This window comes from Antechinus flavipes, chromosome 4 (assembly GCF_016432865.1).
Source record: "Antechinus flavipes isolate AdamAnt ecotype Samford, QLD, Australia chromosome 4, AdamAnt_v2, whole genome shotgun sequence".
Lineage (NCBI taxonomy): Eukaryota > Metazoa > Chordata > Mammalia > Dasyuromorphia > Dasyuridae > Antechinus > Antechinus flavipes.
Window position 1 is genome coordinate 219,042,079 of NC_067401.1, and position 72,089 is coordinate 219,114,167.

Genomic DNA, 72,089 nt, shown 5'->3' on the forward strand with positions numbered 1-72,089 from the left:
CAATGGGGCCATAAAGAGTTGAATATGACTGAAAAACAATTGAGCAAAAATAAATTGCTTTATATCACATTTGTTTCCAAATATATCCCTCTTCTACCTAATACACTATCCCATAAAAACTTTTTAAAATCTAGGGAAAATAAAAGTAGTTCAATGGAATTAGCAATAGTCACGTTGAAACAGGTTCATTTTGAGTGGGAGGTTTTACAAAATTATATCAGAGGTAAGGAAGCATAGCCTGTGGAGGAAAGGTCTGAGTGTAAGAAAAGCACACAAGAAAGAAGTAAGTTAGATAACAGAAAAAGACTAGGAAAAAAGATGGTATGGATCTGTGAAAAAAGTGTCAACAATTCTAAGGCTCAGAATGACCTGAAGCTGACAAGAGAAAATAAAAAAAGGTTTTTAGGTTTTTATTTTTTGTTGTTTTTTTAAAGCTGTATTGGGACCATCCATAATTTCAGAGACTATGATGAAACATGTTCCCCACCTCCAAATAAAGAAGTGAAAGACTTAGATTGTGAATTGAGGCTTTTAATTTAATTTAATGTTTGGACATAGTTAATGAGGAAAATATTTTTTGCTTACTGTAACTATTTATAATAAGCTTTGATTTCCTTAGATTCTCAACATGGGTAGAGAGGAAAAAGGGGGAATAAATTGAGATCTGAAAATACAATGAAAGTGAATTTTTGAAAATGTATATTGGGGGAAAAAAGTAGGATCAAAAAAGTAATAATAGGACTTTTCTTTAGGATAGATGAGATGATCAAAATGAAGCAGAGAGAAGGCAGAGTTGCTCAATCATTGTTTTGTTTTAGTTATCTCTTCAAAGGAGAGAAATCTTCACACTTGAAATATCAGAACAAAAAAATGACTGCCAAAGACTCTTTGTCCAGGATAATAAGGACATGGTAAGAAGGTACTTAGTTGACTCAAATGAACAATCTGTTCAGATGCTAAAGGAACTAGGAGAAGGTGATTTTTGAGTCATAATCAGTGATATTTGAAAGATCATGGAAAATGAAAGATGCCCCACAAGATTAGAAAATGACAAATGTTCTGATTTTCAAAGAGTGAAAGAACAATGGTTATGGATCAGTAAGTTGACTTCAACTTCTAGAATATTATTTTTTCAGTTTTGTTCCACTCTTCTTGACTCCATTTGGGATTTTCTTGGCAAAGATACCAGAGTGATTTGCCATTTCCTTCTCCAGCTCATTTTACAGATGAGAAAACAGACAGATAGGCTTAAGTGACTTGCCCAAGGTCACATAGTAATTGGCTGAGATAAGATTTGAACTTAGAAAGATAAGTCTTTAAGACTCTAGACTCAGCATCTTATCCACTGTGCCACCTAACTGTCTAGGAATGCTCTAGATGGGATCCTTATAGAAAAAGAGAATGATCACAATATTTTTTCCTTCTCTCCTTCCCTCCCTCCTTCCTTCCCTTCCTTCCTTCCTTCCTTCCTTCCTTCCTTCCTTCCTTCCTTCCTTCCTTCCTTCCTTCCTTCCTTCCTTCCTTCCTTCTTTTTCTTTCTTTTTTATTTCTTTTCTTTTCTTTTCTTTCTCTTCTCTTTTTTCTCTTTCTCTCTCCTTTCTTTTTCTCTTTCTTTCACTTCCTTCCTTCTATTCTTTCCTTCCTTCCTTCCTTCCTTCCTTCCTTCCTTCCTTCCTTCCTTCCTTCTTCCTTCCTTCCTTCCTTCCTTCCTTCCTTCCTTCCTTCCTTCCTTCCTTCCTTCCTCCCTTCCTTTTTTTCTTTCTTCCTTTTTTACCTTGGGAAATCATGTAAACTCTAGAACTCAGTTTGCTCATTGTAAAATAAGGAACAAACTCTATGTAGGGTTTAAGACCCTTCCATCTTTAAATCTTAAAATCCTATAATGATATTTTTTTTTCTGCTGAAGAAATTGGGGTTAAGTGACGTACCCAGGGTCACACAGCTAGGAAGTTTTAAGTGTCTTAGGCCAGATTTGAACTCAGATCCTCCTGACTTCAGGGCTGGTGCTCTATGCACTGTACCACCTAGTTGTCTCCATGATAATTCTTTTCCTCAAGAAGCTTACAGTATAATAGAAAAAAATAAGACATATGCAAATAGGTATAATGCAGGATAGAATGTGACAATAGGATGATTACTCTAAAGTTGGTAGGGATCTCAGAGAATACCTACTCCCAATTTTTCATTTTACATGTGAGGGAATTAGGGTCCAGAGGAGCTCAATGATTTGCCTAAGGTCACACTTCAGAGTTGAAAGGGACTTCTGGTTTTTGTCTCCAAAACCAGCAATGAAATTGAAATCAAGGTCTTCTAACTTTTGAATCACAATTTTTACATTTTATAAAGAAAGAAGAGGTTCAAATAAGAAAATTGGAAGACTAGAGATGACTTTAAGTTGGAGGGAATTAGAGATGATTCATAGAAGTGACACCAAACTGGGCCTTGAGAGAAGAGAAGAATTTTAAGAGGTGAAAGAAACCCTTTCTAGATATGATAGACTTCTTGAACAAATGCAGAGCTGTGAGTGGACAAGGAAGGGTGGCTTATGGCAAGAGAGAATGAGATAAGTGAATAGTAAATAGTCCAGTTTGGCTATAAATATAAAACCCAGAAAATGGAAGGAATAGTGTGAAATAAGACTTGTTTAACTCTAGAGATTGTAGAGGGACTTAGATCACAGGCCAAGGAATTTTTATTTTATCTTATGGATAATAAGGAATCTTGGAAAGGTTTTGAGCAGAGTAGCCATATCATTGATTATCATTGGGGCAGCCAGGTGGAATACTGTATAGAGCACAAATCCTGGAGTCAGAAGGACCTGAATTCAAATCCAGCCTCAGCCACTTACTAGCTGGGTGAGTCTGCCAAGTTATTTAACCCTAGTTTCTTCAGTTTCCTTATCTATAAAATAAGCTAGAGAAGGAAATGACAAATTATTCCTGTTTCTCTGCCAAGAAAATTCCAAATGGGATCACAAAGAGATGAACTTGATTGAAACAAGAAAATTTCTTGTTATAAATTTTATAATCAAATAAAACAAATTCCCTCAATGGTTTTACATATATAGAAAATATGTATGTACATATACACATATTTTGATCATATATGTATATACACATTTAATTTTGCATCGTAAATTATCATCTTTATGTAATGAATAATATATTACATTATTAAGCTGATCATAGAGCTAAAAAAGTTGTTTGCTTTTACATATTTTTTCTTTCTTTCTTATAACTTTTAAGAGAATATAATTCCAAATTCCCTTCCAAAATAGTTTTGTACCCATTATACCCACAGTGAATCAAAGTGCCTGTTTTCCCATAGTCCCTCCAACATTTATCATTTTCCATTTTTGTCATTTTTGTCACTCTGGTGGGTGTGAAATGTAATCTCTGAATAGCTTTCATTTGCATTTCTCCAATTAGTAGTGATCTGGATAATTTTTCATTTGGTTATAAATAGCCTGAGTTTCTTCCCTTGAGAACTGTCTGTTCATATCCTTAGACAATGTGTCAATTAGGAAATTGGCTCTTTTTCTTACAAATTTGAATTAGTACCACACATACATACATCTATACACCTATAACTTATCTATCTATAGAAAGTGAGAGCTTGGAAATAGCCCCTTCATCAAAGAAACTTGATGCAAATTTCCCCCAACAATTACTTTTTTTCTTTTTAATCATAGTGTGTTTAGTCTTTTAGCATTTAGGTCTTTTAATGCAAAAACTTTTAAATTGTACAAAATCAAAATTCTTGATTTTATCTTCTGTGATCTTCTCTATTTCTTGTTTATGAACTTTTATCTTGCCAATAAATCAAGTGATTTTTTTCCATGTTTCTCTAATTTGTTTGTAATATTGCATACATCTCAGACACATTCCCATTTGAAGCTTATTTTTGTAGGGGTGGTGAGGTGTAGGTCTAAATCTAATTTTTTTTCTGAAATGCTGTCCAATCTTCACAGCAGTTTTTTTGTCAAAGAGTGAGTCCTTAGTCCAATAGCTGGAGTCTTTGTGTTTATCAAAGGGTAGAATCATTTATTTCTGGATGTTGTATACCTAATCTGTTTCACTAAATGAGCTTTCTATTTTTTAACCAATATTAAGTATTTTTAAAAATAATTATTTTAAGGGTACTTTAAGACCTGGCTTTGCTAGGTTCTTTTGTTTTCATCATTTCTCTTGAGATTCTTGGTCTTTTTCCCCCTCTTTATAATTTTATTATTTTCTCTATTTCTGTAGAATCATCCCTTAGTAGTTGGTGTAGTAAATTAATTAAGAACATTGTTATTTTTATGATATTGGCTAATTCTGACCATCATTAATATTTTTCAAATTACTTAGGCCTGTCTTTTTTCCTGTAAATAGTTGTTTGTACTTATATTATTATGATTCTTGTATACATCTTGGAAGATAAATTTCCAAATATTTTATATACTCTATGATAATTTAAAATGGAATTTCTCTTTCTATTTCTTCCTGCTGCGTCTTATTGATTTTTTAATCGAAATATCCATGATTTGTGTGAATTTATTTTATTTTCAGCAAGTTTGCTCAAGTTACTACATTTCAGTTAACTTTTTGATCAACTCTTTAGTATTCTTTAAGTACAGCATCATATCTATGTCACTATGAAATAGTGATAAAGATTTTTCCTTTTATCTCTGATCTTATTGGAAAGGATTCTAATATAGCTCTATTACAAAAAACTATAGCTTGGTTTTAGACATATATCTTTTATCATTTTAAGAAGTGATCCCTTTATTGTTTTCTAGTGAGTTGTTTTTTTAAATGCAAATGAACTTTGCATATTGTTAAAAATCATTTGGATCTATTAATATAATCATGTGATTTGAAATTTTTGTTATTTACATGATTGAATTATAGATATTCTAATATTAAACCAATCCTATATTCCTGGTATGAATCCAACTTTTCGTAGTATATAATCTTTGTGATAAAGTGCTTTAGCTTCTTTAACATTTTGTTTAAAAATTTTGCATCTATTTTCATTAGAAATATTAGTTTATATTTGTTCTTTTTCTGTTTGGATTCCCCCTGATTTGTATATCATATCCCATATCAATGTTAGAGAAACATTTTGGTGAATATCTTCTTTTGAAATTTTTGCAAGGAAATCATGTAATATTAAAATTATTTGTTCTCTGAATGTTTGATCCACTGCTAAATCCATCCAACCTTGGATTTTTTTTTCTTTGGAAATTTGTTTTTACCTTGTATAATTTATTCCTTTTTAATTGGAGTGTTTAAATTATTTATTTCTTGTTCTATGAGTTTGAATATTTCACATTTTTGCAGTGGATAGAATACTAGATCTAGAATTAGGAAGACCTGAATTTAAATGCAGTATTAGATATTTACTAGCTGGGTAAACCTGGGCAAGTCACTTAACTGTTTGCCTTCGTTTCCTCTTCTGTGAAATGAGCTGGAGAAAGAAATGACTCTTCATTACCTTTGTCAAGAAAATCTCCAAAAGGATTACAAAAACTAAAAATGACAAAACAAATAAGAACCCCTAAATTTATCTCATTATTTTGTTGGCCTATGTTTAAGCAAAATTGTTTCTAATAAACTTTATTCAGTTCTAATAAACTTTTTCATTTATCATGAATTCTCCTATTTAATTTTTGAAGTTAGTAATTTAACTTTCTTCTTTCAAACTTTCAAATTTAACTTTTTCCTTTCAAAAATCGATCTCTACTTTTATTTACTAATTAAATTACTTTTTGCTTGCAATTTTGTTAATTTTTTCTTAAAGTTTTAGCATTTCCACTTTGGTACTTAATTGGAGCTTTTAAATTTATTGGTTTTCTAGTATTTTGACTTGCTTTTCCAGCTCATTCACCTGGTCTTTCCTTTTTTTTTTGCTAATAAAAAACAAAAAGAACTTAAAGATATAAAATTTCCTCTAAGGACTACAATGCAATTTTTGAAATGTTGTGTGTACAATTTGATGAAATTATGTATCATCTCAGTGATTTGTTCTTTGACCAAAACAATTTCTTAAGATTAATGTAATTGATTTCCAATTGATATTTAGTCCTTTTTTTAGTGGGTTTTTTTTTTTTGTTTAAGATGATTTTTATTGCATTACAATAAATAAAAGATATATTATTTTGGGGGGTTTGCATTTTTAAAAAGAAATGGCCAACTTTTATTAAAGTTCCATACATAGCTGAGAAATACAAATATACGTGTGTATACACACACACACATACATATTCCTTTTTTATTTCCATTTAGTAATAACCAGAAGTCTATCACATCTGATTTTTCTAAAATTCTATTCATATTCTTAACTTTTCTCATTTCTTTTTTTGTTAGATTTAGCAACACCTGATAAGGGTAAATTTATGTCCACCATTATCATGATTTTGTTGTCTATTTCTCCTTATAAGTCATTTAATTTTTCTTATAATGAGTTTATTTCAATGTTTAGAATATGTGTCTGACATATTCTGAACATTAAAATAAATTCATTTTCTATGTTATCTTTCAACAAATTATAGTTTCTAGGCATTGACCCACACTTAACACCCTACACCAAGATAAGGTCAAAATGGGTTCATGACCTAGGCATAAAGAATGAGATTATAAATAAATTAGAAGAACATAGGATAGTTTACCTCTGGGACCTGTGGAGGAGGAAGGAATTTATGACCAAAGAAGAACTAGAGATCATTATTGATCACAAAATAGAAAATTTTGATTATTTCAAATTGAAAAGTTTTTGTAAAAACAAAACTAATGCAAACAAGGATGGAAAAGAAGCAATAAACTGGAAAAACATTTTTACAGTCAAAGATTCTGATAAAGGCCTCATTTCCAAAATATACAGAGAATTAACTCTAATTTATAAGAAATTACGCCATTCTCCAATTGATAAATGGTCAAAGGATATGAACAGACAATTCTCAGAGGAAGAGATTGAAACTATTTCTGGCCATATGAAAAGATGTTCCAAGTCATTATGAATCAGAGAAATGCAAATTAAGACAACTCTGAGATAACCACTACATACCTGTCAGACTGGCTAGAATGACAGGGAAAGATAATGCAGAATATTGGAGGGGATGTGGGAAAACTGGGACACTGATACATTGTTAGTGGAATTGTAAACACATCCAGCCATTCTGGAGAGCAATTTGGAACTATGCTCAAAAAATTTATTAAACTGTGCATCCAGATCCTTTGATCCAGCAGTGTTTCTACTGGGCTTTTATCCCAAAGAAATTTTTAAGAAGGGAAAGGGACCTGTATGTGCAAGAATGTTTGTGGCAGCCCTGTTTGTAGTGGAAACTGGAAACTGAATGCATGCCCATCAGTTGGAAAATGGCTGAATAAATCATAATATATGAATGTTATAGAATATTATTGTTCTATAAGAAATGGCCAGCAGGATGATTTCAGAAAGGCCTGGAGAGACTTACATGAACTGATATTGAATGAAATGAACAGGACTAGGAGATCATTATTTACTTCAAAAACAACACTATATGATCAATTCTGATGGACGTGATCCTCTTCAACAATGAGATGAAACAAATCAGCTCCAATAGAACAGTAATGAATTGAAGCAGCTACACCCAGGGAAAGAACTCTGGGAAATGAGTATGAACCACTACATAGAATTCCCAATCCCTCTATTTTTGTCTGCCTGCATTTTTGATTGTACAAGTTAATTGTACACTATTTCAAAGTCCGATTCTTTTTGTGCAGCAAAATAACTATATGGACATGTATATATATGTTATATTTAACATATACTTTAACATATTTAACATGTATTGGTCAACCTGCCATCTAGGGGAGGAGGTGGGGGGAAGGAGGGGAAAAAAATTGGAACAAATGGTTTTATAGCTGTTAATGCTGAAAAATTACTTATGCATATATCTTTTAAATAAAAAGCTATCATTTTTTTAAAAAATTTTTAAATTTAAAAAAAATTTTTAAAAGACTCCCAGCAAAACAAACAAACAAAAATCTAGTCCCCCTCTTTATCTCTTTTATTTAAGTATTTTTTTGCCCTTGCCTTGTATGAAATTATGATTTTAACCCTGACTTTTTGCATTCATTTGAAGCATAACAGATTTTGTTCAAACTCCTTATTTTAGCTTTCTCTGTGTATCTTTGTTTCAAGAGTGTTTATCTTAAACAACATATTGTTGGATTTTGCTGTCTAATTAATTTTTTTTACCTGAAGCAATTGGGGTTAAGTGACTTGTCCAGGGTTACACAGCCAGGAAATGTTAAGTATCTGAGACCAGATTTGAACTCAGGTCCTCCTGACTTCAGGGCTGGTGCTCTATCTACTATACCAACTATCTACCCCAAACTTTTTTTTTTAATGAATGAATTCATCCTATTCACAATCACAGTTATGATAGACAATTATTTCCTTCCATTCTATTCTCGTGGGGTTTTTTTTTTTTCATTTTTTCAATGTTCTCTCTTTGTCTATCTCAAATTATTACCTTTTCTTTTTTTTCTTTCCTCAATTCTCTTCACTTAAATTTTCTTTTGCTTATAGTTACTCATTCCCTGAATCTACCTTTCCTTTTATGTTCCCTTTTCCACTCTTCCCATTCTCACCTATACCTCCTATTTAAATGTATTTCTATACCAAACTGTGCATGTGTATGCTCAATCCTATCTTCACCAGTCTAGATAAAAGAGAAGTTCATTCCTACATTCTTTCATGTTTGCATATAGTTCCACTTTCATAGCCTAATTGTGTGCTAAAAAGTTCCCTCATCATTTCTTCCATTTCCCCTTAATATATCATTCCTTCTCCATACCTTTTTTAATTTCACTTTTCCAAAACATAACAAAATTCATTAGGGTCTTCTGTTTCAACTGAATGACTTGAAGACTCCTTATGACATTAGAAGTTTGGAAATAACTCTTTTTACATCCTCTTCTCTCTTAGTATGTAAACAATTTTTCCTTACAAAGTCCCTTGTTATTGTTGACTTGTAGTTATCATTTTATTTTTCTCGACTTTTATATTCATATTTCAAAGTTCCTTTTCAGTTCCAGTCATTTTTTCTTTACATTGATGTTAATTTTTTCCATTATGAAATTATACTTAGTTTTTCTTGGTAAGTTATCCTTAGTTGTAGATCTTTGTCTTTTGCTTTTTATACATTTCATTCCAAATTCTCTGCTTCTTTAAAATAACCATTAAGTCTGATGCAATTCTGATTGTTCCTCAATCTCTGAATTCTTTCTCTTTAGGTGCTTTTAAAATTTTTTTCTTTTGTCTCCTAGCCCTAATTTTTGGCAATAACTTTCTTAAGCGTTTTCACTTTCTTAAGTGTTTCAGGAAATGATTAGTATATTATTCAGTTTTTACATTATTCTCTTATTCTAATATGTACTGGGCAATTTTATTTTATAATTTTTGAAATATGATATTATAACTAATTCCTTTTTCCATCAAGGATTTCAGGTAATTTTATGATATATTTTTCCTTTTCCTGTTTTCCAGGTTAGTAGTTTTTGAAATGTTCTATATTAGATATTACTCTCTTTTCTCATTCTTTTTGTTTTTAAGAATTTTTGTTGTCTTGTGTTGTGATCAATTTCCATTTGATCCATTCTGATTTTTAGGTAGTTTGTCATTATTGAAAGCACTTTTGCCTCTCTTCTGATATGCTATTGGTTTTCTTTTATTTCTTCCATAGCTCTCATTTCTTTCATAATTTTTAAGTGTATCATATTATTTCTTTGAAGATTTCTAATTGTTCTTGTAAACAATTTGTTATTTCTTTTTCTTCAAACTTTTGGTCATCAGTTCTTTTTAATTTTTCTCTTCTGATTTTGTGCCTTGGTCATCCAAGCACCATAAAAGTCATTTATTTGTTTATTGGTTTGTTTATTTATTGTTGCTAAAGTTTTAGGAATTAAGTTCTAAATCTCACCCATTCTGCAGGATAAAATGAAATTAAGCACTTTCCCTTTTCTCCCATGGTTTATCTTCAGGCATTTTCCTTTACAACAGATATCAAAGTTCTCTCTTCTGAGGAGTCTTTTCCTTCAGATAAGGAGAGAAAAGAAGTCTGTTCTTTAATCCTCAGTTAAATCAGAGCATGCATATTTCTGTCAGGAGAGACCAAGATCAAGTTTGTTCCTCCTTGAGGAGAAGGAAGGAAAAAGTTAAGGTCCTTTTTATCTAGTCACTTTTTAAAAATATTATTTTATTTTTCTAAATACATGCAATGATTGTTTTCAACATTAATCCCTGCAAAACCTTGTTTTGCACATTTTTCTCCTTCTTTCTTCCTCCTCCCTCCCTTCTCCCCTCTCCAAGATAATAAGCAATCTGATATAGGCTTAACATGTGCAATTCTTCTAAATATATTTCCATATTCGTCATGTTGTAGAAAAAAATCAGATTAAAAGATGAAAAAAAAGGAAGAAATAAAACAAGCAACAACAAACCCATATTCACTCTCCATTCTTCTTTCTTTGTATGCAGATGGCACTTTCCAGCATAAGCCTATTAAAACTGCATTGAATATAGAGAACTGACCCTAAACTATAAGAAATCAAATCATTCTCCAATTGATAAATGGTCAAAGGATATGAACAGACAATTCTCAGATGAAGAAATTGAAACTATTTATAGACATATGAAAATATGCTCCAAATCATTATTAATCAGAGAAATGCAAATTAAGACAACTCTGAGATACCACTACACACCTGTCAGATTGGCTAGAATGACAGGGAAAGATAATGGGGAATGTTGGAGGGGATGTGGGAAAACAGGGACACTGATACATTGTTGGTGGAACTGTGAACACATCCAGCCATTCTGGAGAGCAATTTGGAACTATGCTCAAAAAGTTATCAAGCTGTGCATACCCTTTGATCCAGCAGTGTTACTACTGGGCTTATACCCCAAAGAGATACTAAAGAAAGAAAAGGGACCTGTATGTGCCAAAATGTTTGTGGCAGCCCTGTTTGTAGTGGCTAGAAGCTGGAAAATGAAAGGACATCCACCAATTGGAGAATGGTTGAGTAAATTGTGGTATATGAACGTTATGGAATATTATTGTTCTGTAAGGAACGACCAGCAGGATGAATACAGAGAGGACTGGCGAGACTTACATGAACTGATGCTGAGTGAAATGAGCAGAACCAGGAGATCATTATATACCTCAACAATGATACTGTTTGAGGATGTATTCTGATGGAAGTGGATCTCTTTGATAAAGAGAGCCTTAATTGATCAAAGATGGACAGAAGCAGCTACACCCAGAGAAAGAACACTGGAAACGAATATAAAGTGCTTGCATTTATGTTTTTCCTCCCGGGTTATTTATACCTTCTGAATTCAATTCTCCCTGTGCAACAAGAAAACTGTTCAGTTCTGCACACATATATTGTATCTAGGATATACTGTAACCCATTCAACATGTAAAGGACTCTTGCCATCTGGGGGAAGGGGTGGAGGGAAGGAGGGGAAAAATCGGAACAGAAATGAATGCAAGGGATAATGCTGTAAAAAATTACCCTGGCATGCGTTCTATCAATAAAAAAATTATTTAAAAATAAAAATAAAAATAAAACTGCATTGATTCATCTCATTGTTTAAAAAAAAAAGCCAAGTCTAGCATGATTGATCATCACACTATCTTCTTGTTACTGTGTGCAATGTTCTCTTGGTTCTGCTCTTTTCACTTAGTATCAGTTCATGGAATCCTTTCCAAGCTTTTCTGAAATCAGCCTGCTCATCATTTCTTATAGAGCAATAATATTCCATTACATTCATATACTATAATTTATTCAGCCATTCCCCAACTGATGGGTATCTACTTATTTCCAGTTACTTGCCACCACAAAAAGTACTGCTACAAACATTTTTGCACATGTGGGATCTTTTCCCTCTTTTTTTTTATCTCTTTAGGAAATGTACCCAATAGAGACACTGCTGGATCAAAGGGCATACCCTTTCATATAGTTTCATAGCCTCTTTGGACATAGTTCCAAATTGCTCTTCAGAATGATTGGATCACAACTTTACCAACAATGCATTAGTATCCCAGTTTTCCCACCTCCTCTCCAACATTTATTATTTTCTTTTCCTGTCATTTTAGATAATCTAAGAGACCAATCATTTTTTAAAATCAGCTATTAACATGAGAATTTTTTTTCACACTGAGTTTTTTTTCCGTATTGCATAAGATGTTTTAACTTTAGGCCAGAAATTTGTCAATTTCATTTTTAGTTCCCTTAAAAAATTTTTTTTGTAATGAGGAAGTTTCCTGATGAGGAAGATTTTTAGAGCAAAGTCTTTCAATTCCACTTTTGTTCTCCTAATTTGGGTATTTTTCACTGCTAAAAGTATAAAGCCTTTCACTTTCATTCATAAGGGGATCCAGATTTTATTTACTACTTGACTAAGAGGTGAGTCATTTGTGAATCAAGTTGTTTAATGGTGAGACAAAGCTGAGCTGAATTATTTTTTTCTATTCCACCATCTTAGTCATCAATTTTCCCTTTATTTTTATCTCCCATGATTAGTGGCTGGTACATAGCAAGTTCTTGATATATAGTTATTGGCTGACTGACTTCAGGTTTAAATCTACAGAAACCAAGAAATGTGTACAAGACAAAGTCCTAAAGAATGGATAGAGTCATATGGATAGAGAATTACACTACAGATTTCTAAGAAAAGAAAGTACAGAAAAATGAAAAGAGCACTTATTTGGTTAAAAGGATAGCTTATCATGGCTCTGCCACTAATTTACCATGTGACCTTAGGGCAAGTCTCTCCACCTATTTGAGCCTCAGTTTCCTGATCTGCAAAATGGGAGAGATGGACTTGGTTCTAGCTCTCCCTATCTAGAATACATTTGCAAAAATCTGAGAGCATAGTCTTTGGGGTCCCCTCAAAATACCTCCCAAGGATAGTTAAGGGAGTATTTTTCCATGCTGATGTGAAATTCCTCAATCATCTTCTTTCCTTTGATGTGGTCAAGGGTAGAATACTCCTACAGTCTTCCATTCACAGCTTGTTCTGTTTTTCAAGGTTAAGAGGTAACAGATAAGACAGCATGCCTCTAGCTAACTAACGAGGTCTCTTTGTCATCACTGAAGCATTACTTAATAGCTAAGAAACTTAATAAAGACAATTTCTTCTAATAGGTACAGTGTGTCTCTAAGAACTGAATCTATATTCTACTTATTATCTTTAATCTGAAAAAGAGAAGATTTAAAAGGTACATGATAGCTGTCTTCAAGTATCTGAAAGGTTGCTGAGCCAAGAGTGATTGCACTTGTACTGATTAGTCCCACAGGGCAAAAGTAGAAAAAATAGGTGAAACTTGCAGAGATGCACATTGAGACTACAAGTCAGGAAAAATTTCCTAACAATTAAAGAGGTTGAAGAATTCAAAAGGCAATGGATTTCCACTTGTTAGAGATCTCCAAGAAAAGATTGGAGGGTCACTAACAGGTTGTTAGATTTCATGGCTTTGGAAGTCATTTCCATTTCTGTGATTCCATGCAAAGATCATCTCTAAAATCTCTTCTAGCTCTGCTATAATATAAATCTAATTCAGACAAACATAAACATTAAAAGTTATTAAATAATGATAATAGCTAACATTTATATGGTGCTTACTGAGTACCAGGCACTAGGCTAGGTGCTTTACAAATATTATTTCATTTAATCTTCATGCAATCTGAGAAATTAGGTGCTATTGATCCTTATTTTATAGTTGAGGAAACTGAGGCAAACAGGGTTGAGTGATTTGTCTAGGTCCACAGCTAGTACTATGAGGCCAAATTTGAATTTAGGTCTTCCTGACTCTAGACCCAGCACTCTATCCATTGTACCATCTATCTGTCTAATTGTTCAGATATCTTTTTATTTGTGTAAAAAATGTTTTGTAATTGTGTTCATATACTCTCTGGGTTTGTCTTGGCAAGTGGGTTCTCAAATATTTTATAGTGACTGGTTATTTTAAATGAATTTCTCTTTCTATCTCTTCCTGCTGGGTTTTGTTGATAATTATGTGTGTGTGTGTGTGTGTGTGTGTGTGTGCATATATATATATATATATGATTTTGGGGGGTTTATTTTATATCCTGCAACTATGCTAAAGTTGTTAAATGTTTCAACTAGTTTTTTGGTTAATTCTCTAAAATCCTCTAAATACACCTTTGTTATCATCTACAAAAAGTTATTCACTGTAAAATTCATTTCCTCATTGCTTATTTTTATTTTTTAATTTCTTTTTCTTGTCTTATTGTTATGGTTAGAATTCCTAATACAATATTAATGGACATTGATGCTTCACACCTAATCTTACTGGGAAGGCTTCTATCTTATCAAAATGGGAACAATATTAACTCTAGCATCAACTTCAAAGGATTGTTATGAGAATCAAAATTTTGTGTAAAACTCTTTGTTCAGATATCTTTTTATTTGTGTAAAAAATGTTTTGTAATTGTGTTCATATACTCTCTGGGTTTGTCTTGGCAAGTGGGTTCTCAAACTTTTCCAAGTTATCAAAATTGGTTAAGAATAAAAAGTCGGACTAGATCCTATTTACTGTTTTCTGATTCACTTTGCTAATATTCATTCATATTATCAAGCCAGGTGTTTGGAGATGGCTGACTACTTCTTTCAGAGTTCTAGGAGTAACTCTAAGGGCGTGAATTTCTAGTACTGTTACTCAAGAGCACTCATCAGTGTATTTTCTTTTTTTTTTTTAACCAATCAATTTTAACAAAGATGTTTGTCAAAATTGTATAATAAGAAGGAAAGGTATAAAATATTCCCCTCTTCTCCAAAGCCTGAAATATATTCTTTCTCACACACAATATCCCTAGAGAGAGTGCGATCAAATTGTACTAAGGAATATCTCCACAAGTAGAGAATACACATAACAATGAGAACCTTTCAGCTCCTGACTTGAAAGACAAAGTCTTTGACTAGTCACTCCATTGCTATGGCTCCTTGAAGTTTCCACTGGATGTGTCAGTCTACTACTTGCTACTTGACTAGGCTATTCAGCTATCATGATATAATCTAGATCATATAAAGTTGAAAATGTTATCACCTAAGTACAACCGTCCCAAAGTTGTTTTTAGTTACCTCCAAACTCCTATGTTTACCGATACCTCTATGGTGGGCTCTGATACTAAATCCAATTGTCAAAGTTGGGAAGGGTGGACTTTGGATCACCAAAACTCATGGAGACATTGCTTCCACATTTATTTCTCTGAATATTCATTCATCTAAGAGCAGAAAAAACGAACACAAATTCAAAGCCAGCCATGTGTTCTTCGTCTCCATGGCCGAGTAGGAGTCAGGACAATTGTCCCTTTTCCTTCTCTGTTGTTCCCTGATGAGGATTGTCCACTTCCAGACAAAAAGTAGAATAATGAGAGGTATAACTTTTCCTTTCCTCAAGAAACCCAGTATTGCTTTGATCTGTGTTCCTACTTCTAACAGATTGTGATATTTCCTGGTGATCCAGTTTATCCAATAAAATGGTCATGAATTGGGGGGAGGGGGGGAAGGAGGAAGCAAGTGTAATTCTTGGCTTACCCCTGCTTGCCCAACTTGCTCTACTCTGGTACAGGCGTAAGGTTCTATCCCCTGAAGACACGCATAAGTCTTAGACTTAGTCTTAAACTGTTTAACTGGCTTATTGTTGAACACAGTTGTTCAACTAACTGCTCTTTAAAATGTAAACTATAAGATGACAGGATAACAATAAATGGAGGAATGTGGGAAAACTGGGACACTAATGCATTGTTGGTGGAGTTGTGAATTGATTTCCATTCTGGAGAGCAATATGGAACTATAGTACTCTACTGGTTCTGTATCCAAAAAAGGAAAAAAAAAAAAAAGATGGGAAATGATACATATGTGCAAAAATGTTTATATAGCTCTTTTTGTGGCGAGAAGGAATTGGAAACCGAGTGGATCCCTATCATCTGGGGAATGGCTGTATAAGTTATGGTCTATGAATGTAATGGAATATTATTGTTCTATAAGAAATGATGAGCAGACTGATTTCAGAAAAGCCTGAAAAGACTTATATGAACTGATGCTAAGTGAAGTGAGCAGAACCAAGAGAACATTGTACATAGTAACCAAAAAAATTATGTGTTTAATTTGGCTCTTTTCGACAGTGAGGTGATTCAAAGCAATTCCAATAGGATTGTGATGGAAAGTGCCATCTGCATCCAGAGAGAGAACTATGGAGATTGAGTGTGAATTAAAGCATAGTATTTTCACTTTTTGTTGTTGTTGTTGTTTGTTTGCTTGATGGCTTGGTTTTTTCTTTCCAGTGTTTTTTTTTCTTTTATGATCTGATTTTTCTTGTGTAGAATGATGAATATGGAAATATATTTAGAAGAATTACACATGTTTAATCTATATAAGATTGGTTGCTGTATGGGAGAGGAGAGAGGGGAGAGAAAAGGAAAGGGCAGAAAATTTTGGAACATAAGATTTTGCAGAGCTGAAGATTGAAAACTATCTTTGTATGTGTTTGGAAAAATAAAATATTATTAAAAATTTAAAAAGACATAAAATGTAGCCTAAGTAATATGGAAATATGTTTTTGTGTGATTTAAAATGTATAATTGATATCATATTTCTTGCTTTTTCAACAGATAGTGAAAGGTTGGGGAAGGAAAGAATTCAGAAATCAATTTTTTTTAAAAGAATGCTAAAAATAAAAAAAAAATCCTTTTTCAAGATAGCTTCAAAAAAAAAAAAATGGGTGTTCTGGTATGAGGGCCTGTGAACACTTTTCAGAGTTGCTCATTCACTTATGGTTTACCTGGCTGTCAACACTCACCTTTGATTCCAAAAAATTGTTATATGCACAGAAGCCATATTCTGGCTAACCCAGGTTAAGGGTAACTGATGAGCCTCAAATCTATAAGTGAGTTAGGGGCTTGCCTGTCCCAAAGATATAAAAACTGCCCTCGGGACAATGGATGGATTAGAACACTTCGTTCCAAAAAATCTTGAAGACAGCAGAAGTAGGTACTGGGGAACACTTAGTGCTTAATTAAACACTTACGATGCCAAGGTTATCCACTGTACTCTTAATCATTGCCAGCTGTTCTGACTTTTGTCTTGTCACTGGATTTTGATGACTTTGGAATAGAGAATGAAACCTGAGGACTTTATGCAACTTTGCCTGACTTAAATGCAATTCACAAGTAAATCAAGACATCAATCCATGATGTCATTAGTCCTCTTTGAAGATGAAGGACAAACAAGAAATAAGGAACTCCTAATAAAGAAACTTCCCCTAACAATACAGGTTGTGTCTACCTCTGCAACTTACAATATTAGAGAATGGGATGACTTGTCTAGGGTAATGTAGGCAGTATTTGTCAGAGTCACCACTGAATTCACACTGACTGATCTTAAGGTCAGTTCTCATTTCCCCATGACACTGACTCTTGGAGTGGGAAGATGGATTTTCTGATGTTACACAAAAGCTAATGTAGTGAGGAGGAGTTGATTTTCCCTCTAATCTAGTTGAGTTCATCGGAGAAAATAACAGGAATGAGGTGTTAATGTGCTAAAAACAAAATACAGTGCTATATCTCCATCCTTTTGTTTCCTGATGAAATTAGCAAAGCAATTGGCCACTGACTAGATAAAAACTGATCTCAGTATTCTTTTTTTAAATTGAGCCAATTAACCCTGGAAACTAGAGGCAGGAAGTTGCTGGTGGCTACTGTACCTTAATCAGAAGTCAGTGGAGAGGTTGGGGAAGGGGGGTAGAGAATGGGAATAGGAAGGGAAGAGAAAAGGAAGGGAAAGGGAGAAAGAAAGGGAAGGGAAATGTAAGGGAAGGGAAGCAGAAGAAAAGAAGGGAAAGAAGGAAGAAAGGAAGGAGGGAGGGACGAAGGGAGGGAAGGAGGAAAGGAAGAAAGAAGGGAGAGTTTCCCAACTGATCAGTTCCAATTGGATTTTGGCCAGAAATCCTGAGAGTTTTCCCCTACCAGATATATTATAAATTTATTTAGATTTTTTTTTTTTTAACTAGTGAAAAAGGCATTCTTTGCCTCAATTGCTACCTAACTTTAATCACTGATTGGGCATTGTCTCACTCAAACTGGGACCTGTTAAGTACCTTAGCTTAAAAAATGCTAGGGTCTCCCATTGCATCCAGGGCCATCTCTAGTTGTCCTGATCTATATCTTGACACTGGCCCCAGATGGTTCTGGAGGGGAAAGTGAGGCAGGTGACTTTGCCCAGCCCTCCCTCCCTCCTTCACTTAAATCCAATTCACTTGCATGTCATAGTATCATGTCCCTGATGTCCTGGTCCTCTTCAAAAATGAAAGAAACAACTGGCCCAGTAAAACACACTTTTAATACAGACACTTGGACACAGAAGCAGCTTCAAATAATGTGATCTCCAGCATCAGGGGAAGAGAGCTGACTGGATCCAAGAGAGAACTAGACCTAGAAGTTGGCACTTGAGATGAGGAGAGTAGCAAGCCTAGAGGATTCAGCTGAGCAACTTTCTCAGGAAATGACCCACCCAGGGAGGAACATCAGGACAGTACAAGAAGAGAAAAAAGATGGGGGTCCTATTGTGATTTAGGCATAATTTGCCTTGATCACTTAGGTTCTCAACATGCGTACCCCAATACCATTATACTCTGTTTGTGCTTATTCTCTCATTAATGATGTAGATTGTATATATTTTGGGATGGTATTTCCCCAAGTTTATGGAGGGGTATGTCATTTAACTACAATTCTTGCCATGAGATCTTAGTAAATGCCTTTGTTTTGAGTTAATTGTGTCTGCTGGCTCACTATTAAAGGTAATCCCACTGGCTAGGGGTTTGTTAATTATAGTTTTAAGAGTCTGTGTCGAGACTTCCGGTTAAGACGGCGGAGAGGAGGCTCACAGCTGTGTAAGCTCCGCGCTTTCTCTCACTATCCACTTCATTACAAGCCTCTGAATTAATGCTTGACTGAAAAAAAACCCACAAATAGTTACCAAGAGAAGCCATCCTTGAGATTCGCCAAGAAAGGTCTGTCTTTACTGGAGGGCTGGGACGGTTTTAGATCGGGCGCAGGCGGCGGGCAGCGGCAGTGAGAGCACGGGAGCAGACTGGAGAGGGGGTGGGGAGTGATCGCAGCCGTCTCTGCGGGGAGAGCTTCGCTACAGGACTGGATACTTTGCTCCGGTAGCAAGTCAGCAGCCCAGCAGAGAAGCTAAAAACACCGGGGCTGAAGAATACAACCCCAAACAGCTGGAGTCTCTCAGGACCTGGCCGCCTCCCCCCCCACCCCCCACAGTGACTCAGCACGCTTTGGGATCTCAGAGCGCAGGCGCAACACAGTCCTGCTAGTGCCTCACTGCTGCCCCCCGCAGTCTGTAGAGGAAGCTCGGTAACACACCCAGCCCCCCCCCAAAGAAAGACTCCAGTTTTTTCTGTTTTTCTTTGCTAGTTTGTCTTTGATTATTAGACAGAATGAGCAAGAAACTGAAGAGGACTTTAACCCTTGACAGCTTCTACACAGATAGAGAACAGACTCTAAATCCTGAGGAGACTAAAAACAGACAGTCCCCAGGTGAATCCCCAAAGGAGGAGATCATCTGTTCCTCAGCACAGATGAACCTCATAGAAGTAATTAAAAAGGCTCTCACAAGGGAGCTAGAAGAAAAATGGGGAAAGCAGAGTGAGGCTTGGCAAAAGAGCCTGGAGAAGTCAGTTAAAGAGAGAGTGGATAAAGAAGTAAAATCCTTGAAAAATAGGATTAGTGAACTGGAAAACAAAATTGGTGAAATGGAAAAAAATTCTACAGAACAAAAGAACTCAATGGGACAAGTAGAAAAAGATTTTAAAAAAGTGAGTGAAGAAAATACTTCACTGAAAATCAGAATTGAACAAGTGGAATTGAATGACTCAAGGAGACAAGAAGAATCAGTCAAGCAAATCCAAAAAAATCAAACAATGGAAAAGAATGTGAAATACCTTCTGGGGAAGACAACAGACCTGGAAAACAGATCCAGGAGAGACAATCTGAGAATCATTGGACTCCCAGAAAAGTATGATGAAAAAAAGAGCCTGGACACTATTTTCCAGGAAATTATCAAAGAGAACTGCCCAGAAGTCATAGGAACAGAGGAAAAAATAAACATTGAAAGGATTCATCGATCACCCACTGAAAGGGATCCTAAAATCAAAACACCAAGGAATATAGTGGCCAAATGCCAGAACCCTCAGATGAAGGAAAAAATATTGCAAGCAGCTAGAAAAACCCAATTCAAGTATCAAGGAGCCACAATAAGGATCAGCCAGGATCTGGCAGCATCCACATTAAAAGATCGAAGGGCCTGGAATATGATATTCTGAAAGGCTAAGGAACTTGGTATGCAACCAAAAATAACCTACCCAGCGAGAATGAGCATCTTTTTTCCAGGGAAGAAGATGGACATTCAACAAAGTAAGCGAATTTCACCTATTTTTGATGAAAAAGCCAGAACTTAACAAAAAGTTTGATCTACAAATATAGAACCCAAGAGAAATCTAAAAAGATAAAGATTAATCTTGGGAACTATATTTCGACTATATAGATGTATAAAGAATACATGTATACCTTGTTCTAGAAATTGATGTGGAAAGGACATTGTACCAGAAAAAGGGTAAAGTGGGGGTAGTACATCTCATGAAGAGGCATAGGAAACCTATTATATCTGAGAGAAAGAATGGAGGGGGATGAATGGAGGGGTATCTTACTGCCTTCAGAATTGGCTTTAAGTGAAAAATCTTAAGACATATTCAATCTATGGTGAAACTTCTCCCACCTCATTGAAAAGTGAGAAGGGAAAAGTGAAAAGGGAAGGAATAAGCTAAGCGGAAGGGAATACGGAAACTGGGAGGGAAAGGGGTAAGATAGGGGGAGGAACTCTAAGGCGGGGGGAGGGATACTAAAAAGGGAGGGCTGTGAGAAGCAAGTGGTGCTCACAAGCTTAATACTGGAAGGGGGGAAAGGGGAAAGAAGGGAGAAAAGCATAAACCGGGGTTAACAAGATGGCAAGTAATACAGAATTGGTCATTCTAACCATAAATGTGAACGGGGTAAACTCCCCCATAAAGAGGAAGCGGTTAGCAGAATGGATTAAAAGCCAGAATCCTACAATATGTTGTTTACAGGAAACACACCTGAAGCGGGGAGATACATGCAGGTTAAAGGTAAAAGGTTGGAGCAAAATCTACTATGCTTCAGGTGAAGTCAAAAAAAGCAGGGGTAGCCATCCTGATCTCAGATCAAGCTAAAGCAAAAATTGATCTAATTAAAAGAGATAAAGAAGGGCACTATATCTTGCTAAAGGGTAGCATGGATAATGAAGCACTATCTATATTAAACATATATGCACCAAGTGGTGTAGCATCTAAATTCTTAAAAGAGAAATTAAGAGAGCTGCAAGAAGAAATAGACAGTAAAACTATAATAGTGGGAGATCTTAACCTTGCACTCTCAGAATTAGATAAATCAAACCACAAAATAAATAAGAAAGAAGTCAAAGAGGTAAATAGAATACTAGAAAAGTTAGATATGATAGATCTCTGGAGAAAATGTAATGGAGACAGAAAGGAGTACACCTTCTTTTCAGCAGTTCATGGAACCTATACAAAAATTGACCATATATTAGGACATAAAAACCTCAAACTCAAATGCAGTAAGGCAGAAATAGTAAATGCATCCTTTTCAGACCACAATGCAATGAAGATTACATTCAACAAAAAGCCAGGGGAAAGTAGACCAAAAAATAATTGGAAACTAAATAATCTCATACTAAAGAATGATTGGGTGAAACAGCAAATCATAGACATAATTAATAACTTCACCCAAGAAAACGATAATAATGAGACATCATACCGAAATGTATGGGATGCAGCCAAAGCGGTAATAAGGGGAAATTTCATATCTCTAGAGGCCTATTTGTATAAAATAGAGAAAGAGAAGGTCAATGAATTGGGTTTGCAACTAAAAATGCTAGAAAAGGAACAAATTAAAAACCCCCAGTCAAACACTAAACTTGAAATTCTAAAAATAAAAGGAGAGATCAATAAAATTGAAAGTAAAAAAAATTATTGAATTAATTAATAAAACTAAGAGTTGGTTCTATGAAAAAACCAACAAAATAGACAAGCCCTTAGTAAATCTGATTTAAAAAAGGAAAGAGGAAAATCAAATTGTTAGTCTTAAAAATGAAAAGGGATATCTCGCCACTAACGAAGAGGAAATTAGAGCAATAATTAGGAGTTACTTTGCCCAACTTTATGCCAATAAATTTGACAACTTAAAAGAAATAGAAAAATACCTCCAAAAATATAGCTTGCCCAAACTAACAGAGGAAGAAGTAAATATCCTAAACAGTCCCATCTCAGAAAAAGAAATAGAAAAACTATCAATCAACTCCCTAAGAAAAAATCCCCAGGACCAGATGGATTTACATGTGAATTCTACCAAACATTTAAAGAACAATTAACTCCAATGTTACATAAACTATTTGAAAAAATAGGGATTGAAGGAGTCCTACTAAACTCCTTTTATGACACAGACATGGTACTGATACCTAAACCAGGTAGGCTGAAAACAGAGAAAGAAAATTATAGACCAATCTCCCTAATGAATATTGATGCTAAAATCTTAAATAAAATATTAGCAAAAAGATTACAGAAAATCATCACCAGGATAATACACTATGACCAAGTAGGATTTATACCAGGAATGCAGGGCTGGTTCAATATTAGGAAAACTATTAGCATAATTGACTATATCAATAACCAAACAAACAAAAACCATATGATCATCTCAATAGATGCAGAAAAAGCATTTGATAAAATCCAACATTCATTCCTAATAAAAAACACTTGAGAGCATAGGAATAAATGGACTTTTCCTTAAAATAGTCAGGAGCATATATTTAAAACCATCAGTAAGCATCATATGTAATGGGGAAAAACTGGAACCTTTCCCAGTAAGATCTGGAGTGAAGCAAGGTTGCCCACTATCACCATTATTATTTAATATCGTATTAGAAACACTAGCCTCGGCAATAAGAGTCGAGAAAGATATTAAAGGAATTAGAGTAGGCAATGAGGAAACCAAACTATCACTCTTTGCAGATGATATGATGGTATACCTAGAGAACCCCAGAGATTCTACTAAAAAGCTATTGGAAATAATTCATAATTTTAGCAAAGTAGCTGGCTACAAAATAAATCCCCATAAATCCTCAGCATTTTTATACATCAGCAACAAAACCCAACAGCAAGAGATACAAAGAGAAATTCCATTCAGAATAACTGTTGATACCATAAAATATTTGGGAATCTATCTACCAAAGGAAAGTCAGGAATTATATGAGCAAAATTATAAAAAAGTCTCCACACAAATAAAGTCAGACTTAAATAATTGGAAAAACATTAAGTGCTCTTGGATTGGCTGAGCAAACATAATAAAGATGACAATACTCCCTAAACTAATCTATTTATTTAGTGCTATACCAATCAGACTTCCAAGAAAATATTTTAATGATCTAGAAAAAATAACAACAAAATTCATATGGAACAATAAAAAGTCGAAAATCTCAAGGGAATTAATGAAAAAAAAAATCAAATGAAGGTGGCCTAGCTGTACCTGATCTAAAATTATATTATAAAGCAGCAGTCACCAAAACCATTTGGTATTGGCTAAGAAATAGATTAGTGGATCAGTGGAAAAGGCTAGGTTCACAAGACAGAATAGTCAACTATAGCAATTTAGTGTTTGACAAACCCAAAGCCCCTAACTTCTGGGAAAAGAATTCATTATTTGATAAAAACTGCTGGGATAATTGGAAATTAGTATGGCAGAAATTAGGCATGGACCCACACTTAACACCATATACCAAGATAAGATCAAAATGGGTCCATGACCTAGGCATAAAGAACGAGATTATAAATAAATTAGAGGAACATAGAATAGTTTATTTCTCAGACGTGTGGAGGAGAAAGAAATTTGTGACCAAAGATGAACTAGAGACCATTACTGATCATAAAATAGAAAATTTTGATTACATCAAATTAAAAAGCCTTTGTACAAATAAAACTAATGCAAACAAGATTAGAAGGGAAGCAACAAACTGGGAAAACATCTTCACAGTTAAAGGTTCTGATAAAGGCCTCATTTCCAAAATATGTAGAGAACTGATTCAAATTTATAAGAAATCAAGCCATTCTCCAATTGATAAATGGTCAAAGGATATGAACAGACAATTTTCAGAGGATGAAATTGAAACTATTACCACTCATATGAAAGAGTGTTCCAAATCATTATTGATCAGAGAAATGCAAATTAAGACAACTCTGAGATACCACCACACACCTGTCAGATTGGCTAAGATGACAGGAAAAAACAATGATGAATGTTGGAGGGGATGCGGGAAAACTGGGACACTAATGCATTGTTGGTGGAGTTGTGAACGAATCCAACCATTCTGGAGAGCAATCAGGAATTATGCCCAAAAAATTATCAAATTGTGCATACCCTTTGATCCAGCAGTATTTCTATTGGGCTTATATCCCAAAGAAACACTAAAGAAGGGAAAGGGACCTGTATGTGCCAAAATGTTTGTAGCAGCCCTATTTGTAGTGGCTAGAAACTGGAAAATGAATGGATGCCCATCAATTGGAGAATGGCTGGGTAAGTTGTGGTATATGAATGTTATGGAATATTATTGTTCTGTAAGAAATGACCAGCAGGATGAATACAGAGAGGACTGGTGAGACTTACATAAACTGATGCTAAGTGAAATGAGCAGAACCAGGAGATCATTATACACTTCGACAACGATATTGTATGAGGAAATATTTTGATGGAAGTGGATTTCTTTGACAAAGAGACCTAACTTAGTTTCAATTGATAAATGACGGACAAAAGCAGCTACACCCAAAGAAAGAACACTGGGAAACCAATGTGAACTATCTGCATTTTTGTTTTTCTTCCCGGGTTATTTATACCTTCTGAATCCAATTCTCCCTATGCAACAAGAGAACTGTTCGGTTCTGCAAACATATATTGTATCTAGGATATACTGCAACATATCCAACATATAAAGGACTGCTTGCCATCTAGGGGAGGGGGTGGAGGGAGGGAGGGAAAAAAAATCGGAACAGAAACGAGTGTCAATATAAAGTAATTATTAAATAAAAATTAAAAAAAAAAAAAAAGAGTCTGTGTCTTCCAAGTGCTCTTGAACTCCCTCTAGGGAGTATAAAATGGAAGGAGGGAGGATGGAATCAGTTTATCTATAATGATTGGGGATTTCATAACTGTTCCTCCCCCTCCTTCCATTTAAATCATTTAGTAACACAAAGTGAGAGAATGGTGATGCATGAAATTAAAATGATTAGGAAGAGACCGCTCCCTTTTTAACTAACATGTTGACAGCATCAAGAATGATAAAGGTCAGAAAAACTGTTAAAGAAATGTTGAATTTATACTTTGGATTGTGCCAGCCACAACTCACCAGTTCTTCTGTATCTTCAGTTCTCTTTCCTGAGTAGCGCTGACTGTCATTTTAGGGGCTGAGACAGGACTGAAAATGGGGACATTAGCTCCAGAGGACAAAGAAGTCAAGCTAACAAGCGTTCCAATTTAGCTTCTTGCAGACGACTTCATTTTTGGAAGAGAATGGCATTTATTTTTAGAATTCTTTTGATCACATCTACTTTTCACACTACCCAGTGAATGACTAAGTCTTGGTCTTCCCCTCACCATTAGCCAATCTGTCTTCAGCATGTTACACTACTAAGTTCCTATGATGACAGATTTAGACCTGGAAGGGACCCTGGAGGTCATTAAATGCAACCCTCTCATTTTGGAAATGAGGTATTAAGAGATTAAGTCTTGCCAGGGTTACATAACTATACCCAAACTGATTCTAAAGCACTCATGACCCAAATAGAGAACAGATTTTGTTATTCTTTCTCAAAGACCTGGGCACAGCAATTATTTGGTGTTAGAGGGTTTTTTGGAAGGCTCTTATTTTGTCTTTCATGTCAAACCCAACCAGCTCTGCCCTTAGCTCCTTCTTTTAAATGGATACAAACAATGAACGCTTTGTAACACTTAAAAAGTTGGAAAGATATAATTTCTGGGTAATTTAGTTATTTTATTAATAAGTCCAGGATGTTTATTAATAAAAGGATGGTCATTTGGCCATCTCTTTCTTAGACCAAAGACCTTTACTCCTAGTGGGCTCACAGTTTATATGCCCTTTGAAGAGTAGGTGTTCCTGAGGATAGCAATCAACTTTAATTAGTTAATATTAATGAGAGAACAAATATTGCAATGAGAGGGTGGATTATATTACAATGAAGATTTTGAGGGTATATGATTTGGAGCACCCAAATTTTGGTCAAAGAGACTTATCAAAATCAATATCGTCTATTTGACAAAAGGGAGAATCAACACTTATCTAGAGTTGAATAAACACAGGAATTAGCCCATTAGCCCAAGCCTAGAATTACTTTTACTATGTAATTATAACACGAATGAACTCTAAAAATTGTGTAAAATAATCACTGAAACTATGTCCCTTTGATCTGCAAAGAAAGAGAAATTGGGGTCTCCCAGGCTCCAGAGAGTCTGGAAAGAAGGCACATTCTCCAGGCAGAGATAAGCAGTATCATTCAAGGGCAAATTACTCGCCATGGATATTTTGATGGAAGTGGATTTCTTTGACAAAGAGACCTAACTGAGTTTCAATTGATAAATGACAGACAAAAGCAGCTACACCCAAAGAAAGAACACTGGGAAACCAATGTGAACTATCTGCATTTTTGTTTTTCTTCCCGGGTTATTTATACCTTCTGAATCCAATTCTCCCTATGCAACAAGAGAACTGTTCGGTTCTGCAAACATATATTGTATCTAGGATATACTGCAACATATCCAACATATAAAGGACTGCTTGCCATCTAGGGGAGGGGGTGGAGGGAGGGAGGGAAAAAAAATCGGAACAGAAACGAGTGTCAATATAAAGTAATTATTAAATAAAAATTAAAAAAAAAAAAAAAGAGTCTGTGTCTTCCAAGTGCTCTTGAACTCCCTCTAGGGAGTATAAAATGGAAGGAGGGAGGATGGAATCAGTTTATCTATAATGATTGGGGATTTCATAACTGTTCCTCCCCTCCTTCCATTTAAATCATTTAGTAACACAAAGTGAGAGAATGGTGATGCATGAAATTAAAATGATTAGGAAGAGACCGCTCCCTTTTTAACTAACATGTTGACAGCATCAAGAATGATAAAGGTCAGAAAAACTGTTAAAGAAATGTTGAATTTATACTTTGGATTGTGCCAGCCACAACTCACCAGTTCTTCTGTATCTTCAGTTCTCTTTCCTGAGTAGCGCTGACTGTCATTTTAGGGGCTGAGACAGGACTGAAAATGGGGACATTAGCTCCAGAGGACAAAGAAGTCAAGCTAACAAGCGTTCCAATTTAGCTTCTTGCAGACGACTTCATTTTTGGAAGAGAATGGCATTTATTTTTAGAATTCTTTTGATCACATCTACTTTTCACACTACCCAGTGAATGACTAAGTCTTGGTCTTCCCCTCACCATTAGCCAATCTGTCTTCAGCATGTTACACTACTAAGTTCCTATGATGACAGATTTAGACCTGGAAGGGACCCTGGAGGTCATTAAATGCAACCCTCTCATTTTGGAAATGAGGTATTAAGAGATTAAGTCTTGCCAGGGTTACATAACTATACCCAAACTGATTCTAAAGCACTCATGACCCAAATAGAGAACAGATTTTGTTATTCTTTCTCAAAGACCTGGGCACAGCAATTATTTGGTGTTAGAGGGTTTTTTGGAAGGCTCTTATTTTGTCTTTCATGTCAAACCCAACCAGCTCTGCCCTTAGCTCCTTCTTTTAAATGGATACAAACAATGAACGCTTTGTAACACTTAAAAAGTTGGAAAGATATAATTTCTGGGTAATTTAGTTATTTTATTAATAAGTCCAGGATGTTTATTAATAAAAGGATGGTCATTTGGCCATCTCTTTCTTAGACCCAAGACCTTTCCTCCTAGTGGGCTCACAGTTTATATGCCCTTTGAAGAGTAGGTGTTCCTGAGGATAGCAATCAACTTTAATTAGTTAATATTAATGAGAGAACAAATATTGCAATGAGAGGGTGGACTATATTACAATGAAGATTTTGAGGGTATATGATTTGGAGCACCCAAATCTTGGTCAAAGAGACTTATCAAAATCAATATCGTCTATTTGACAAAAGGGAGAATCAACACTTATCTAGAGTTGAATAAACACAGGAATTAGCCCATTAGCCCAAGCCTAGAATTACTTTTACTATGTAATTATAACACGAATGAACTCTAAAAATTGTGTAAAATAATCACTGAAACTATGTCCCTTTGATCTGCAAAGAAAGAGAAATTGGGGTCTCCCAGGCTCCAGAGAGTCTGGAAAGAAGGCACATTCTCCAGGCAGAGATAAGCAGTATCATTCAAGGGCAAATTACTCGCCATGGATCTTTTGGAGAGTGGCATCCTCATTCAGGAAACTCTAAAACCTTCAAAGTGATTTTCATTCAATTGGGAGATCCTGGTCTGATAATCAGTTCAAACTGCCCCTAGATTTGCTCATAAAATAGTTTTTTGCTGACTCATTCTTTCTAAATTTCTTTATTAAGAAATCTGCCTGCAAAGAGAAAGGGAGCTTTTTAGTAAAAAATAAAATTTCTTTTTTTTGCCACAGACTTTGGTGTTCGGGAAATCGTTCACTTTTGAACTGTGTCTCCGAGCAGAGGGGATCTCATTCCTACACATCATCAATTAGATTATGGCCTGGGCAAATCTTTGCCTAAGATTTCTCATACTAATTGATTTCTGGATGAGGAAATAGAAAATGGGAAAAAACCTTAGTTCTGATTCAATTAGTTATTAATATAAAAAAGAAATATCTTTTCTCACAAGTTTAAACTATATAGGAATCAAATAAAGCAGACTCATTCTTCTGCCTTTGGGGGTTCACTTCAAACTTCTTTTGGCTTCTACTAAGCAGACAGATGAATTTGCTACTTATTAAACATGCACAAAAATAGCATCAAAGTAGGATATCATATCTTTGGGGGGTCAATCATATTACAGTAACTCTACTGCAATTGCATTAAAAAACATTATCCTATTTCCTAACATACTTAGAAATATGTGGTTATCTTTTTCCTTGGATGAATACAAATTTAATTGGTATCTATGATAGGATAGAGTGAGATTCCACCAATACAAAGTCAAATCTATCTCTGGCTTAGTAAATAAAGCATAAGGAGTTCACTGAGGTTTATGGAAATAAAAAGATTGACCCTGCATTATGAAGCTAATAAAGTACAAAAAGACTACATTTGTACCCAGGTCTTTCAGATTCCAGAATTCTAACCATTGTATCACACTATTTCTATTTCCTTGATAATAATTAAAAAAAAATTTTTTTTTAGCTTATATTCTGATCAATGTAATGATCTAAGACAATTCCAAAGGATTTAAGATAAAAAATACTGTTTGCCTTCAGAAAAAAAAAATCTGGTGAAGTCTCAATGCAGATTGAAACATATCTTTTTTTTCTTTATTTTTCTTGCTTTTTTTTTTTTTTTTTTTTGCAATGTGGCTAATATGGAAATATGTTTTGCCTGATTTCATATATATGATTGATCTTATTTCTTGTCTTCACAATGAATCAAGGGAGGTGTGAAATGGAGAAAATTAAGAAATCAGAAGTTTAAAAATGTTAAAATTAAATGTTTTTTAAAATACAAATTATTAGCTTAATATTTTAAAACATTTTCAACAAAAAATGGGTGTCAATTAAAATTTTAATCATGAGTCTTTCCTCCTTCTTCCCACCTACTAACTGTTCTACTTTTTTTTCCTGACTTCTCTATAAAACAAGGATAATTAAATTTGGTTTAGTTATCTTACAGGATTTTTGTAAGAAAAGCATTTTTATGAAACTTAAACTATTATATAAGTATGAGTATCATAATTATTGGTACTGTAGAAACATCCATAACTTTGAAATCAGAGATTTTAGAATTAAATGTTATTAATTATATGATCTAAGACAATTCAGTTAACTTCCTTGGGCCTCACTTTCTTGATCTGTAAAATGAGGGGACAGAAAAGGTGGAGTAAGAATCACCTTTTAGCTGTATTTCAATCATTCTATGATCTCTGTCAATGACTCCACCATCTTCTTAATCAATTTAATCTCTCACTTTCTATAGTCAATTAGTCTTGTCAGCCTTAACTCTAAACTCTAAAACTCTTGAATTTATTCTTTCCATTCTGAATTGTCATCACCCTATCTAAAGGCCTTCACTACCTCTTGCCAGGACCACAAAAATAGCATCAAAGTAGGATATCATATCTTTGGGGGGTCAATCATATTACAGTAACTCTACTGCAATTGCATTAAAAAACATTATCCTATTTCCTAACATACTTAGAAATATGTGGTTATCTTTTTCCTTGGATGAATACAAATTTAATTGGTATCTATGATAGGATAGAGTGAGATTCCACCAATACAAAATCAAATCTATCTCTGGCTTAGTAGATAAAGCATAAGGAGTTCACTGAGGTTTATGGAAATAAAAAGATTGACCCTGCATTATGAAGCTAATAAAGTACAAAAAGACTACATTTGTACCCAGGTCTTTCAGATTCCAGAATTCTAACCATTGTATCACACTATTTCTATTTCCTTGATAATAATTTAAAAAAAATTTTTTTTAGCTTATATTCTGATCAATGTAATGATCTAAGACAATTCCAAAGGATTTAAGATGAAAAATACTGTTTGCCTTCAGAAAAAAAAAAATCTGGTGAAGTCTCAATGCAGATTGAAACATATCTTTTTTTTCTTTATTTTTCTTGCTTTTTTTTTTTTTTTTTTGCAATGTGGCTAATATAGAAATATGTTTTGCCTGATTTCATATGTATGATTGATCTTATTTCTTGTCTTCACAATGAATCAAGGGAGGTGTGAAATGGAGAAAATTAAGAAATCAGAAGTTTAAAAACGTTAAAATTAAATGTTTTTTAAAATACAAATTATTAGCTTAATATTTTAAAACATTTTCAACAAAAAATGGGTGTCAATTAAAATTTTAATCATGAGTCTTTCCTCCTTCTTCCCACCTACTAACTGTTCTACTTTTTTTTCCTGACTTCTCTATAAAACAAGGATAATTAAATTTGGTTTAGTTATCTTACAGGATTTTTGTAAGAAAAGCATTTTTATGAAACTTAAACTATTATATAAGTATGAGTATCATAATTATTGGTACTGTAGAAACATCCATAACTTTGAAATCAGAGATTTTAGAATTAAATGTTATTAATTATATGATCTAAGACAATTCAGTTAACTTCCTTGGGCCTCACTTTCTTGATCTGTAAAATGAGGGGACAGAAAAGGTGGAGTAAGAATCACCTTTTAGCTGTATTTCAATCATTCTATGATCTCTGTCAATGACTCCACCATCTTCTTAATCAATTTAATCTCTCACTTTCTATAGTCAATTAGTCTTGTCAGCCTTAACTCTAAACTCTAAAACTCTTGAATTTATTCTTTCCATTCTGAATTGTCATCACCCTATCTAAAGGCCTTCACTACCTCTTGCCAGGACCACTACAATAGACTCCTAAGAAGGTCTCTATCCTGCATATTGTAGCCATGTACTTATGTACATGCTTAATTATGTCATTCCCATTTTCAAGAAATTTTAGTGACTCTGTTTTGTACTGAATAAAGTCCATGTTCCTTAGCTTGACATTCCAAAGCCCCATAATCCAATTCCATTATACCTCTCAGATTTATTTAAAACTATTTTCTCCCTCATATGTATTTTAAAGACTAGTTAAATAATCCTACTTGTGGCACCTAAACAAAGTTTGTTTCTATATCTTTGTCTATATATTCCTTATGTCTGGACAATAATAATAACACTGATGATATCAAAATAATTATAATTAGCTAACTTTTTATAACACTTTAATTTGCAAAGAACTTTATACATGCTGTATCATTTGATTTTTACAATAATGTTGAGAGACATTATTATCCCTACTTTAGAGATAAGAAAACCAACTCAGAAATATTAAGTGATTTGCCTAGAGTCATATAATTAGTGATTATCCAAGGCAGACTTTGAATCCAAGTCTTTTTGACTTAAACCCAACATCCTGTTCCCTGTGCTATCTAGCTGTTGATAAAAACCTTCTTGCACACACTTACAAAACTTCTGATCTCCTACTCATCTGATTCAAATACCATTTTTTCCATGAAATTTTTTTTAATTCCCCTCACTGTGGATGGTATTGACCTGATCTTATAAATTTTTTAATCGTCTATGCCCTCTAATTGGTATTATATGAAATTATAGATTATAAACTATATAAGGGGAAGAGACAAGTTTGATTTATCTTGGTAGCCAACATCTTGCACAGTACATTGCAGATATAATTAATTCAGAGTGATTCCAAAAGAATTGAACACTTTCAAAAATTTGTTCCTCAATAACTAGATAATTATATATGATATATTTGTAAAGGAACAATCTGGGAAAAATGGAGAAATATATGAATAACTCTCTAATATAGTGCATACCAAGTGTTAATATATAACCTAGAGACTAAGCAATATATTTTGAAAGGCTTTTTAAAAAAATTACCCTGAATAGAAAAACCTGGAAACACTTGTACAAACTGATATTAAGTGAAATGAGCAGAACCAAGAAAACATTGTACACAGTATCAGCAACATCATGTAATAATCAACCAAGATTGATTCAGCTCTTGTCAGTAACATAATGATCCAAAACAAGTACAAATGTTTCATGAAAGAAAATGTTATCTATAACCAGATAAAGAATTGATGGAATTGGGATCCACATCAAAGCATATTTTTTTCACTTACTTTATTCTATTTTCATGATTTTTTTTTCTATTTCTTCTTTCTCAACTGTGACTAATATGGAAAAATTTTATGGCAGTACCATCTTTAGAAGTGCGGAGAGGAGGAAGGGAAGAGGAAAAATTTGGAATTCATAATTTTGTAAAACGGAATACTAAAATTTTTCTTGACACGTAACTAGAAAAAAAACAAAATATAATTTAAAAATTAAATTATCCTAAATATTTTAAAATCTCAATTAAATCTAAGCAAAAGGGCAAAAGTACTCATTGTTCAAAGAAAAAGTTCATTGCTTGGAATATTTCTACTGGGGGAATTGGGTGGTGGCAGAATGAACAATGGATTAAGAAACAAAGGTGACAGATTCAAATCCCAACTCTGGACTTTCTAATTATATGACTTTGGACAAGTCACTTAAGCTTGGACAGACTTCCAGGAGATAGTGAAGGACTTGGGGGGGGAAAAAATCTTAAAGTTTGAATAATACTTTGAGCCAAAAGTTAGCCTGGGCAAATCACATGACATCTTAAAACCTCAGTTTCCTCATCTGTAAAGTGGGTTAAACTTTCTGACCCTCTAAAGATAAGACTTCCAACTCTTAATGTATGTCTGTCTGTCTGTCTCTATCCATCCATTCATCTATCTATCATCTATCTATCTATGTATCAAGCTATCTATCTAATAACAGTATTTAACCTGGCTCCCATTTCCTGAAAGTCAGATATATTACTTTTTCATCTCTTCCCCAGGGTTCTCTTGTACCTTTAACAGGGTTTGGGGGTATTTATGGTTCTCTACCACTGACCCTTCCACTCCAATGGTGGTGAAGTAGTAATTATATGGTCCCTTGAAGCTAAATTCAATTTAATCATTTAACAGTCAGATCAGTTTTTACAAAGGAATCTTTGTCTACTTCAAAGAAACAGCAGGAACAAATATACAAACATATCCTCCCTGAAACAGTTGAGGAGTCATAATCTCTTTACTCCTTCCTCGCCTCATCTCCGGAAAGGATTCCAGTTCCCAGATTAATTACTATATAACACAACCCCAAATTCCAAATCCAAAGTCCCCTTGTTTGATGTTCCCAGGATAGTGAGGGCTTCTTGGGCTTACCAATTGCTTATCTCTTCTAGAATCCTGCCTCCAAGGTTGCCATGGCTTGTACTCCCAGATTCAATGGAAATTCAATTGCCTGTAACTAGAACTGAAAAGGACAAACAGAACAAATAAAAAGCACTCTGATCCCATTTCTTGGGGGCACAGAGTAAAAGACAGAGGCAGGAAGGTGGCTACCATACCCTGCTTTCCTCTGCCCTTCATTCCCCAGGCAAGGGGACAATACTATGGTTAAACAGAGAGTGCCTCAAGTTGGCAGTCTTGTTTTTGCTATAGAGTCAAAGTAAAATCCCTCCCATCCACCTGCTAGGGGAATGTAGAGTGCCTTCCTCAGCAACAAAATGGCTCCATGTTAGATGGACATGAACATGCCCAGAAGAAAAAAAAAATCTGTTACATGCATATATCTGGTATTTGTTGTGTATATGTTGTTTCTACCAAGAAAAATATAAATTCCTTGAGGTTATTTTTTTCTGCTATGTTCCTAGCACATTGCACAGTGCCTGGCACAAAGTAGGTATTTCATAAATGTTTGTTGAATTAAGTTAGATGGCTCTAAAGTGAGAATGCATACATAGGCTGTTAGATATTTGTTGAAGAAATGGAGAAATTAATTTCAAATAAATTTTTATTTTTTTTTAAGTGTGAGTGCCAGTACTAAAAGGCCAAGCAAAACAATGAATTGTCTTAATGTTTTAGATTAGAAACAAGTGACTATAAATACTCAAAAAATAGAAGGAATAAGGCAAAACTTACTTTCAGATTCAGGAACAGACTATTCCAATAGCCTACTGGTTGGTTAGCCTATCACCTTAAGTCTCTCCCCATTCTAGTCCATACACAACTTAGCTATCAAAATGATCTTCCTAAAGCACAGATCTGACCAAGTCACCTCACCTCCTATTCTCATTCAATAAACTCACCTCTAGTATCAAATATGAAATCCTCTTAAATTCAAAGCTTTTCACAATATGATCCTCCTTAACCTTTCTAGTCTTCTTAATCTTTTCCTCTGTTTACTTCTCCCACTTATTTTTTCATCCAGTGAACTTGGGAGTTGACTTAAGAGAGGTCATTGGAAAGATCTGAACTCAAATGTTTCTGACATCAAGTTCAATACTCTAGCCAATGTGACAAAAGGAAGGAAGAAAGGAAGGGAAGGAGGGAGGGAAGGATGGAAGGAGAGAGGAAGGGAGGGAAGAATGGAAGGAGAGAGGAAGGAAGGAAGGAAGGAAGGAGGGAGGGAAGGAAGGAAGGAAGGAAGGAAGGAAGGAAAGGAGGGAGGGAAGGATGGAAGGAGAGAGGAAGGGAGGGAAGAATGGAAGGAGAGAGGAAGGGAGGGAAGGATGGAAGGAGGGAGGACGGAAGGGAGGGAGGGAGGAAAGAAGGAAGGAAGGAAGGAAGGAAGCGGAAGGAAGGAAGGAAGGAAGGAAGGAAGGAAGGAAGGAAGGAAGGAAGGAAGGAAGGAAGGAAGGAGGAAGGAAGGAAGGAGGAAGGAAGGAAGGAGGAAGGAAGGAAGGAGGAAGGAAGGAAACTTCAAAGCTTGAATATGATAGTCACTCCTCAATGGATAGACTAAAATGAAACTGAGACCAAAAAAGATTTTTAAATTTGCCTTAGGTAAATGACAAATGCAAGTTTTGAACACAGGTTTTCTCATTCTAGATGGAGAAATGGATACTGTGTGAGTCCTAGATTCAGTAAAACCTGACTTTAAATCAGGCCTCAAGACACTAGCTTGTGTGACCTTGGGCAAGTCACTTAATCCTGTTTGCTTCGGTTTCCTCATTTGTAAAATGAGCTAAAGCAGAAAAAAATGGTTAAACCACTTCAGTATCTTTTTCAAGAAAACCCAAAAAGGGGTAATGGAGAATCAGGCACAGCACAACTAAAAAATGCAACAACAACCATTTCACATTTCAAAAGAGGCAGTCTATTCACAGAACAATTTTACCAGGCAAAGACTTAAGATTTTTCATTTTCCTGTTCTATTATTTCTTTCATTTTTCAGACCAAACTTCATGCTTTCCTGTGTATAGATCTCCTTTTACAAAGGTATATTGGCAACTTCTCTGAAACTTAGAATCTTAAGAGAATTAGTTGCTCAGACAACAGAGAAGGAAATAAAGTTAGCATCATACACTAACTCACGTCAGAGGGAGAGCTCAGGATTCAAAAACTCAGGTCGTTCTGATTCACAACCTCTCTCTCTACCCACTGCACAAACCTGTCTCATTACTTCCTAGTTTCCTAAAATATCTCTCTAGATCCATAAAGACCCTCCCTAGATTTATGAAAAACCCTTCCTAAATCCATAAAGACCCTGTCTAGAACCAGTCTATTTTAGATTTTATTAAGTACAATCAAGACTTTGTCACAAGGTAAAAGCCTTTGTCTTTGTCTATGTCTAAATGAAAGCCTTATTGAGGACTTTAAAGACATCTATAGCTTCCATTGCACTTCAGCTTCTTGAGTCACCACAGAACCAAAAAGAAAAACACAAAGCATTGGAATATTTTCTCTCTGCCAAAAAATCCATCACCAGTTAACCAGTCACACCTATGTCAAGTGCAGACAAAGTCAAATTCCTGAGTCAGCCAGTGGAGAAAGAACAATTATTTTAAAGAGAAAAAAAGTTCATCTTGGGAAGGTTATTATGTTCACACTGAAAAAATGAACTTTTGAACTGGTGAAAAGACTGATTTCTGCCATCATTCTAAAGGGGTCTACTCTGAATAATTTCTTTCTCCTTCTTTCCTTCTTCCTTTTTCTTTATTTCTTTCCTTCTCTCTCTTTCTTTCTTTTTTCTTTTCCCCTGTCTCCTTTCTTTCTCTCTTTCCTTTCTTCCTCTTCTTTTTTCTCTCCTTTCTATCCTTTCTCTTCTTTTTCTCTCTCTTTTTCCCTTCCTTTCTTCTTTCCTTCCTTCCCTCCCTCCCTCCTTCCTTCCTTCCTTTCTTTCTTTCTTTCTTTTTTCTTTCTTTCTTTCTTCCATTTTGAGATAATTTTGTTAGAAATTCTTCATTGAGTCAACCTAAGTTGATTCACCTTGTTTCAAAAATACTAATCATATCCTACACCTTTACAAGCTGGGAATAATAAAAAAAAAAATTCCTCATTCAGGAATTCTCTTCCTCCTCACTTTTAGAATCTCTATCTTCAAGACTCATTCTCAAGCACCAACTTCTGCATGAGGCCACTCCTAATTCCTATTCCATCTTTCTATTTCTAGAACCCTCTTCTCTAACTTTACTTTGTATCTACTTAAAAAATTTCAGTGAACAAAGACCTATTTTCTCTCCATCTCCCTGAATCACAACTATTTTTCCTCCAAAAGAGGAAAAACAAACTTATTATTTTTTTATATTTTATTTTATTTTATAATAACTTTATATTGACAGAATCCATGCCAGAGTAATTTTTTACAACATTATCCCTTGCACTCGCTTCTTTTTCGATTTTTTCCCCTCCCTCCCTCCACCCCCTCCCCTAGATGGCAAGCAGTCCTATATATATTAGATATGTTGCAGTATATCCTAGATACAATATATGTTTTCAGAACCGAACAGTTCTCTTGTTGCACAGGTAAAAATAACCCGGGAAGAAAAACAAAAATGCAAATAGTTCACATCCAAAACAAACTCATTATAACAAATATATATAGTCAAGCAAAATAAATCCCCACATTGGCTATGTTCAAATAATGAATGCCTTATTCTGTCCACTTACTTTACCACCTCTCTGTCAGGATGCAAGTAGCATGCATCCTCATAGGATCTAATATTGTGTCAGCATTCTTGAAGTCTTTCAAAGTTGTCTATTTTTACAATATACTTGTCATTTTATGAATTGTTTTAATTTCACTTATTTATTTCAGTTTGCATCAGTATTTACAATTCTTTCTGAATTTTACAGAACTTTTCCCTTTAATTATGGCACTATAGTATCCCATTAAGTTCATATACCATAATTTATTCAGTCATTTTCCAATTGATAAGATACTCCCTTAGTTCCTAATTCTTGGCTACTACAAAAAAGAGTTGCTATAAATATTTCATCCTTATGAATTTGTATCTATTTTATATGAATTGCATATAATATTTTTATTTCATTGCTTCTCCAACATTTAGCATGATGCCTTATATATAGTAAGTTCTTACTAAATAGTTTGTGAATTGGTTGATTGTAGTGTTCTCTTCTCTAAAATATAAAATTCTCTGGGAGCAGATTTCTTGCAGGGCTTCTGGAGGCAGCCCTCGTTTCAGTTCAGAGTAATAATCACCCCAAATGCAGCCGGCTGTTAAAAGTTCAGATCCTTTATTGTCTCTTCCAAAATAGACTAGTTAGCTTTCGTAGAGGGCTATCTCTCTCCTTGGGTCCAAGAGCTCTTGCTGCTAGTCCTTTGCCTCTGCCTCTGCCAGCTTCAGCCTCTCACTCCCAATGTCTCCAGCCAGCACAAAGGTTGAAATTGGAATGAATCTGACTCCTCCTCCAAGAGTGGGATTGTGGGCTTCTGACTTGTGAATCTCCCAAAAGTCTTCAGTTGGCTTGTGGGAGTTCCTTATATATTATCTCTTAAAGGTGTGAACTTTAAAGGTGTAAGAGGTATGAACTCTAATATGTGAGTTAATGTGTGAATTCTCCCAAAGGTGTGAACTCCAAAGGTGTGAACCAAGTACATAAGCATTGTTTCTATCAACTCCAGTGACTTAGCACCTTGTTTCAAGTTCTGGCCCATAACAGTTGATATTAATACCCTACCATGCAGAGGAAATTGTACTGGCTGTGGGGAGATATACAAATATAAAAAATAAAATAAAATTCCTGCCTTTTGCCTAGGTGACTTTGGTCAAGTCACTTTAGTTTCCACAGGCCTCGTTTTTGTCATCTGTAAAATAAGCAATCAAACTTGATGATTTCTAAGGTTTCTTGTAGCTCTAAATATTTGATTCTATGCAGAACATAAACCAATCTTTTAAAATTTTTTTTATTTTAAAGATTATTTCTTTTTAAATTATTTTAAAATTTAAATTTTGGAGATTTTTCTTTCTCTCCCATCTTTTCCCTACCCACTGAGAAAGAAAACAATATGATATCAATTTTAAATGTGAAATCATAAAAAACACATTTCCATATTAACCATGTTGCAAATTTCTGTATTAGCCATGTTGCACAACAAAGTAAAAAGGAAATAAGGAAAGAAAGAAAGAAAAAGAGAGAGATAGAGAGAAGAGAAAAAGAAAGAAAGAGAGAGGAGGGGAGGGAGGAAGGGAGGAAGGAAGGAAGAAAGAAAGAAAGAAAGAAAGGAAGGAAGGAAGGAAGGAGGAAGGAAGGAAGGAAGAAGAAAGAAAGAAAGAAAGAAAGAAAGAAAGAAAGAAAGAAAGAAAGAAAGAAAGAAAGAAAGAAAGAAAGAAAGAAAAGTGGAAGGAAGGAAGAAAGGAAGGAAGAAAGAAGATCATATTTCAACTTGCACTTAATTTACCAATTCTCTCTCTTGAGGAGGATAGGATTTTTTCATCATGAGTCTTTTAGAATTGTCTTGGATCATTGCACTGAACAGAGTAGCTAAGTATTTTGCTGTTATTACTATGTGAGATTTCACAATCATCATATTACTGTTACAGTGAAAAATGGTCTCCCAGCTCTCACTTCATTTTGTGTCAGTTCAATCAGGTCATATTCTGTGGTGATCTTCTTCTTTTAAAATAAGTAGAATAGTTCTCTCTGGGAGAGAGAAGGCAGGTTTCTTGGGGGAGGTTTTCTTGGAGGCAGCCTTAGTATCAGTTAAGAATAATAATCACCCAAAATGCAGCCAGCTGGTAAAAATGCAAACGTTTATTTTCTCCTTCCAAAATAGCCCGGTTAGTTGAGGCCTATCTCTCTGCTTGATTCCAAGAGCTCTAGCAGTTTTGTCCTTTTGCTTCTGCCTCTGCTTTCTTCAGCCTTCAATCCAGCTCCATTCTTCATGTAACTCTGCTGAAATCTGTCCAAGAACCTCTGTCTGTTTCTTTTATACGAGAGAGAGGAATTGTGGGATACAAGAGAGAGGTGGGTTTTCTCCCATAGTGCTCTCTGGCCCCAAGAGCTTCAAGGGAGGTGTGAATTCACAAAGTTACAAAGTTTACTTTGTGAATCTCCCATACTTGTGAACTCCAATGAGTAAAGATGTGAACACAAGCATTGTATCAATTAGTTCTACTTAGTACCTTGTTTCAGGTTCTGGCCCAAAACATCTTCAGATCAATAATCTATCAACTCTAATGAGTTAGCAGTTTGTAAAGATTCCAACAATATTCGTCCAATGGAATCCCATAGACAACTTTGAGGGATATGATGAATTTTTTTTTATTATAGCTTTTTATTTACAAGACATATGCATGAGTAATTTTTCAGCATTGACAGTTGCAAAACCTTTTGTTCCAACTTTTTCCCTCCTTCCACCTACCCCTTCCCCCAGATGGCAGGTTGACCAATACATGTTAAATATGTTAAAGTATAAGTTAAATACAATATATGTATACATGTCCAAACAGTTATTTTGCTGTACAAAAAGAATTGGACTTTGAAATAGTGTACAATTAGTCTGTGAAGGGAATCAAAAATGCAGGTGGACAAAAATATAGGGATTGGGAATTCTATGTAATGGTTCATAGTCATCTCCCAGAATTCTTTCGCTGGGTGTAGCTGGTTCAGTTCATTACTGCTCTATTGGAACTGATTTGGTTCATCTCATTGTTGAAGAGGGCCACATCCATCAGAATTGATCATCATACAGTATTGTTGTTGAAGTGTATAATGATCTCCTGGTCCTGCTCATTTCACTCAGCATCAGTTCATGTAAGTCTCTCCAAGCCTCTCTGTATTTATCCTGCTGGTCATTTCTTACAGAACAATAATATTACATAATATTCCTATACCACAATTTACCCAGCCATTCTCCAATTGATGGGCATCCATTCAGTTTCCAGTTTCTGGCCACTACAAACAGGGCTGCCACAAATATTTTGGCACATACAGATCCCTTTCCTTTCTTTAGTATCTCTTTGGGATAAAAGCCCAGTAGTAGCACTGCTGGATCAAAGGGTAAGCACAGTGTGATAACTTTTTGAGCATAGTTCCAAGATATGATGAAATTTAAATGAGGTCTTCATGACAAAGTACAGAGTGTTAACCACAACAAAGGTTACAATAGTTACTGGTATAAAAGTGATTGGAATAGAAGGATAAGATTTTAAAGACTTGTTCATAATCAGATTCTTTCAGGGTAAGTAGCTGTTAGTATCACTGTTCTGTAAAAAGTGAGAAATGTAAGGCAGCTAGATGGTACAATGCATAGGGCATTGGCCCTGGAGTCAGGAGGACCTGAGTTCAAATCCAGATTCAAACGTTTAACACTTACTAGCTGTGTGACCCTGGGAAAGTCCCTTAACTCCAATTGTCTCTCAAAAAAAAACACTCCCCCCCAAAAAATCCCCAGAAGAAGTGATAAATATAGGAAAATGTAAATGAGTTGATACAAAATTAACTAAACAGAATCAGAAAAAAATATAGATTCACAATAGCTTTAACAGTGGAAATGGAAATAATCCAACAATAAAATGATTTAAAAAATTAAGTTATGAAGTTATAATGACACGAAATGATTTGAGTCTCTTATACTCTCATACATTGTCATAATAGAAATTGGTATTAAAAAGAAACTGAGGCAAAAAAAAAGTTTTCCTGATTATTCCTTTTAATTAGGTCTGGTTTAGCTTCTTTTTTTTGAAACCATGATTGTTATTTCTGCCTTTTTTATTTTAGCAAAAGAATAATATATTCTGCTAAAGTCCTTTATTTTAACTTTGTGTATTTTTCTTTTTCAAGTGGGGATACAACTATCACTGAATTCTCATTTCTAATTTATTCTTCAGTTTGTTTCTGTTTTATTGATGAGTTCATCCCATTCCCATTCACAGTTATGATTACTAACTGCATTTTCCCTTCTATCACACTTTCTTCGTTTATCCTTCTCTTTTTATCCTATCTCTCCTCAAAAGTTTGTTTTACTTCTGACCACTACATCCATTAATTCATCCTCTTTTTAATCACCCTTCTCCCTTTTTATTATCCTCTTTTCCTATTTCCCTTGTGGGTAAGATAGATTTCTATACCCAATTAAATGTGTGTATGTGCTTATATGTGTATGTGTCTATGCACATTCTTCCCTCTTTAAACCATTTTGATGAAAGTGAAGTTCAAGCATTGTCCATCTATCCCCATTTCCCCTTCATTAAAAAGGCTCTTCCTTACATGCCTCTTTCATATTAGATAATTTCCTCCATTTCCCCTCTTTCTGTCTCCTTCTCCCAATGAATCTCTTTCTCGTTTTACATTTTTTTCTTTTGGAGATCATCCCAATATAATTAACTCAAACCCTTTGTTTATGTAGACTCTTACTAATGATCAAGTTTTTAGGAGTTATATGTATCATCTTCCCATATAGGATGAAAGCAGTTTATCATTGAGTCCCTTATGATGACTCTTTCATGTTTACCTTTTTATGCTTGCATCTTCTGTTTGAATATCAGGTTTTTTCTCAATAGTATTTTATTTTTCCAAATACAAGTAAAGACAATTTTCAACATTCATTTTTGTAAGATTTTGTGTTCTAACAAAATCAGTTCCAATAAGAGCAGTAATGAATTGAACCAGCTATACCCAGAGAAAGAACTCTGGGAGATGACTATGAACCATTACATAGAATTCCCAATCTCTACATTTTTGTCCACCTGCATTTTTTATTTCCTTCACAGGCTAACAGTACACTATTTCAAAGTCCGATTCATTTTATACAGCAAAATAACTGTTTGGACATGTATACTTTATATTGTATTTAATTTATACTTTAACATATTTAACATGTATTGGTCAACCCTGCCATCTGAGGGAGGGGATGGGAGAAGGAGGGGAAAAATTGGAACAAAATGTTTGGCAATTATCAATGCTGTAAAATTGCCCATGCATATAACTTGTAAATAAATTTAAAAAAAAAAAAACCTATAATTTAAAAAAATACGATCAATAAAATCACATTAAACTAAAAAAAAAAAAAAAAAAGATTTTGTGTTCTAAATTTTTCTCCCTTCCTCCCTTACCTCTCCCTCCCCAAGAGAGCAAGCAATCTGATATAGCTTTACATGTTATATATGTTTTACATGTACAATACTTTAAAATATATTTCTATATTTGTCATGTTGTGCAAGAAAAATCAAACCAAAAGGGGAAAAAACCACAAGAAAGTAAAATCAAACAAATAAACAAGCAAAAGGTGAAAATATTATGCTTCAATCCACATTTAGTCTCCATAGTTCTTTCTCAGGATATGAATGGCATTTTCCATCTCAATTCTATTGGAATTATCTTGAATCTGAATGTCAAATTTTCTATTCAGCTCTGATCTTTTCATCAGGAATGCTTGAAAGCTCTCTATTTCATTAAATATCCATTTTTCCCCTGAAAGTTATAGTTTCTGGTTAGGTTATTTCTTAGTTGTAATCCTAATTTCTTTGTTTTCTGGAATATCATATTCTAAGCACTTCCTCTATCACAGAAATTGCTAAATTTTATATGATCCTGACTATGGTTCCATAATATTTGAATGATTTCTTTTTTGGCCATTTGCAAAATTTTACCTTGGAGCTCTGGAATTTGGCTATAATATTCCTGGGAGGTTTCATTTTGGAATCTCAGTTGGTGACCAATGAATTTTTTCAATTTTTATCTCCCTGGATCTAAGATATCAGTAAAATTTTCCTTCATAATTTTTTGAAAGGTGATATCTAGGTTCTTTTTTTGATCATAGCTTTCAGGCATTCCAATAATTTTTAAATCATCTCTTCTCAATCTATTTCAGGTCAAATTTTTCCCCTCCAGTGAGATAGTTCTTGAAGAAGGGACCCTGAAACTCTCTAAAACTCCTTGAAGGAGAGATTCTCCTTGGACTCTGTGTCTATGGGACTCTACCCGAGGGAAACAAGATAAACAGCTTCATTCTGTTATCTAGTTGAGACTGGTTCATTCCTGAGCTAAAGAATTCCAACCCTATTGAATTAAAGAGATTCATTCAATTCTATTCAAATTCAGCCCAAGTTGAAATCCAGCTTATAGATAAAAAGAGCCAACTTGAAACAACTCCTTGCAGAGGACCTAAAATACCAAGAAATCTCTCTTCCTGGCATAGTAAGCCTCTGCCCACTGGGATGATATTCTCTTCCAGTGCTACCCTCTCTTTATCCTCACCTATTTCCCTAATGAGACTTTTTGCCTCTCTGTGGGGATTTCTCTAAACTTTATTTCTCTTGCAGAACTCCTCCACTGAGGAATTCAGCCTTTCTATTCTTGCATAGTAAAGGCTGACTTCCCAATATCTATAATAAACCTCTTTTATCAGTCTAGCCTTTTCGGGGTTGTAAATTCCTTTACAGAGAATCTCTGCGCTGCCAGAAGGGGGTTCCCCAAAATTCCCTATCCTTGAGCCAAATCCCATGGGGGTGTAGGGGAACCTGAAATCTCTGTTTGGTTACCTGAACCCCAAACCTGCCACTAAACCATATCATTTAACTCCCTCACCACCAGAAACCCTAATCTCATTTTGGTTCCCTAAATCTAGATTTTATCATTTGGTTTCCTGACAGGAGGGAACCCCAAAACCTAAACCTCATCAGTTCTTATTTTCTTCTATTTTTTCATTCTTTTTTGAAGTTCCATGGACACAATAGCTTCCACTTCACTAATTCTAAGTTTTAAGGAATTATTTTCTTCAGTGAAATTTTGTACCCCCTTTCCCATTTAGCCTATTTTGTTTTTAAAGGGGTCTTTTCTATGGTGAATTTTGTGCCTCTTTTATCACTAGGCCAATTCTGTTTTTTAAGTTTCAATATTTTGGGGTGCCTCTTTTACCAAGCTATTAATTTTCTTTTCATAATGTTCTTATATCATTCTCATTTTTTCCCTTAGTTTTTCTTTGAGCTTTTGCCTGTAGCTATTTTCATATTGTTGCCTTCTTCTAAGTTTATGTCTTCCCTGCCATCATAGCAGCTTTTTGTAGTCAAGTTCTTTTTTGTTTGTTTGTTTGCTCATTTCCCCAACCTATTCAGAGTTAGAGTTGGGCTCCGCTCACCTGGTGATAGGGAAATACTGTCTCAAGCTTTAGGCTTTTTCATGCTGCTGTTTTCAGAGTTAGTTCTGGGAGTCTGCAAGTTTTTGTAATATCCAAGTTGGTGTCCTCCTGGGAAAAGTATGATCATTACTCTCTCTGGTCCTTACCCAGGAAAGGGCTCTGCTGTGCTATTGCTCTTCTTCCCTCTGGAACTGTAACCAGGTCTTCTCTTGCAGCTGCAAATAAATGCTAGCAATCCTCCCTGCCCAGAATTGTTTATAGGTGAAAGATTACTGATCAGTGCATCAAGTACCATCAAAGGGACCAGTGTAATCTTTCTGACTAGTTGTCTTGGCTGAGTGCTCCAGAAGCTGAGCCACTTTTACCAATATTTCTTTTTTTTAAAAATCACAAAAAAGTATCCATGTGTAATTTGAAGGGATGTGCGTTTCAGAGATCTGAAGATACCACCAAGCCATCACAGAACAGAATAGTGCAGGGTCAGGGCAGGGAAGAGAACATCTGTGAAGTGGCCACTTGGGGAGAAGGTAACCATCTGGTAAATTCCTATTTTAGCTAATTATTCTGCTTAACTAAAAACAGAATGGTGTAGTACATAGAGATTCAGCCTCAGAGTCTTTGTGACTCTGGATTGGATTCAAATGACACCCTTGAGACATGGTAGCTATGTGACCTTGGGCAATACACTTAACCCTTTCATTTCTTTAGGCTACTCTCTAAAATTATAAATTGCAGAGTTTTAATTGAGAGTTTCTTTCCTGGGAGAATCCTAAAGCAATGAAAAAGGCTTGGATCCCCTCCACCTCCTCTATCTCTCAACAACAAAAAAAAAATTATTCTTACTAATGACATCTTTTGAGGTTTTTTGTTACTGAAGAACTGAAAGTGTACTGAAATGTGTACCATTTACATTTTGAAATCCTACTTGCTACAGGAAACCTTCCCAACCCCTTTTAATTTCAGTGCCTTCCTTCTGCTAATTATTTCTTGACTTTTTTTATAAATAGCTTTGTTAGAATATAATTGTTTGAATTTTGTGTCCCCCTTGAGATTGTAAGTTCCTTGAGGATGGGGACTATCTGTTGCTTCTTTTTGTATCCCTAGTGCTTAGCAGAGTATATGGCACATAGCAAGCATTTAATATATGTTAATCAAATGATTGATGGATTGATTTTATTGCCCTGGGACAAAGTGTTAATTGCCCTGGCCTAGTTATTCTTCTGTTTCTATGACTTACTAAATTAGCACTGTGATTATGCAGGTTATTTGACCCAAAACTCCAAGAAGAAAATGCTTTAAGTGACATCTCTTCAGGAGAGAAAGGGGTACTGAGAGAGGATGACAGAGAGAGAGAGAGAGAGCCATGACAAATGTTCCTATTCAACATTTACACAGTGTCAAGTCCAAAGAGCTCTCCCTCCTTGACCTGGGTTAAACTCAGATATGCCTTCTTTTTTTTCTCTTTCTTCCCACATTATAGCACTCCCAAACTTCTATGTCTACGCTTAATTCTCTTAGAAGCATACAATTGCTTGCCTGTTTTTTTTTTTTATTATTATAGTTTTTTATTGACAGAACATATGCATGGGTAATTTTTCAACATTGTCCCTTGCAATCACTTCTGTTCCAACTTTTCCCTTCCTTCCCTCCTCCCCCTCCCCTAGATGGCAGGCAGTCCCATAAATGTTAAACATGTTGAAATACAATATAAGTGTCCATATTTATACAGTTCTCTTGTTGCAAAGAAAAATTGGATTCAGAAGGTAAAAATAACCTGGGAAGAAAAACAAAAATGCAACAGTTCACACTCATTTCCCAGTGTTCTTTCACTGGGTGTAGCTGGTTCTGTTCATCACTGATCAATTGGAACTGATTTGGTTCATCTCATTGTCGAAGATAGGCACATCCATTAGAATTGATCCTCATATAGTATTGTTGTTGCCGTGTACAATGATCTCCTGGTCCTGCTCATTTCACTCAGCATCAGTTAATGTAAGTCTCTCCAGGCTTTTCTGAAATCATCCTGCTGGTTATTTCTTACAGAACAATAATATTTCATAATATTCATATACCATAGTTTACCCAACCATTCTCCAATTGATGGGCATCCCTTCAATTTCCAGTTTCTGGCCACTATAAACAGGGCTGCTACAAACATTCTTGCACATACAGATCCCTTTCCCTTCTTTAAGATCTCTTTGGGACATAAACCCAGTAGTAACACTGCTGGATCAAAGGGTATGCACAATCTGATAACTTTTTGAGTGCAGTTCCAAATTGTTCTCCAGAATGGTTGGGTCCGTTCACAACTCACCAACAATGATTGCCTGTTTTTAATAGGAGGGAAAGCTACATGGGAAATCAAAGATGGAAGTACTGGGGAAGGGATAGGAATCAGAGAGATGACAGCCTCAGTTTTGCAACATAGAATAAATAGCTTTTGGGGTCCCTTCTAACTCGATGATCCTGTGTATAGTATGTATGTGTATGCATGCTCATGCACAATAAATTCCATTTTTGCTTATATAATGATACTATAATTGGTACCATTTTCTCATCTACTGTGTTAATTGGACACTTAATTACTTTGTCCTGGTTATGATTTCCCCCAGTTTCTCTTTCAATCCATTAATCAATAAGTGTTTATGAAGTCCCACCTATGTGCTAGACGCTGAGGATACAGACCAAAAAAAGAAAAAGAAAAAGAAACATTCCTTAATCTTAAGGATCTTTTACATTCTATTGAGGGTGATGATATAAGTACACATAATAATATCTAAAATATAAATAAACATTCAACAATTGCCGAAGGCTTCATGGAGAAGGAGGGATGTTCCAAGGAACGTTTTCAGGGGAAATGTGGTTTTTATTGGCTTCCTGTAGACATAGGTTAGTTTTGCTTCACTTTTCTCCAGGGCCTGGGGTAACATCAGGATAGTGAAATAAAACTTCAGGAAACTTGTGGTCAGCAGGCTTCAGAAAAGTTTTGGGTTTTATCCAATTAGTTTGTGTCACTCTTGAAGAAAGACAAGCTACAATCATCATTGACAAATAATATGGAAATCATTTGTGTGTCATAACACCTTTTACCTGTTGGAGTTCTATTATTCATATGTTATAAATCAAGGTCTCCTACTACAATATCCTGAAAGGGGGGGAGAGGGATGTAAAGAGAACAAGCATTTATTAAGTGTCTGTTGCATGCAAGGGACTATGCTGTTTATTTTATAATACTATTACATTTGGAAAATCAAAAATTCTGACTGCATTTATCTGCACACAGCTTAGAGTTTTTGTCCTTATACTGATCTTGTCTGGGCTCTATGTGACTTGGGCAAATATTTAACAGTCTTATCTCTGCTTGAAAATGGTGGCAATACCTGAGAACTATCCATATCTGCAACATGTTGGATAAACAAGGAAGATATTATTGATCTTGTGAAATCAGAGCACCTAAATTCAAATCTCCCCTATGATGCTACCTTTATGATTCTGAGGAAGTTATCAAACATTTATAGGACTTATTTTCCTCATCTCTGTGTAATAGGGGGCTTATTGGTGAAAAAAGACAATAACTTCCACTGGCAATTGATATTGGGGAGAATATATGGATTGGGATCTCAAGTCAAGAGCAGTAAAATGCCCCCTAGCTTATTAGGGGTACCCCCTGGAACCCAAGGGGACATGTAGACAGTACAGAAGGGACCCAACCTTCAAGTATGAATGTGCATTGGTTAGATTAAGTCTGGACTCTTGTTACATATGAAATGACAAGGATGTAGGGAGGGAAAGAGAGAATGGACCAGATAGAGTTAGATCTCTGAAACTAACTATAGATATGATCTCATGTTCAGGCTTTAAAGACTCAGGTACACTCACTTTGGTTGTCAAACACTTTTTGCTCAAGATTGTCAAACCTAACTGGTATCTTTTAACTTTAATCTGTGTTCCTTGCCCTCCCCATTGGTTCTCCTGGCTATCTCATTTCTGACCTACATTTCCCATTCCATCTTTTTAAGTATCTTCTACATTTACTAATAGAAGTCCATTATCATAGTTACCAAGTGTTGTTTGAGGGAGCATTTGGAATTGTTAGGGTCATGGGGGTTTGTGTTTAGTCAGGTACAGAATTCAGAGGACTAAACACAACTAGTATCTAAGATAAAGCAACTGAAATTTCTAGTGAATATTTGGGTGCTCTTGAGTAATTCCATTCAGCCTGCTTCTGGGATCTTTCCTAAGAACTGACTCAGAGTGATCATGTGCTTCTATAGCCCTGAAGAATCCTTTAATTCATTTTCTTTTGGAGTACAAGTGGATGGGAAAGAGCATTTAATTTCACCAGTAAGAAAATTCCTATTCCCAATTAAGATCAGATCATACCTTTCCTGTCTTGAGAATTGTCATTGGGAGCAGAATCAGGAGATCACTGTATACAGCAACAACCAGATTATACAATGATCATTTCTGATGGACGTGGCTCTCTTCAACAATGAGATGATTTAGGCCAGTTCCAATGGACTTGTGGTGAAGAAAGCCATCTTCACCCAGAGAGAGAACTGTGAGAACTGAGTGTGGATCACAACATAGTACTTTCACTCTTTTTGTTGTTGTTGTTGTTTACTTGTATTTTGTTCTTTTTCTCCTTTTTTCCCCTTTTTTGATCTGATTTTTTTTTTTTTGTGCAGCTTGATATTTGTGGAAATATGTATAGAACAATTGCACATGTTTAACATATATTGGATTACTTGCCATCTAGAGGAGGGAGTGGAGGGAAGGGAGGGAAAAAAATTAGGACATAAGATTTTGTAAGGGTGAATGTTGAAAATTATCCATGTATATATTTTGAAAATAACAAGCTTTAATTTAAAAAAAGAGAATTGTCATTGGAAGACCAAATCATTTGTTTTCATTCTTTCAGTAAATATTTACTGAATAGGTGCTTGATTAGAGCACTATGCTAGCTGCTAAAGGAGAGAAAACCGAGTCAACAATTTTTTTTAAATTAGAAAACACATACACAACTTGAATTGGATTCAAGACAAATAATTTCATAAACAGATTAAAAAAAAACCATAGCTAAACAAAGCTTTAAAAAGCAAGAAGCAAAAGAAGAAAATGTTTTTTGGTCCAAGACCAACAATGCAAAAAATAGTTTCTGAGTACAGACATAATACACCCATTTTGTAATGGTGCAGATTTAAGTTCACATTGCTGCCAATCCACAATCCATGGAAAGGAAAAACTCTATACTTCAGCAACAACAAGCTCTTAAATTATTTTTCAAAAAGGAGGGGGGGGGAAGGAATGGAGAGAAAGAAAAGAGGAAAGAAGGAAGGAAGAAAGGAAAGAAAGTCAGAAGAAAAGAAGGGAGGAAGAGAGGAAAATGGAAAGAAAAAAGAAAGGAAAGAAAAAAGGAAAAAAGAAAGAAGAAAGACACTCACATGTTCAATAATATGACTAGCTCCATCTAAGTTAAGTTATTAAAAAGGGCTTAGGTAAGCCACATACAGCAGGGGATAAGACTCAAGCATAGATAATTGCCACGCATTACATGATAATAACTTTACCAAGATGCAAAGCAAAATGTTATATGAAATTTTCCATGGAAGACTTCACCTAATAGGTGTCATTTGAGAAAGATATTTAGAGGAAAGAAGGACTGTTAACAGATAAAAAAGGCAGTGTGGGATAAGTAGACATTGTCAGGATAGGGGAAAGTATCTATATTTACAGATTTATATAATTTATAGATTGTATTAGGGGCAGCAAATAATCAGGTTTAGCTGGAACATTAAATATGAAGTATATGACATGAGGTTGGAAAAAGGATAGTAAATATTGCATAATAGAAAGACTTCTGTTTGTTTCTTTCTTTCTTCATTTGTCCATTCATTAAAAAAAAAAAAATCAGAGAATCTAGGTTGAAATTCCAGTTTTGCCTCTTTTTTTACTTGAGTGACCTTGTATAATCAAGTGATTTTTTAATTGTATTTGTTATATTAATTACTAAGTATATATTAGTATTATATTAATTTTACTTAATATACTATACAACTTATTTACTATACTACATAAAAATATACATATTTAATAAATTAATATTACATATTAACACATTAAATAATAATTTATTACATTATCAAACATTTATTAAATACCTACTATGTGCCAGGCACTGTACTGAGCACACTTAAATTCTCTGAGTCTTGGTTTCCTTATCGTTAAATCGAGAGGGCTGGACTATATGACATCAAAGGTCTCTTCTATCTCTAAATCTGGGATCCTTAGATCAGAATTCCAACTCTAACATTTACTGGATTTGTGACCATGGGCAATTCTTTTATTGTTTTTGAGTTGGAATTCAAACGCAGGCCTCTTGACTTAAGGCTTTCTGCACTATTATATCTCTTAGCTTTTCTAAGCATAGCAAAATTGGTAAGAATATATAATGTATAGGATAAATGATTTTTTTATAGAGGAAAATTATGAAGTCAGAAGGAACAGTAGATTTAAGGGTAAAGATAATAAATTTAATATGGAACATGATGAACTAAATTTGCCAGTATTCTAAGTGGGGACATCTTATGTTTTGTTGTTGTTTATTTAGTTGCTTTTCAATTGTACCTGACTCTTTGAGACTTTTGATGTTTTCTTGGCAAAGAAACTAGAATGATCTACCGTTTATTTTATTTTCTCAGATGAGGAAACTGAGGCAAATCAGGTTAAGTGAGTTAAACAGGGTCACATCACTAATAATTTTCTGAGACCATATTTGAATTCACAAAGAGGGGATAACATGACCTCTGAAGTCCTTTCCAGATCTAGAACTATTATAAGTACTAGCAGCAGAAGAAACAAGGCTGGAGCACTTAGAGGGATAGAAGTAAAACCAGCAGAATGTGAAATCAAGGGAAGGATGTGTGATCAGTAGGAGTAATTTGTGTCTCAAATCTTTAATGTGGGAATTCCCCCATGTATCAGCAATAGTAAAATATCAGAAAGAACAAAGACTGGGGGGTAGGAGGAAGGGGAGTAAGGACCTTGAGTTTGGTAATTAAAGCAATGTAACATTTGGGGATTTCCTTTTAGTAGTTTCAGTTAAGTCATGGGGAAAGAAGTCAGCTTATAAGGACTTGAAGAGAAAGTGGCAAGTGAGAAAATGGAGTTATTTAATGTAAATAGATTTTCAAGGTGTTTATCAATGAAGTAAAGAGATAAATGGGATGATTATATGATGGGATGCAACGATACAGAGAAAGGCTTTTTTGTTTTTATTTTTTTTTAAGGAATGGGGGAAATGAACATTTTTTAAGCAGATGGCAAGGAGCTACAGATACTGGAAATTCTAAAGGATGCTAGAATATGTATTAAAGAATCGCAAGCACAGAATCTGATAGTTGGACAGACAATCTATCTACAAAAGGAACCTTTTCTATAACATATTAATAAGTGATTTCCCAGTTTCTACTTGAAGCTACCAAGAAGCAAGAACTAAGAACATGCAAGGCAATCCAGTCCTCCTTCAGAAATTTCAAACTGTTCAGAGTACTTTTTGCTGACACAAAAACCTAAATTTGCCTTTTTTTACAGCTTCCACCCATTGTTACTGGTTTTGACCAGATAGTTAGATAGAATAAGTCTGCTCCCTCTTTCATATGATCATCCTTCAAATACTTGAAGATAGATAGCATGTTCCCCTGACTTGTCTTTTCTCCAGACTAAACATTCCTAATTCCTTCCAATTATTCTCATATACTCAAGGCTGTTCTTCACCTCTGGATGGTCTTCAGATTATTAATGTCCTTCTTAAAGTGAAACATACAGAACTGAATGCAATATTTCAAATTAAATTTGATAAGGGCATAGTAGAGTGGAACTATCACCTAGAAAATGATTTGGAACAATTACTATGGAAAATGTGATAGAAATCTGATAAATATAGGCTATAATGATTGTTGAGCAACAATGAGGATTCTGATGAAATTCTGTACCATTTAATTTGTAGTGGTGAAACCAGTTTGATTTTGTGATTGTTTTTTTCTGTTTTGCTAGAACAGGAGAAAAGACAACAAATGGTCAGGATGACCCTTAAGAGTAAGAATTTCGTGTTAGGAATGGAAGGTCAGAGAGAGTCAAGTATCATTAGACCACAGATTGTACCTTAGTGATAATTTTGTGTAGCCCTCTCTTTTTACAAAAGAATGAACCCAAATCCTCTGACCCCAACTCTATATGGAAGGAGAATGAGAGTAAAGTGGAAAGGTGGAAATAGTGTTGGCTAAAATATTTGAGGATAGAAAAGGAGCTTGTTGATAAGAATGGAGATTTTAAAAGGAAGTTTTAGAGATTAAATTAAGCATATGCTGAATTTATAACTAGGATAAAGTGACTGGGGCTATGCCCTAGGGCATTGAAATTTATAGAGTGCTGACAGTACTTATAGAACTAAAGCAATTTAGAAACAGTTGAGTTTAGTGCTTGATCAGCAAAAACAATTGGTAAAATAAAAAGCTACCAGGTGGTCCTCATTTTTATCTTGTCTTTACCAAAGCTCAGATGAATTCTTCTCTGTCCTGACAGCTTTTCAACCCCTGCTTACTTTAGTAACATTTATATACATTTTGCACTATTTGCCCCAGATGCAATTATTAGTTGCTGATCTGAATATAGATCCAAACCCTTGATGTATGTAATTTTGTTACTGTTTAATTGTTTTAGTTAAGTCCAACTCTTCATGAGAAATCAGTTGAGGTTTTTCTGGCAAAAAAATAGTGGAGTGTTTTGCCATTTTCTCTCCAGATCATATGACAGATGAGGAAATGGAGGCAAGCAGGTTTAAGTGACTTGCTCAGGGTCACACAGCTAGTAAGTATCTAAAGCCAGATTTTAACTCAGGAAAATAAATCTACATGATTACAGGCTCAGTATTCGATCTATTGTGCCATCTTACCTGCTCTTTTAGGTAAATAAATAAAATAAAAGGAAAAAACACACACAAAAGTGAAAATAGTATACTCCAATCTGCATTCAAACTCCATCAATTCCTTCTCTGGATATGGATAGCATCAAATCTAATTTAAAGATCAATCTGAATAATTACTACCCCTATTTCACAAACACTGGCTCCATATTACTTACAGCATCAAATAGAAAATCCTCTACTTGGTATTCAAAGCTTTTTCTATCTTGTTCCCCTTTCTAGTCTTCTTACATTTTACTCTCTACTTCCTGTCTTCTGCAATCCAGTGATAGTGACTTTCTTGCTCTTCTCCAAAACAATCCATTTCCTGACTAGGCAATTTCACTGGCTGTTAATCCTGCTTTTCCTCATTTCTGCTTCCTGGCTTCCCTAGTTTCCTAAAATGTGGCCTTCTGGGTGGGGGGGGGGAGGAGAGGGGAGAGAAGGTGGAAGGTTTTTCTTGGTCCTTCCTTAATTCTAGTTCCCTCCCTCTATTGATGATCTTCAATTAATCCTGCATATATTTCGATGTACCTAATTGTTTTCATATTTCTGCTCCCATTAGATTGTGAACACCTTGAAAGCAGAAATTATCTTTTGCATTACCACATAGTTCTAGCACTTAGCAAGATGTCTGACATACAGTAAAGAATGTTTATTGACAAACTACCAACTTTCTCCCCCAGGGAAGTTCTATGAATATTCATGGGGAAGAAATGTAGCTAGAAGAAACGGGTAAAAATATATATATATATATATATACACATATATAGGAGAAGGAAGTAACTTCCTTGGAGGCAAGTTTAGATTATAATCAATTCAGTTCTCTCAAATCAAAAGGTTTCTTAGGGACGAGTTTAGGACTGTGCCATAGCCTGAGGTAATAAAAACAAGATACATAGATACAACATCTTTAATAATAACACATATAAACATATCAGAATTTCCAAAGAAAATGATTACTGTTATTATAACTATTATTGTGTTTGCTCAGTTGTTTCAGTGATGTCCTACTTTTTGTGACCCCATTTGGGATTTTCTTGGCAAAGAAACTGGAAAGATTTGTCATTTCATCTCCAGCTCATTTTACAGATGAGGAAACTGAAGGAAATGGGGTTAAGTGACTTGCCCAAGGTCACACAATTAGTATGGATCTGGGGTTGGATTTGAACTCAAGTCTTCCTGATAGTTGTGTACCAGCACTCTACCCACTGAGTCATATAACTTCCTAGGACTCTTAATAACTGCTATTTTAACTAAGCCAAGATTGCATTGATAAAGAAACTTTCTTCACTGATTGTTCAGATTTGCCATAATTTTCCTTCCAAGGAATAGCAAAGGTCTTTTAATTTTATGGCTGCAGTCACTGTCTATAGTAATCTTTGAGCCCAAGAATATAAAATCTGACGCTGTTTCAATTTATTTTCCTTCTATTTGTCAGGAAGTGATTTGATAAGTTGCCAAGATCTTAGGTTTTTTTTGGTGTTAAGCTTCAAGCAGTACCTTCATTTTCCATAGAAAATTGTGGCCCAAAAAGGTTTAAGAGACTTGACCAATGTAGTAGGTGGCAAAGGCAAGTTGAGAATTTGGCCTCTGACTGATGAAGTGTCTAAGGGACAGAAAAATAGAACTTCAAGGATTTCTCCCTGTGCTTTCCCATTGACTTTAATGATGGGGATTAAATTACTTTGCCCAAAGTCATAGAGTTAAACTGCAGCAAAGTGAGAATTTGAAATGCAGTCCCAGGCTGGCATACCAGTTCATGATGCTTTAAGAGAGAAATAATGAGCAGTCTGCAGTTTTCTCCATTTCTCCCATCTCCTTTCCCTATTTCACCTTTCCAATCCACTGCCACCTGCTTATAAGAAGCTAAATATTAATTGAAGCAGGAAATATAAGGAATACTTACCATTACTCGACAAGAGACAAAATTATTACTTGTAAGGAAATGTTTTAACCATATTAACTGGTATGGCAAGTAGTTTGTCCACATTCCCCTTTTCCCTCCTACCTTCCTCCCCTCTTATAGATATAGATTACTTCAAAGATGAATCAAGGGACAGTGTTTAATATTACAGAAGGATTTAGGATGATTTTATTCTACACAATCTCATTGGTCCAAGAGATATGTCTGTCTGCCTGTCTGTCTGTCTAGCTATCTATCTTTATCTTCCTTCCTTTCTTTCTCCTTTCCTCTATCCCTTTCTTCCTCTTTCCCTTCTCTCTTTCTTGCTTTGTCTCTCTTTCTCTTTCTTTTTCCCTTCCTCCATCTCTCCCTCCCTGCCTTCTTTCCTTTCTTCCTCCCTCCTTCTCTCCCTCCCTTTCCTCCCTTCCCCCCTCTCATCCCTCCCTTCCCCCTTTTTTCTTCCTTCCTTCCTTCCTTCCTTCCTTTCTTTCTTTTTCTTTCTTTCTTTCTTTCTTTTTCTTTCTTTCTTTCTTTCTTTCTTTTTCTTTCTTTCTATCTTTCTTTCTATCATTTCTTTCTATCATTTCTATCATCTATTTAGCTATCATCTATCTATCCATCTTTCTCTCTCTCTCAAATGTCCCTTTCTACAAAAGCTCTTTCCTGGTCCATACATGCTGCTAAAACCTTTTCCTCCACGATTTCCTCCCATCTATAACTTTATCTATTAAAGTTTAGGGGCAGCAAAGTGGCACAGTATATAAAATACCAGGTCTGGAGTCATCTTCTTGAGTTCAAATCTGACCTCAAACATTAACTAGTTGTGTGGTCCTGGGAACGCCATTTAATCCTGTTGCCTCAGTTTCCTCATCTGTCAAATGAGGTGGAGAAGGAAATGGCAAACTATACCAGTACCTTTGCCATCAAAATCTCAAATAGTCACAAATTGAACCTGATTAAAAAAAGATTTAACAGTGTTAAAACTTTAAAAAGCTTTAAGAGGTTACTAAAGATTAAAGTTGCACTAAGATATTCAGAATACCCTGTGTGCTCTCTTATATGTGCCTGTTCTTTGATAGCAGTGACTGATTCATTTTCCTTTGTGACCGCCAGTGCGCAGTACAGTGCCTAACATGGAATAAACAATAAATCCTTGTGGACTATCTATCCTATTAGGCTTCAGGATAAGAAAGAACTTGGGTTCAAATCTTTCCTCTGTGTGATATCCTACACAAGTCATTTAACCTGCAATGCTTCAGGAAATTCTCATAGACTATGAGTTGAAGAGAAGCTGCCCATATATATTACTAGAGAGAGTTCCTTAGAGGTAGCTTTATACATCAATGAAATCACTGGTCCTGCCCAAATATACACAAGCAGATTAAAAAGGTGCTGATCAAATTTACCTAATTTTTTTCCATAAAATTGTAGCTTGGAAAACAAATGTTACTTTCTTTCATTTGGTCCTTCCCTTCAGGAAGGTGCTGTTCGTTAACTGTTGGTTAATTCATTTGCTTGCACAAGGATGCAAATCAGTCTTATGATTTGATGCTTTTCATTTATGGTTCCCTAAGAATATTTTTGCAAAAATCAAGCTTAGTTTATATGTGTGAATACCAAAATTTGGCTAGGGAAAGGAGCTTCTCTTGAGATCTCACAGATCTATTTAGAATTTTGGATTCATCTTCCCACTTTTTTTTTTTTTTTCCTGAACACAAGATGGATCTATTGGCTTAAGTTAGTATTAGTGTCTAAGTTTAAATCGAATCGAATCATCTCCTAAGATGGGGTTGGAAATGGCCCAGAATGAACTCTTTCTGAGTAGAGGAGGGGCATTTAATACAGAGATCCCGATGTTTGGAAGACCTTCTGAAATAATAAAGGGCATCTACTTAAATCTAATTCCCACCTTGGACTGGAGCTCTAGGAAGGCTTTTTAACTTGAGATCCACGAACTTGTTTTTAAAAATATTTTGATAGCTGATCAGTTTCCTCTGAAATCTGGTATATTTTACTCTATCCATTTACAAAAACATTATCTTAGAAGGAATCCATAGACCAAACTGTCAAAGGGTTCCATGATTATAAAAATCATTAAAAACTCCTGCTTTTAATAGTGTTTTTACCTTTTTTTGTTATTGTTGTTTGTTTGCTTATTTTTTCTTTCTTGTGGTTTATCTGATTTTTCTTGCAGACCATGACAAATATGTTTTAGAAAACTGCATATATTTAACCTTTATCAAATTACTTGTTCTCTTAGGGAAGGGCAGGGTAAGGGAGGGAAAAGATTTGAAATATAAAGTTTTACAAAAATGAATGTTGAAAACTATCTTTACATATATTTGGAAAAAATAAAATGCTATTTAAAAAAAAGAACTTTTACTTTTAGATTGTCAGGGAGAAAAAACAACAACAACAGGGAAGTATCCTTCCTGCTATAAGAGAAAGGAAGAAGACCCCAAAGATTTTACTGTTTGGTAATTTTTCAGTTGTGTATGATTCGTGGTGACCCTATATGTTGTTGTTGTTGAGGGTTTTTTTGGCATAGTTACTGCAGTGATTTGCCTTTTCCTTCTCCAGTTCATTTTACAGATGAAGAAACTGAGATAAATAGAGTTAACTAATTTTCCCAGGGACACACAATATCTGCAGTCAGATTTGAATTCAGGAAGATGAGTTGTTCTCACACCAGGCTCTGAACTCTATCTACTATCCCACTTGGCTACCCAAAGATACCTATCTAAAAGGTAAAAGGAAGCTAAGCTAGAATGTAAGATTTGGTTTGGGCTGATATTGAGAAGTTCTAAAAGAAGTGAAAACAGGGAACAGTTGGGGTGGGATGAAGAAAGAATAAATTAAGAAAGAACAATAGAATTTGTGGTTAGGACCTCAGAGTCCCTAATTTTACAGATGAAGAAACTGAAAAGAAATAAAGTGACTTGTGGAAGATCACCTAAGCAGAAGGTATTTCAGAGAGAGGATTTTAACTCAGGCTCCATCTCAATGCTCTTTTCACTATACTGACAGTTACAAAAAAGCATGTTGAAAGGTTTGCTAAGTGCTTTCCCTCATAATTGCACTGCAAATTAGGCAATACAAATATAATTATCCTCATCTTCAAAATGAAGAAACTGGTAACCTAAGAGGTCAAGTAATTTTTCTTTTAGAGAAGATACAATCTTTTTTTTTTAAATAAAGCTTTTTATCTTCAAAATATATACATGGATAATTTTCCATATTCACTCCTACAAAACTCTTGTGTTCTAATTTTTCCCTCCCTTCCTCTCACCCCCTCCCCCAGTCAGCAAGTGATCCAATTTATGTTAAATATGTGCAATTCCTCTATACATATTTCCACAAATATGCTGCACAAGAAAAATCAGATCAAAAAGGGAAAAAAATGAGAAAGAAAATTAAATGCAAGTAAACAACAACAAAAGAGTGAAAATATTATGTTGTGGACCACATTCAGTCCCCACAGACCTCTCTCTGGGGATAGGTGACTTTCTTCATCATAAGAACATTGGAACTGGCCTGAATCATCTCACTGTTGATGAGAGCCATGTCCATCAGAATTGATTATAATATAGTCTTGTTATTACTGTGTATAATGACCTCCTGGTTCTGCTCATTTCACATAGCATGTAAGTATCTCCAGGTCTCTCTGAAATCATCCTGCGGATCGTTTCTTACAAAACAATAATATTCTATAACATTCATAAGCTATAACTTATTTAGCCTTTCTCCAATTGATGGGCATCCATTCAGATTCCAGTTTCTAGCCACTACAAAAAGGGCTGCCACAAACTTTTTTGCACATACAGGTCCCTTTCCCTTCTTTAAAATCTCTTTGGGATATAAGCCTAGTAGAAACACTGCTGGGTCAAAGGGTATATGCACAGTTTGATAATCCTTTGAACAAAGTTCCAAATTGGTCTCCAGAATGGTTAGATCAGTTCACAACTCCATCAACAATGTATTAGAAATCCCAGTTTTCCTACATAACCTCCAACATTCGTCATTATCTTTTACTGTGATTTTAACCAATCTGAGAGGTGTGTAGTGGTATCTCAGAGTTGTCTTAATTTGCGTTTCTCTGATCAATAATGATTTAGAGAACCTTTTCATATGACTAGAAACGGTTTTAATTTCTTCATTTGAAAATTGCCTGTTCATAGCCTTTGGAGGTCAAATAATTTACTCATGATAACACAGCTAAAGAGTATCTAAAAGTATATTCAGATGGGAGTTGCTTCATTCCAGGTCAAACAATATCACAATTAAGTCCCGGCTCCTAAATACATTAGTGTGAGCAACTAGGATTAAACTGATTGACATCTATAAAGCTGAAATTTTTCCCTTTGTTATTTTAATCTCCTATGTTTAACCTCCTATAGAATAGAACAATATACCCTTTAAGGGGGAAAAAAAAAAACCTGAGGAAGACTGTGTACTATTTTCTGAAACAATTGTCCTTCCCTAAGGTTAGTTAGGAACAAATGAGTTTAAGGAACAAAGGAAAAATAGTAGCAGTTCAAACTGGAATAGGATTTGAATGAACCCTGAACATTGGAAAAAAAAAAAAAAGAAACAAACAATGAGGTTATCAGGTATAGGATCATCATCTATCGCCCTCACAATAGAAACAAAGATGCAAATTCATCCAGGAGAAAGAGAAGTGAGCCTAGAAACTTTCATGAGCAATTTGACTAATGCCCGCAAGTCACATTTTTAGTAACTTAAATGTTTCATCATTGACCAACAAATTACCTTCCCAGTTTGATAAGTACCCAGAGAAAGAAAATCTTAATATAAAATGAGATATCAGATATCCTTGTCCTTGAACAAATACCTTATTCTTTCTGTGCCTCCATATCCTCAGGAGGAGGAGTAGTATTAGTAATGATGGTGGTAGTGGTAGTGATAGTAGCATTAGTGATATTGATAGTAGCAGTAGTATTTGTAAAGCATTATACATGTACAATTACCCCATTGTTGGAAAGTAGAAACATGGCACCCCTTTGATCTAGGAAATCTGGGCAAAAGTTTTTGGCCCTCCCTTCATACCAAGGAAGAAGACTGAATTATTATGGTATTAAAATTAAAAAAATATGTTGATTTTTACAATACTATACATATATTTTATTCATTTCTGAGTTTTTAAACTTTTTTGTGTCACCTTTTGGCTTTTGCATGTCCTTCTGCAAAATCCTAAAAGTTCCCATTTAATTTCCTATGCCCATCAGCAACATGTCAAAATTATGGGGAAAGCCACAGCATGGAAGAGATTCTTGTATTCATTTGATCCTTATGATAGCCCAATAAAGTAGGTGCCACAATGAAGCTTATCTAGTTTTACAAAATAAGGTTTGGGAATCACTAACAAAAGATAAATGATAGTACTATAATATATTATAATTTACATAGCATTTTAAGGTTTATAAAGTATCTTTCATGAATTTGATGGAGAAGTTAGATGGTGACGTAGAGAGAGTGCTGGGACTAGAGTCAGGAAGAGTTTAAATCCAGCCTCAGCCTTACTAGCTGTGTGCACCTTTCCCCCAGCTTGGTCGCAAGTTGACCAATACATGTTAAATAAGTTAAAGTATAAGTTAAATACAATATATGTATACATGTCCAAACAGTTATTTTGCTGTACAAAAAGAGTTGGACTTTGAAGTAGTATACAGTTAACCTGTGAAGGAAATAAAAAATGCAGGCGGCCAAAAATAGAGGGATTGGGAATTCTATGTAGTGGTTTACAGTCATTTCCCAGAGTTCTTTCCCTGGGTGTAGCTGGTTCAGTTCATTCCTGCTCTATGGGAACTGATTTGGTTCATCTCATTGCTGAAGATGGCCAGGTCCATCAGAATTGATCATCATATAGTATTGTTGTTGAAGTAAATAATGATCTCCTGGTCCTGCTCATTTCATTCAGCATCAGTTTCATGTAAGTCTCTCCAGGCCTTTTTGAAACCCTCTTGCTGGTCGTTTCTTACAGAACAATAATATTCCATAATATTCATATACCATAATTTATTCAGCCAATCTCCAATTGATGGGTATCCACTCAGTTTCCAGTTTCTTGCCACTACATAGGGCTGCCACAAACATTTTTGCACATACAGGTCCCTTTCCCTTCTTTAAATATCTTTGGGATATAAGTAGGGCAAATATTATTATGTTTGTTTTATAGACAAAGAAACTAGGGCCAAGTAACTTGACCAAGATTACACAGACATGCAACTCTCCTTACCAGTGGGGTAGGAAGCCATGACAAAAACTATTCAGTAGCAGTTTTAAAGATTTACAAATGATTTTCTTTATATTATCTCATTCATTCCTTATAACAACTATGCCAAGTAGGGGTTTTTATTATTCTCATTTTACAAATGAGGAAACTGAGACTTAACAAGATTGTTTCTTGATCTGCAAAATGTCTGCGAAAATCCAGTCTCCATTCTCCAGTTGTCATTTGGACATGTCCAAATGAATGTCCACTAGACATCTTAAACTCCTATCTAAAACTGAACTTATTCTCTTTCCCTCTAAACCTTGCCCTTTTCTAAACTTCCATATTGCTTTCAAGGACACCATCATCCTTCCAACCTCCCGGCTTACAACCTGGGTATCATCCTTTACTTATTGCTCTCTCACTCTCCCCCACCGCCATCCAATCTGCTGTCAAGGTCAATTTCTCCTTTGCAACATCTCTCCAATATGTCCCCTCTCTCATCTGACACTGTAACTACTCTGGTGCAAGATTTTATCACATCAAGATTGGACTATTGCAAGTAGTCTGTTTGTTACAAGTCTCTTCCACTCTCCTTCATTCACTTAACAGTGACTTTCCTAAAGTATAGATCCAATCACATCACTCCCATAATCAAACATCAGTGTCTTCCCATCACTTCCAGGATTAAATACAAAATCCTCTTGGCTTTCAATACCCTCCATAACCAATCCCTCTTCTCTATTATTCTTTACTTTACACCCTTCTCCTTCTACTCAATACTTTTCAGTCCACTGATATTGACCTCATAATTCCAAGAACAAGATATTGCATCCTTCCACTGTAAACATTTTCACTGGCTGTCCTCTATCTTTGGAATGCTCTCCCTCAGCTTCCTGACTTCCTTCAAGTCCTAGCTAAAATTCCATCTTCTGCAGGAAACGTTTCCTTATCCCTCTTCATTCTAGTGTTTTCCCTCTGCTGACATCTCTATCTTATCCTGTATATATTTTGTTGATACATAGTTTTTTTTTGCTTTCTGTCTCTCCCATTAAACCGTGAGCTCTCTGTCTTTTGCCTGTCTTTGCATCCCCAATGCTTAGCACAGCACCTACCACAATCAGTTCTTTATAACAACTTACTAAGTAATTTGATGAAAGTCACACACACACATTTAGTAAGTATCTAAATTAGGATTTGAACTTAGATCTTCCCAATACCCAAGTCCAAGCTTTACCATCATATATTATGATGGTATATTTTCACTGAGTGAGAAACTAGAAAGAGAGCCCCAGGATAATCTGAAGAAGGATCAAACAATGAATTAACATTTGCAGGGCTTTACCTAAATCAACGTTAAAATCTGTCCATAGGTGGCCTCTGAAAACAATGTTTAGAAAATTCTATCTTCTATGTCAGTCTTTTCCACCATTGGGTACTAGAAGCCTTTGACCTTATTTGACTTTGATTTTACAGAGAAGGAAATTAAGATTTAAGATTATTTCTTGCTCTGCAAAAAGTGCTGACTTCCAGTCTCCATTCTCCAGTTGCTATTCAGCTATCTCCAACTGGATATCCAACAGATATCTTAAAATTTTTATTCATTCTCTTTCCCTTAAACCTTCCCTTTTCCCACATTTCCCATCATCCTCTCAGTCTCCCAGACTCACAACCTAGGTATTATTCTCTACTCATTGCTATCCCTTACTCCCCATATCCAATTTGTTGCCAAGGTCTATCAATTGCATTTTTGCAACATCTCTTAGATCCATGTTGAGACCTGCTCTTGGAAAAGAATCTCGTAAATATACTCACACAAAAGTTTAAGTGACTGAAAAAGTTTAGGGTATTTTTACGCTTATGAATTACTTGTTAATGTCTTTTTAATAAAAAATTAATCTCTAATTCTGAATTTTAAGTATCATAGAGTTGAGAAGGGAAAGGTAATTTGGAGATCCCCAATAATTTCTCAGATCTCTGAAATAATTCAGTGTAGATAGCTACCTAATCTTTCTCGGATATAAGGTAAAGATTTCCTTGTTGCTGGGGGGTTAATCTTAATCACTTCTAGAAGCTAGTTTCAACATTGTGAGTTTTCATTATTTAAGAAAACCCCAGAATATTAAGGTAACATTTCTGGTACAGTCTACCATTAACTGAAAGTGGGATACATGTGAAAAAGGAAAGAATGCAGTTACATTAACATCTAAGCTCAGATAGCTGGGTAGCAATTCTAAGACAAAATTTGTAGGTCACAGCGTAAGTACCTTATTGGCCATCAGTGAAGGGAAAAATACAGTACTATCTATAGAATAAAAATGTTCTTTAAAAGATGATTAAAATAGATTTCTATAAATCAAATGTCATTTTTGTACTGATTTATATTATTAAATGCAAGCATTAAGACTAAATAAAGAGGCAGCTAGGTGGGTACAATAGATAGAGCATCAGACTTGGAATCAGAAAGACCTAAAGTTAAATGTGGCATCAGACACTTACTATATATATGTATGCTGTATGATCCTGGACAAGTCACTTAACTCTGCCTCAGTTTCCTCATCTGGAAAAGGAAATAGTAAACCAATCCAGTATCTTTGTCAAGAAAATCCCAAATGGACTAATGAAGAATTAGATGTGATTTAAATAATCAAACAATAACAAAAAGAACTAAATAAAAGTCATAAGTAGCAATGTTATAATAATTCAGAATTCAGCCTTATTCATAAAGTAAAAGCTACATGAATAGAGGAATTCTCTTGTGAAGAGCAGTGTTCTCTAAACTATTGATAGCTACCTCTGTCAGTAAAAAATTCTTAAATATGTGCCCCTCATTTCTTTCCAGGCTCAGCAAAAATGTCAACTTGTACATAATGCCTTTCCTGATTCCCCAAACCTGCTAATGCCATATCTTCTCACTGTCTCAACCCACCAAATTATCTTATTTCCTTTGTATGCATCAACAGGCAATGTGGCAAAGGGAAAGGAGAACTGGATTCAAAGCCAATTGACTCAGCTCTGACACATTCTAATATAGAAGCATATTAGAAATCTTTCTAATATGATTAAATATATTAAAGTAACATTTTCTTTTACCTAAAATCCTTTTCAGACTTTTTTTTTTAAAAAGTGATAGAACTTAAGGTTGATTTTTCTTAAAAAATGAAAATGGACAAAAAGATAATAACCTAACTTAACTCTGGTCTAGATAAAATCATTGCCTCTCAGATTCAACTCACCAGAAGAGATTCCTGCTGTGACTTTCACCAAAGGATAGAGTACTCTTTTTGCATTCAGGATCAAGATATTGATCAGAGAAAGAATCTTTTTCAATCCTGGAGGGGACCAATTTCAGAAGGAATTGAGCAGGGATTACTATTCTGAAGTGTTGACCCTAAACTGTATTTTTTACTTTATCTTCATGATCTCTATACATATTACCTCATCTTGTGTTGGTGTAGAGAAAAATATATCAGGAAACAGTAAGAGAACTATACCAGTTCAAATATTTTCTCTCTCCTTTTCTTCTTCTTGTAAATTCTTAGGAATTTTTAAATGCAAAACTCAGTAGTTTTAAGTTCATAAAATAAAATGCATATAATTACAAAAGAAAACAATTATATTAAAATATTATTGTTGTTGTTTAGTTGTTTCAGTCACGTTGGACTCTTTTTGACCCCATTTGGGGTTTTCTTGGCAAAGATACTGGGATATTTGCCATTTCCTTTTCCAGCTCATTTTATAGATGAGGAAACTGAGGCAAAATTAAGTGACCTTCCCAGAGTCATACACATATACATACACACACGTGTCTGCAGCCAAATTTGAACTTAGGAAGATGAGTATTCCTGGGTGTTCTACCCATTTTACCAACTATTATAAAGATAATTGCAAAAGACTTAGTAACTGATCAATACAATGATTTACCAAAATGTTATCTACTTCCTGAAAGAGAACTAATAGACTTAGAGTACAGGTTGAATAATTTTTTTCTCTTTTTTTCAGAACATAATATATTTGCATGACTCCATGCAAATAATGGATATTATAATTCTTGCCTTCTCACTAGGTAGAGAAGGGAGTGAAGAGAGAAAAAGAATTTGGAACTGAAAATAAAAACAAAGTTAAATTCAAAAAGTTAATAAGGAAAATAACTTAAAACAGCACAAAGATTTTGGGGACATCCCCCTTAATTCTAACTTTTCCACTTTCTCAAATTTATTCTGTATATAGTTTCTCCATACATTTGTTGAATGTTGTTTTCCCTATATGAGCTTCTTGAGAGCAGGAATTATCTTTTTTTGTCTTTCTTTGTATTCCCAGTGCTCAGCACAGTGCCTGACACATACTACAGGTTTAATAAATGTTTGCTGTTGTTTTTTCTCCTTTTTTCTCAAAGAGGACCAATGACATTGGAAGTGTGGTGTCTTGAGTAGCATGAGTTGGATTTAAATGGGGCAGAGTTACACAAACTCGTCAGCCTCTCTTTCTCCTCTAGAGCTATCAAAATTCATTGGTAAAATAAGTCAAGACAACTGGTAGTAGCCCAGGAAGCAATGAGTGAATTTGGCCTTTCAAATTAAGGTCTTTCTGGGGTTTTAATGTTTTTTGACTGACTATCCTTGAGGATTTTATAATCTATTTTGTATATGTGTATGTATCTAGCTGTGAAGTAAATTTTTTTTTATTAGTTGCCTACCATGTGGCACACTGGTTAGAGAACTAGCCCTAAGGTCAAGAGGACTGAGTTTTAAATTAGACCTCAGACACTTCCTAGCTGTTTGACCTTGGGCAAGTCATTTAAACTCATTGCCTTGCCAAAATAAATAAATATTTTAAAATGCCTACTTTATGTCCAAGTACTATGTAGTGAACATAGTAGTGAATGTAGAAAAAGAAGCAAAAGATAGTTCTTGCCCTCAAGGAGCTTAGGATGAGACAACAAGAAGACAAATACATACAGACAAGCTGTAGAACAGAATTAAAAAAAAAAATTAAAAGAAGAAAGTCATTAGAATTAAAAAGGTTTGGACATGGCTTGCTACAGAAGTTCTGAGGAAAGCAGAAATAAGGATGGAGAACATTCCAGATATGAGGGACAGTCAACAAAAATACTCAGAGCTGAGAGCTGGTATGACATACAACCAGGGGGACAGTATTACTGGATTTTAGATTAAATGTAGGGGGAATAAGATATAAGAAGAGTGGGGAGATTGAAGGGAGTCTAAATTATGAAAGGCTTTAAATGCCAAATAGGATAAGAATTATTTCAATCTTGCCTTTGGAGCTCCAGAACCTAGCACAGAACTCAGGACATGGTAGGCAATTTTTTGTGATAGCTTTTTATTTTTCAAAATACAAGCCAAAATAGTTTACAACATTCACTCTTGCAAAACCTAGTAGTCCATATTTTTCTCCCTCCCTTTCCTCCCTTCCCTCCCTTCCCCTTCCCCTAGATAACAAGTAGGTTAAATATGTGCAATTCTTCTAACCATATGTCCACATTTATCATGCTGCACAAGAAAAATCATATCAAAAAGAAAAAAAAAAACAAGCAAAGAAACAACAACAAAGGTGAAAACACTGTTGTGATTCATTCAGTCTCCATAGTCCTCTCTCTGGAGACAGATATCTCTCTCCCTCCATACAAGTCTATTGGAAATGCCTTGAATCACCTCATTATTGAAGAGCCATGTCCATCACAATTGATCTTCATATAATCTTGTTGTTGCTGTGTACAGTGATCTCCTGGTTCTGTTCTTTTCACTAAGCATCAGTTCATGTAAGTCTCTCTTCTCTTTCTCTCTTTCTCTCTCTGTCTCTGTCTTTCTTTGTGTGTCTTGTCTTTGTTTCTATCTCTGTCTTTCTATGTCTCTGTTCTTTCTCTATTTCTCTGTTTCTCTGTGTGTGTCTCCTCTGTTTCTCTCTCTCTCTTTTTTTCTTTCTGTCTTTTTTTGTGTAGCTCTCTCTATGTCTCTGTTTCTCTCTCTCTCTCTCTCTCTTTCTCTCTCTTTCTTTCTTTCCCTCTCCTTCTCCCTCTCCCTCTCCCTCTCTCTCCTTATGATTTTGTGATCCCCAAAGGGATCCTTTTGGGTCTGAGGGACTAATGTTGTATAGTGACTGATATAGTGACTAATATAGTGATGGTTATTTGGTTACCTGAATAAAGGGCTGTTATATGGCACAGAGAATAGAAGAACTGAATTCAAATTTGACCTCAGAGACTTACTAGCTGTGTGCCCTAGGCAAGTCACTTTAATTCCTAAGGAGGAAAATCTGAGCACCAGACTTGAGTTACTCAGACCTCCAAATGGCATGATAATCAAAATATTTAGCAACAATGCTTATTCTTGTTTTAGAAGATGCCAGATTTGAAATCTTGCCATAGACCTTGCAGGCGACTGAATTAATGAAATTTTCTGCTGTCTCTGTATTTCTCAGCCAAAATCTAGGTTCAAGTGAGCATGGGAAATACATTCTTGTATCTGGCAAGTTTCCCTTCAGGAGGGATTTGTCCTTCTCAACTGGGCCTTGACTTTTGGGGCAAGATGGATGTCCTGTGCCCAAGAGAGATGCTCTTTGTAGAAGAGGTAGGAGGAGGCTAGTAGGGACTGCCCCTCCCAAGGCACATCCACCTCACTAAACAGATAACCTTGTTGATGTTTCCTCCAGCTCCAGTGTTGTCCTTCCCTTCTTCCTGCCCCAATTCCTCTTATCTAAACATTAATAGAATGAATCATTTATGTGATATAGTTTTGTTATTATTATTCCTCAAGGACAAACAGTGTGAGATAATTCAAGGAGATAATGGCAGACACTTCACTGTAAGGGGATTTTCCTGAACAGGCGGTCAGTGTGGTAGGATGGAAAAAATACTTTTTATGTCACCTGGGTTCAAATTCTGCCTCTCACAAAGGGATGTTCCTACCTGTATTACTTTAGGTGTATCAAATTAATCCTTCTGGACCTTAATTTCTTCTTCTGTAAAGTGACCTTTATATTTTTGTGTGTTGTTATCCCTTCAAAATTTATGACAACTAAAAATTAGAGAATGAGATATTGAAAATCTCATCAACTTTAATTTTGTATATTCGACTGACATCTTTAGATAGGATATAGCATTCAGTGTGAAGGAGAAGGAAAAGGAGGGGAAAGGAATAGAAGGAAAAGCTGAAAATATCTGCTTTTTCATTTCCTTATTTTAAGTCCTCAGCCCATACCAACCTGGGTTGGGAGCAGGCTCTCCTTATTTAAAAATTTAAAAAATTCTTACTTAAAAAAGTAAGAAAAAGTCACACTCTCTCTAGATTAAGCTCTTATGACATTCAAACAAGATTAGTGCTCTAGCCAATGTATCATGGTAACTAAAGGGGAACTGAGGAAACTCTAGGGAGGGAGCAGATACATTTATCACTTGCCTTGTCTTCATACCATGAGTTGCTTTGGAGAAGAGCATCAACATTGACTGAATAAGATCCATTATTAATGGCTATCCTTTATGATGCTGATGATGAAACATACTTCCTTTTGGTAAAGAAGTAATGAGTGCAGAGGAGTATTACCATGATATTAAATTCATTTCCCCCTATCTTTTGATTTAAGCTTGTATGTTTGTTTACTTGTCACAAAAAAGTTTTAGTAGGAGCGGGGTAGCAATTGTAATTGTAAGAATTGTAAGAATAAGAGACTTTAATAAATGTTTTATTGTTATTGTTAAAGAATATCAAGACAAAATGTCTAGGAAAAAATATTTGACTATATTGGGTGGAAAAATGTAACTATAATGTTCCCATCTTGCTCAGGAATAGACTCAGTAGCTAGAAGTCATGGCCTAAAAAAAGTAAAATGTGTCTTCTTATCAAGGGGTAAAGGTTAGAAAAGGAATAAGATAACTAAGTACAGGGAAGGCAATTTCCTAGGGCAGAGAGAATAACAGCTAAAAAACAATGAAAAAGTTAAAAAAGAGAAAAGAAAAGGGAGGGAAAGAAAAGAAGAAATGTGGTAAAGGAGAAACTAGGGGGTACAATGGATAGAGTACTGGATTTTAGGAGTTTAGAAATTAGGAGGAGTTGAGTTCAAGTCTGCCTTCAGGCATTTACTACATAATGCCTGAGAAGAAACTGAGGAAGACAGAGATTAGAGACCAATTTAATAGTTTATTAAATGGAGAGATTTACTGGGACCAAATGATCCATGTTTGGTCCCACGGCTGAACGAAACTATCGTCTCAAAGAATCCAGTCCTGAATATTGAGACAGTAAGATTTTTATAGGATAACAAAAACAATGACATAATGGGGGAGGAACCTGGATGAGGATAACCTAATGGGGGGAGGCATCTAGGATGACACAATAGAGGGAGGTACTGGAGAAGTTACTTGTTAGAATCCTAGTGTTAACTCAATGGAATTGATATAATGCTTGTGTTCACACCTTTAGAGAGCTCATATAAGCAAGAACTATTTAAGTACTCATTGGAGTTCACTGTTTGGGAGATTTCAGGGTTTAGTACGAAATATCCAAATTCATACTTCCCTTAATCCCTCTCAATTTTTGGGAGATCATATATATTGAAGCTCTTAGAGATAAAGGAGGTGGAGTAGATGACCTTCTGAATATAAGTTCCTATTAAGCTGGGGAAGGGAGGAAAAGGGGAGCCCAACAAGAAAGAGAAGGGAATTTGGGAGGAAAAGAGAGGCCAAGGGAGGGAAAAAATTTAAATGACTTAGACTAATCACTAGGATTATAAGTTTTCAGATCTCTGGAGTTGGCTTTGTTGTGCCACAGTTCCCTTCTAATGTCCTGACCTAGTTTCCCAATTGTCCTATTTATTACTCTGCCTCAGGTTATAAACCTTTCCCTCTTAATGTTGGATGAGATAAAGGTTTTATATCTTTAGGTTATAATTATTCCTTCTTAATGTTTGACAGGAAAAAGGTCTATCCATTTTAGACATCATTAGAATATCAGTAACCTCTCCAATACCTCCCTCCATTGTGTCATCCTAGGTGCCTCCCCCCATTAGATTATCCCCATCCAGGTACCTCCCCCGTTATGTCATTGTTCTTGTTATAATATAAAAAAGCTTGCTCTCTGATACTTAGTGCTGGATTCTTTGAGACGATAGTCTCATTCAGCCCTGGGACCAAACATGGATCATTTGGTTCCAGAAAATCTTTCCATTTAATAAACTATTAAATTGTTCTTTAATCTCTGTCTTGCTCAGTTTCTCCAGCATTACAACTTCCATTGGCTGTAGGCAAAGACTCATTTTAGGAGAAGGGAACATTTTGAAATAGATTTGATTCTTCACACTTGGGACAAAAAATGGTCCCCAATCAAATTAAATTATATTCCTTGCTTTTGCTTCTCCTCTGTTCAAGTTAAAGTCGAGTTTAAGGATATGTTATTAAAGAGTGGGAGGAGAATAAGAAACATTTACTTTTCTTTCTTTTTCTTTTTTCAAACTTAATATCACTATCAGATTTATTTCCAAAGATAATTAGGGAAAAAGGAAAAGAAACTATGTGTTCTAAAATGTTTATAACAGCTGTCTTTGTGGTAGGAAAGAACTGTAAAGTTCAGGCATGCTCATCAATTGGGGAATTTCTGAACAAATTGTGGTATATGACTGTGATGGAATACTACTTTGCTATAAGAAATGATGAGCTCAAT